At 44.4% G+C, this 61,879-nt stretch overlaps 1 long non-coding RNA gene across 3 annotated transcripts; it reads right to left on the reverse strand.

The window, feature by feature from the left end:
- Nucleotides 1-9,696: 9,696 nt before the first annotated feature.
- LOC142591156 (uncharacterized) lies at nt 9,697-43,025 on the reverse strand. 3 transcript variants are annotated; one of them, XR_012830364.1, is made up of 4 exons: nt 42,873-43,025; nt 42,709-42,766; nt 39,787-40,020; nt 26,466-27,137 (listed from the first exon to the last, which is right to left on the reverse strand). It is a non-coding gene; the product is annotated as an uncharacterized LOC142591156 (long non-coding RNA). The 3 variants fall into 3 exon arrangements; XR_012830365.1 differs by lacking the exon at nt 26,466-27,137 and adding an exon at nt 30,792-30,805; XR_012830363.1 differs by lacking the exons at nt 26,466-27,137; nt 39,787-40,020 and adding an exon at nt 9,697-10,347.
- Nucleotides 43,026-61,879: the final 18,854 nt, after the last annotated feature.

Genomic DNA, 61,879 nt, shown 5'->3' on the forward strand with positions numbered 1-61,879 from the left:
CACCTCCGCCGTGGGTCGGCCCGGCTTACCCTATCTTAGGCATCAGCCCACATATGGGCAGTGGTTAACGACCGCTTCAACTCTACCGCGTGTCGACCCGGCATTGCATTAACTACGGGATCGATCCATTTACGCGTATGGTGAGTGTTTAACGTCTTTTTCACCTCCGCCGTGGGTCAGCTCGTCATTATTTTTTTTCGCGATAGGTCGACGTATGAAAATTATTGTTCGATGTCCACGGAGACGAGATTCGCGAGAACCTGGTCATAAACAGCTTCGCTGTATGAACATTAGCTGCGGTCTAGCTCCGCTCCCTCTGCATACGCAAAGCAAAAACTTCATTTGCCTGGTTAAGTCTTGGTTTCATTTGGTTAACCTATCATTTAGCTGTAATTATTATATTTAGGAAACAATTATCGCTTAGCCGTGTAGACGGCTGTGCCTCGGTCATTGGCTAGACATGATTCTGATTAGGTTTGGGTACACTAGCACCGTTCGATGGAGCGACAACTGTTGTGCCACAGGGAAAGCGAAAGTGCTAGACAAGGAAAGAGACGCCCTGAACATGCGCAGCGTCGAAGCACGAACGGAGAGGGCGCGAACGTGGTCGCTACATTCATCTCCACGGTTTGACGCATCTTGGATTCCGGACCATCTCCAGTGAAGCAGTTCGCCGGGTGATACCCGCGGGGTGGTCAGACGCCGCTTGGCGATGACGGCTCAAAGTCTCCCGCTCCCACACACAGCTCAGAGAAAACAGCCTGGCCTCGCTCTCATCCATGGCCAAGTTCGCACTAACCAGGCGAGCGCGGCGCTCCTCTTAGGACCGATTTACGCGCGAGCCGCCGGCCGCACCACACGCGTTCGGTAGTGCGCAAAATTGATCATGTCCCGCACTGGTACACAATTTTCCGTTTGCACTGGGTCTGCACATGCAGTGTAAACTGAAATTGTTGCACCATAACACGACATGTGCAGTTTTTCGCACGACCGCACGCATGCGGCAGGTGGGCGGTGCGGCGGGCGGCTGCAGCGTAAATCGACCCTTAGCCAGGCGCGCCGCGAGTCATGCGGCAAGGCGGCGACAGAGCGGCGGGAGAGCGCATGCACCAAGCCGGCGGTGGCGGCGGAGCTCGACGCCGAGTCGGTCAAATGAAGGTCAAATTGCTGGCGACGGCGGAACTCGGCTCCACGCACTTAGTAAAGCTGTCGCTTTAAAAACAAAATAAGAAATAAACTAAGTCCCTAAGCTCGTCAGCGGGCGTAGAAAAACTTAAGAAGCACCACGTGGATGACTTTAGGTCTTTTCCCTCTCCTTACATATTGTGAGGTTACACAGCACTACACATGCCAGCGTAAGCTATACGGACTTCCGCCAGCTGCTTTCACTTGGGAGGAGGCCGCCGGACTTCGCCAATTGACAACTTGCGGAAAATCTGCTCATGCGCGAATAAAGCGGAAAAGCAGTGTCCTCAGCCTGGTGGGAAAGCAGACAGACGGCTTCCCGCCAGATGACGTTGAGCCGCCAATCTCGATGTTTTACGGTTGTACGTTTGCACGCAATGCCAGTGCACTGTGTCACTTATGGCTGCACTAATTAATTCTATGACAGAGCGGGGGCAATGTTTTTGTTATATTTTCGTCAGCCAAACTCTATACCGAGAAGCGAAATGCTTGGATTGCTACGGTAAAGAGGAATAATGAAGATGGGTTTCTGTGGTAGCCGAACGAATATTCATGCATATACAGCGCGCATTTCATTAAAGGTAAGTGTGAAAACAAACTTCATAGACATAAGACAAGATTTTGGCGATACATGCGGTTGAGTTAGGTAGTTTTCTATTCTGGGATGAGCCAGCGCGAACAGAATCGACAAAGTGAATAACGATATGGCCTGACTGCCCGGATGGATGCGCCATATCCGCGTCATCCGTCCGTGGCTTCTTTGTTAGCCCTGTCCTTTGGCACTGGTTCATGCAAGCATGGCAGTTTCGTTAGTTTTGCCAATATTTTAGAAAATTGCAGGGCAGCCGTCAACTTTCATTAACCAGCCAGATTACGCCCCAAATATCTGCTACACAAGAACTCCATATCTGGCTTACGCGGATCGGCGCAGCCGTTGCCTGAAAATAAAACGAGGTAAATACAAGGTTTGATTTTCTATGTATTGTTTTCTTTTTTGTAGGGTGAAACAAATATTGAAGTAAGCTAGCACGCACATACGCACGACTGAGCGTGGTGTGTGTTTCAGAAGCCGCGCGGAACGCTGCAACAACACGTTTACAATGGAGCAGTAACACAAGAATAGCAAGATTAAAGAACTGCACAGGACTGTTAAAAAACATACAGCTCATTATTATTGTTTGGCTGTGCGCTTCGTGGTCATTTCAGGGTAATCAAGGCAGCGTGAGGCAGTGCGTTGGGTGCGAGAAGCGACCGCACAAGTTTACACTCCTTCATTTTCGCTTTCAACCTCCTCGAGCAACATATGGAGTATGAGAAATGCTGTAGTGGGGAGTTCTGCACTAATATCTTTTGTCGTGCACTCTTATCAAGCTCGGGGATTGGCGTTGTATTTGACCTCCACTGAAACGCGCCCTTTGAGGTCGTGACTGAACCCTTGTCTTTAGAATTGCGGCCAAGCGTTATAACCACTGAGCCACCGCGCAGGATTAATAACACTTATCGCGCAAACTAGTGCTAAGCATCGCAAGCTTTGACTTTTTGACGGGAGCATATAAGTAACATGTGACTTGTGATGAGGATATACTCATGCTGAGTTTCGTCTGGACCTCTGCCACGCGGTGCGCTCTGGGTGTGTACTTCTAACACAACTTTGTGTTTGTTCGCTTCAATGATGAGAGTTCGCATCAATATTAGAAGTTGTACACAGTCGTCTTGACATTTTAGAGGCACCTGGCTTTGTGATTCCTCGTTTCCGCCTATTTAACTGTCTGTGCCTGTCTGTGCATGCTTTACCAGCTTTTCTCATTAACATCAAGAAGCTTCATTTCAGGTGCTGCTTCTACGAAGCAGCAATGTAGCAATAACCTAGCAGACCAGCTTCCTGCCACACCGCAGCCTACAGCCACTTCGCTGAACCAAGGGAAGGCTACTCAAAGCATGATTACATTAAATCACAGTAGCGAAACGCTGTCAAGGTATACTCTGCGTTAGCATTATACTGGTTGAGTGCACTTAGCCAAAAAGCCTGTAAGGTTACAAGGTTTTAGCTACAGTGATTTAACAATCTATATAAATGTTTTGGTATTCTTTCACTTCATCCAGCAGGTAGCGGAATGAATTAAAGTGCATCTGTAGCTCAGCCGGAGCTACTTACTGCCACACAACAGCCTGCAGCCCCATCACTGAGTCAAGGGGAAACCACTAAAGGTATATACTCACTTTACCTCGTAAGTATCAAACAATTTAGCTATATGTAGCACAGACATTATGTCTGCTAACCTGACATATATGTTTCTGGTGCCCAGTTTACTTCCACCCTCCCTGGCATCTCTCTCAACATCACAATGCTGCACTTTGTTTTCGTCATAGCCCTTTCTGTGAACAATCAGAAAATGCAGAGTCAAAAATAGTCATGAGCTTAACTACGCCTACTGCAGAGCGAAGGCGTCTCCGTTATTTCTCCAATGAACTTGATCCTGTGCTACCTGTATCCATGTTCTTCCGGCACGCCTATTAATTTATTCCACCTACCTAAGATTGACGCCCCCTGCTATGTTTACCTTCCCTTGAAATCACTTCGGTGCCCTTAATGACCATCGGTTATGTTGCTTCTCATGACATGCCCGGCTAATTTCTTCTTGATTTCAGCTAAAATGCCATTCACTCGCGTTTGTTCCCCGACCGTTCGTGCTGTTTTCTTGTCTCTTAATGTTACACCTACAATTTTCCTTTCCATAGCTGGCTACAGGGGTGCTATGCAGGATGCGCCGAGTTTCTCGTTCACCCCAGTTTTACCCGAGTTTGCTCGACGGCAGTCAGTGAACGGAGATAGCGCGAAACGCGCCGAAGGTGCAGGCAAAAAAATATGTAGACAAAAAGCCGCGTATGACAACATGAGCGCACCCTGCGCGGCACGCTGCTTCCACGTTTTAGGCGCAGAAGGCTGCACAACGAAACGCGTCAGCGCCGCGTATTGTTATCAACGGATTATCGCAACTTAGCGATACCTTGACTGTCGCACTGTCTGTCTGCACACTTGCCGTGAGCCGCTTGCCACGCCTTTCCCGGCCGCGCCAAGAGCGTGCCTCCTCTTTCGGGCGCTATCTTTCTTTCCACCATCGAATGCGAACAGGGTACATGCGGCGCATTCTTGCACCTACATTTTCACTCAAACGAATACGTTAAAATACAACAAATAAAATAACGAACATTTTTATTTCTCTAAGCATCTGTTTTTTGTTTTCAACGCTAGAAATTTGTGATGACAAACGGAGATCGAGCAAATTATTAAATTTTGCACTTCTTGCCGCGAATGGCGACAGTGAGGCGAAAGCTTAGAAGCAGTACATTGGAGCGTGTCGCACGCACGAGGGCGTTCATACGGTGATAAGTCGCCTAGGGGCGCTGCAGAGCTATGCTCAATAATGTCGGTCATGATCCATGGAAGGTCATGGCCACTCTTTCTCTGTTAGGGGAATAGAAACGCAACGCCGCGGTACGGCTGTTCATCGCAGGCGCTTCACTAGGCCATTAAGGGCCCCCGCTTCATCAACTAGAGACCATACAAAGGCTGTCGCTGCGAAATGGTGGTATGTTATCTTAGAGTGCGTAGTGACGCAGTTCAGTGAAAATGTACCAGTTTATCTTTATGCGCGAAGCCTCTGCGATACATTGCGAAAAGTGCGTGCTTCCCCAGCGACACAATTCATCGCTTGTCATCGCTTGCCCAGTGAAGGTGCCTCTGAGCGCATGTACGCAGTGTATGAGTGTGTTGTGCAGTCGAAGGTGCTTGCGTATTACCTCTGCTGGAGCCAGCAGCGATCGCAGATGGATATCGTAACGACACCGCAGCACTCGCATTTGGCAGGTGAGGGCTCTTGTGTGCAGTTATGAAATCAGATTTCGAACGGAGAGGGGTGTTGGAACTGTTGAGTGCGCAGTGCTTGTGATGAAGAAATGCCATTGCACTGGGTCCAGAAGAGCGAGCGATTCTCGGACGCTGATCGTGTTTACGACGCTGTGGCTCCGTTTCATCACCGATGACAGAGCAGCCATCTCAAACGACTGCTGCAATACGCACTCCTCAGCATCGTCGTCCCCCTCGCCGCATCGACGCCTTGTGAGCAGCTACAGTGACGTGCCGATAATTATTTACTGTGCGCTACGCGCCACAATGCAGGCAATGAAACCGTGTTGTGCGGCCATCTCAGCCCGAGAAGATGTATGCATAAGCCAGCGACAGTCAACGCTTTGTTTTTGATAGTGGTGCTCAGTACATCACCGATGACAGTGCGTTGTGCGCGTTTTATGTCGGCGGTCAAGATTGTTGATGCCTCTCAGCTCGACATCGCGTCGCTGTTGCCGGAAGATAAGTTGGGCGTGGCCCAACTGTAGTGGGTGCGCGCACAAGAGTTACATGCCTCGCGCGGGGCGTGACCTCGGGTTTTGATTGACAGGCGAACTCGTGCTAAACTCGTACATCGCGAAACCCCCTCCGAGTTCAACTCGGAAACATGGCGGCGGCAGCAGTAGCCTGTTTCATTGCATCCAGCGGCAGCAAGCGTCAGTATGACCGTCCGGACCCGTTCACCTACATGACCGACGGGGATTTTCTGCGTCATTTTCGCCTGTCGAAGACATCAGTGCGCTGGCTGTGTGACGAGCTAGACGAAGTCTCGTCTGCGGAGACAGCCTGGCGGGCTTCATTCGCTCACCATCGTAGAGCAAGTCATCTGTGCGCTCCGTTTCTACGTGACTGGGAATTTTCAGAGAAGCGTCGGCGCCGAGCGTTACATTGGACGCCATCAAACTACTGTTAGCCACTGTGTCAGAGATGTGTCTGACGCGCTTATCGATGCGGCAGTGCGTAAGCGGTGGCTAGCTTTCCAGAATACTGCGGCTGAGCGGGCATATATAAAAGAATGCTTCCTACTTCTTGGGAACATTACGAACGTAGTCGGGTGTGTCGACGGAACGTACGTAGGAATTAAGGCGCCTTCAATGTCAGCATTACTGTGATTAACATTGAAGCAATGTTTAGACACGCCATATTGCCAAATTTGTCACTTCAGTGTAGCCGACTTAAATTTTGTGTTAGCGACATCTCACATGCGGCTGCTTATGATACTGATTTTTTCGCTGGTTGATGACTTTTTGCCGATTGTTCTACTTGTCTGTCGGGGTGCCTTCCAAACGGCTCACTTTCTTGGGAAAGAGGTTAAGTATAAATAGATAAATGGATATCACAAATTGTGTGAAGTAACCTATGAATCCTAATCTCATAAAGAACTTGGGGTTCTTCATTGGTGAAGTTAGTATGCACAATGCTGAATTTTGGTCATGCATAATCTATCGGCCGCACTATGAAACAGCGAGGCATTGCACAATTTGTTGCAGCGCGAGATGTGGATGTTGCGCCAAGCCGGTTGTGCCTGTGCGTTTGTGGCGAAATGAAAATGCATTGAGAATCTTAGTGTGTTGGCTTGCATGAAGAAAATACTTCAGATTGTTTGCTCTGTTCACCGTCGATGCATGTGCCAGAGGTTCAGTGTATCTTGTTTTTTTTGGGGGGGGGGGGGCGGCGTTATTCTGGACGGATAAATTGTATATTTTCGTCTCATAATGGGGCTCCAATTCTTAAGCGGTAGAATAATGCACATCCAGTGCTCTGCAGAACTCTCTGTACGTGAAGATGTCATGAACCACCAAGGCAAAATTACATATCGGGAGAAATGGGGTGCAGATGCCAATGAAAAGTGGGTCTTTAACCCACCATGATGAAAATAAAAATTGCAGAGCAAATAGATCATTTGTACAGCTTTAGAGCAATGATCATACGAAACGTGATATGCTCAAATGTGTAAACGCTTGCCGCAATGCCAAAGTAGGCTGAGCGACATGCACCGTATATTGGCATTGAACATGTCTCGTAACCGTTATTTTTATTGTAAGCCCTCGCTGTCACACCTTTCCCTCCGACACTCCCTTTACTGAAACGTGGCACTGTCTTTCCATTGGTGTCATGATGATAATGGTAACGGCAGCAGCAAAGCTGGTTAATGCTTGCCCCTTTGATTCCTGTGAGTTTAGTGGTAAAGAATATGGCACGTGCATACATACAGCTGTGCTGCAAAATTTAACATTTGTGATTTTTTGGAGAGCTAATTTGTGTTGGGAAATTTCAAAGATGTGCACCATTGTGGCCTAATAACTAGAGCATTGATGAGGTTGAAGACGGTGTATTGATATAGAAGCTTGAGGTTTAATTGCACAACAATTCGACGGGACACAAAGAGAAATACACACAGCAGAATGCTTTGCTTGGTGTGTTACACTTCTTTGTGTGCCGTTGAATTGTTGTGCGATCCAACTTCAGATAGAGCATTGGGCTTCTTTGGTGCAGGACCGAGGAAGTGTGAGCTATTCGACAACATGCCAGTGCGTTGCCACACAATTATGGAAGTTGGAAGGTTTGCAAACAAAGCTTTGCTTTCAAATTCACCTGCTCATGTTATACAAGCACTGATTGAAAGAACCATCATACAAAAATAATGGTGAAATCAATGGCCTGTGAAAAGTGTAATTTGTATATTGACACTGTTGACATAATAGGTGCCATACCGGCCTCAAAATTGTACTGGGCAGAGCAGTTTGTTTCCTAAGTGAAGCGCAACCTCCCATTACATGCTGTGCAGACAACCAAGCTCAGTTTGTTTTGACGTGCTACACAACATTCACTGTAATCTGTTATTGATTCTAAAGAAGTGCCAAGCACCACCTCTTTTTCAAGGACGTCATGGGAATATTTGATGAGACCTTTTGCAGCCCCTCATAATGCAAGTGTGGCCAGCCAGCTTTGCTTGGATGCCTTTATAGATTTCTGCTCCTGATCATTGTGTGCTATCAAGTTGCAGAAGTCTATGCAACTGGTGCAAGGCATTAATTACGTGTTTCTGTAGTCGGATACAACTTTAGGAGGCTGCGGAATCTGCACTTCAAGGCAGGTGAACACAAGCCTGCACCAATGGGCACGCACTCTAGACTGACATTGTGCCGCCGGACAGACTAATACCTGCTCGTCGGAGAAAGACTATTTCTTTAGACGTGGAGGCAATCGGCTGCTGCGCTTTGGTCATCTGGGCGGGGCCTCTCCTGTCTTCCGAAGTTTTTTCCGACTGTAAAGGATGCTGCTTTTCATACAACACAAAAGGACAAAGTGTACAATTATTTGGCCTATGAAATGAATACATCAGAAGTGTGCTGTGCAAGGGCTTAAGATGTGTGAAATATAGTAAATGCAATTATAAGACAATGTTAAAAATATGTGGTATCGAACATGCATGTAATGGCACATTTGAATCGGGGTGTGTTGCAGTCATATGCACATTCTAAAGGTGATAGCATTATTAAGCTCCTGCTGTTTCCTGTCTTCATTGTGAATTACACACACCGTTCATCTTGTGGCTAATCAACACGCACTGTATTCTTGCACATAGAAAGAACAAACAGCACGATGACATGTATGCTGCATTACTGTATTTTTTATTTACATGGTCCAAGAGTGGCACAGGTTGTCTTACGTTTTTGCCTATTTTGAAGGGACACCAATGCATGTTACAAGTCTCCTAATATGCACAGCACAATGTTTACTGCAATAATTTTATTCATGTTCTTGAATAATAAACAAAATATTAAACTGAAAGCTCCTTTATAAGGTGCCTTCTGTGGGCTCGACAGGAGTGCAGTGAGGGCACCGATACTACTGTTGCAGAGCAGCCCTCTGGACCTCTGCCACACTTTCAAGAGCACGTGCCTGGCGCTTGCCTACTGCCACCAGGCGGTTGAGTGCCTCCCGCAGCAGAATGTTTTGCTGCAAAAAAGTGTATTGGAATGAATCAGCCGCGTACAAATCATTATTTACAAAGAAAAATGCTCGTTGCACTATTAGTACTAAGTGCCCTTAACTGTGGAAACCTCTAGTGTAGTATGCATAATTAAACAATGCGTTGCGACAACGTTGCTTTATTTTTCATAACTGGGGTTTTCTTTTTCAGAGCCAATTGTCATGTTGATTAATGTGCCAGCAGCTAAGGTGGCCCCGCACCTTCACGAGTCTCTACTGTCAGCACCACAAACCTATTTTTGTTCGCTGCAAAACAAATGCCTCACCCTACAATCCCGTCTTATACGAGCTGATTGCATCCTATGCCTACAAAATCATATTTTTGTCCCATTACGCAATTTTCTACCATCCTCGGCTGTAGTTCTCTCTCCTTGACATCCATTCTGTCACGCTTATGTAATCACCTTTTATGAATTGGCAACAAGTGATCGATTACGTGCATGGCCTACCTGCCGCTCCCTTTTTTTTTCTTAATGTCAACTCGCATATCAGTTGCCACGGTTTACTACGCCACTGTCTTCCTGCCTTAATGCTATCTCCAACAATTTTTGTTACTTCGCTTTCTGCACACTCATTGACATCTCAAGTTTCTTTGTTGGCCCCCAGGTTTATGTCCCATATTGCATAACCGGTAGAATGCAATGATTCTAAACTTTTTTCAAGGATATCGGTAACGTGGCGATCACGATTCGGTAATGCCTTCCATGTGCTGTTCAACCCATGAAATTTTTGTATAACTTTCCTGCTTTATATCAGTACCTGCTATTGATATTTCACCTGGATAAAGATACTCTTCCATAAATTTTGCGGGCTTAATGTCACTCATGAATTTCTGTTATCTCACCAAGTTAGTGAAGGTTACCTTCATCTTTTCCATATTTTCGCGGGCCCACTTGCATGTAGAAGCACGAACACTCATTGGTTCTCGCTGCCTTCTTTAAACTGCTGGACATTCAGTTCGTTACTACGAAAGCGACTTAATCCGTGCACTCTTATTATGCTAAATATGAAACAGTAGAAATATACTTATCTGCAGTCTGTCGATGTCTCCTTCACTGTGTTGGTAGCGAGATCCATCGTCGGTACCACCTCCTTGTCGCATCGTAGCTATATAGGATGTCTGCCTTTTGCCCACACTATGTAATGTTCGTGACGCTCGCAGTCACGCAGAGTGGAGAAACTCTGCGCACTCGCAGAAGCAGCACCGGACAAGTTGTTTCTTCAGCACTGCGCCGTGAACAGTAGGTGCGCGTTGCGATCTGTAAAATCGCCGAAGCTATTGGCAGTCTTTCGGGGTGCACGGAAAGATTGCTCACGCAGGAACATAAATATCCAAGAAATAGTGGTCATCGTCGAGCCTGATCACTACGTCGCGCACTGCAAGCTCGTTGTACGAGTTTGTTTACACTGGGCGCATCCGATGCTTAGCCGCCATGCTCGCCCGGTGAATGGATGTGATGGCGCCACCACAGCGTTCCCTCGTGGTATAATGCGAAGCGTACTAAATTACAAATTATTCTAATCCACATTCAGTGTACATGTTGTAAGCTTTATAATGCTTCTAAACCACGTTAAGCTAACTAATATTATTGTACTAAATGCGTTTGTTTTATAACTCGCTTGTGCATGTAATGCACTCGGTGGAACGACAAACAAGTGAAAGAAGGCACGACCATGCACCGACGGTATGATCACGTGAGCCCCAGTTTGTCGACCGCCCAGAAGGCAACGCCCAAGGAATGATAGCCAGCCAGAGTGAATCTAGATAAACCAATGAAACTGGAGGCTTGGCGAAAATAAACTGTGTCTTGGTACCATTCGTGCTTTCATCTTGGGGTGTCGCCAGAGCTCGTGAAGATCCCGAGTTTCGCCAAACTCGGCGCATCCAGCATAGCACCCCAGAAATCGCTTTAATGTGAATCTGCACTTCCAACATTTTAGCAGTTTTTTTAGCGGACCTTGGCAAATGTTATGCTGGACTTTGAAACAAAGTTGGGTCTGTGATTATTTTCTAAACAGGGTTGAGTGAGCATCAATTATCGTAGGTCAACATTATACTTGAGCAAAGGATGAGATCCCCTTGATTTGAGACACACTGTGCTAACATTTAAGTACGTCCTTACAGGACAATCAATTCCAAAGCTCTTTTGCTGCTCAGATGTCACCTACTCTGCTTTCAGAATATACTGCAATGAGTCACAGGTTGTTAGCCTACTGCTGCCATGTGAGGGTACGCAAGCGGAGCAATAAGCGGAGCAAGCGGAGCATTAAATTCGCCGGATGCAACACAAAACCGTACAAAACAACCAAATTCAGTTAATAGGTGCTCAGGACAGTGCGTACGCGAACGGGGGGAACTGCATACATTAAGTATAAACAGACTCTCACTGCATTTACCTTGCCGAATTATTTCTCATACTTGAGAGATCTCAATGGGAGTCGTAGGCATGCGGCTAGTAACAGGTTTCGGAACTAATGCCCCCTCGGTAGGAGAGACACCCGAGACCGTGCTGTAGCCGGGTAATAAATGCAGTTCCTGTAAGATGATGACACCGGGAGCGTTCGTGGATGTGGATACTGCTGTAGGGAACCTCGTTCCATACGGATTCCCCTAGAAGTCGACGGCCACACCAATAGTTGCTCCACGTCACGCGGCGCCATCTATAATCGTGAGAGGAAGCAGGGGCGGTATTCCGTAAGAGTCCAGCTAGTGGACTGTCCATTTCGGCCGCTGCTGATTCGATGCAGCTGTACGAGAGAGGAGGAGACGAGCGGCTCAAGCCAATCAGCAGCTGCCTAGAAGGACCGTCGACAAGGTGAACTCTTACAGAATAGCCGCCCCACCCCCAGGAGGTCATGTATAGGGATGCGGGCGCCGGGTGCCCACGTTTGAAGGTTGCGGCCGACAGCTTGGGTCGGGCAGCCCGCTTTCATTGTAACAGCTATGCTCAGAAACTTGCACTCGTACCGAAGTGCACTCTATACATGATTTGACTTGCTCCGTAATCCCTATTCCAAGGTCCTCCATATGTTGTTCTGTCCCGTCCCGGGCCGCCTGTATGCTAGTACTCATATCAGCTTCCAGCGCGTCCATCTGTTTTTGCAGGCGTTCAGAGCGCGCCTCCATGTCACGACCTAGACGGGTTATTTCTGTTAGAGGATCGGGAATCGATAATGAATTAGTAATAGAGGAAATGGTCGGGACAGATTTCCGGCATGGACCTAGCTGTGGGGGACCCTCCGCCCGACCTAGCTCCCGATGCGCCACCGTAGCTGTTTTCTTCTCCGGGTCCGCTACACCCCTGACGGAGCTAGGGTCACCTTGGTTTTTTGCCAAATATTGTGGATTGGATTGTGGCTGTAGATCAGGAGGAGGCGTTCTGATAGCTGTTTCCGATCACATTGTCTCTTATCATGTTCCCAATGAGTCACCTTTAAAAATTGTTTGGGCATGTGTGCGCATTAAGTACTACGATATATATATATATATATTTTGCGTTTGCTGTCCGCCACCTAACGCTGGGCATAATTTTTCTTTTGATTTACATTATGTGTTGAGTGCTATTATTGTTCGGTTCCCACACGCACCCACCTTAATTCCAGGTGACTTTAACTTTCGCAACATTGATTGGTCCGGTCCTTTTCCTGTTGCCAGAGAGTCCTCAAGTAAAAGTGCCCGCTTCGTGAAACCATGCTGTGATTTCAAGTTCACTCAATTAGTCACTACTTCAACGAGAAATACTTCATTGAGTGCTATCGTACTTGATCTCATTCTATGAACAGAATAATAATAATATTTGGGGTTTTACGTGCCAAAACCACTTTCTGATTATGAGGCACGCCGTAGTGGAGGACTCCGGAAATTTTGACCGCCTGGGGTTCTTTAACGTGCACCTAAATCTAAGCACACGGGTGTTTTCGCATTTCGCCCCCATCGAAATGCGGCCGCCGTGGCCGGGATTCGATCCCGCGACCTCGTGCTCAGCAGCCCAACACCATAGCCACTGAGCAACCACGGCGGGTTCATTCTATGAACAGCTCGTGATCTCGCTCATTCACTTGCTTTTTTACCACGACTGAGCGACCACTGTGTCATTACCTTTTCAATTCAAGCAACTGTTAAACGCCCTACCAGTGAACCAAAGTCCATAGGAGATTATAAGAATAGTGATTTTCCAGTTAGTAATAGCGGACTAGCAGCCTTCTTGGAAAGCCGCATGCCCAGCTTTTATGAGCGCACTGTCGAGAAAAACTGGTCCATGCTTAAAAAGAAAGGTCACTGCCTAACAAGGAAATATATACCTCTGCAGGTCACACATGCAAGTGAAGGTCACCTTGCTTTAATGTGTCATTAAAGGACCTCCAGAATCAGAACAAAAAGCTTTTTCGCAAAATAAAGTTCAGGACTGGTCACGGTGACTGGAGCACCTATCAACAGATCGCCCGGAAATATTAAAATGCAGTAAAGGATGCTAAGCACACTTTCTTTGACACTAATTTACCTGCTTTCTTAATAGACAACCGCAAAAAGTTCTTGGGAGCTGTTAAGGGTGCACACGAAAACGTATTGTCAATAACTGACGACAGTGGATTTACCGTTTCTTGCTCGCAATGTTCTTACGTATTCCACGAAGTATTTTCAAAAGCATTTTTAGATGAGCGTGCTGAGTGCCTGCCACAATTTTGTGGCAGGCACGCAAAATTTTTTTAGAAGCACGGTTGCAATATCGTCTATTTTTTTCTATGCACTTGTCGTTCATACTTTCAATTCTAGTGTGTTGCTTTGTGATTTGAAGGTGGGCAAGGTGGCGCAGTTGTTTAAATCTTGTGACGCTCATTGTGCACTAAAAAGGCCAATATCATTTGCCAGTGTCCTTTGTAAGATTTTTGAACATGTCCTTTCTTCTTACGTAGTTGACTTTCTTGAAGCTTATTCTTTTTTCACATCTCGTCAGCAGGGATTCAGGAAGACATTAGCCTGGGAACCGCAACTAATTACATTTAGTAAGAAAGTATTAGTAGCTCTAGCCATGAAATTTTTTATTGATTGTGTATTATTAACTTCTCTGAAGCTTTTGACGTTGTTTGCCATGAACTCTTTTATCTTAAGCCCACTAAACTAAATTTCGACCATAAATTTTTGCTTGGATAAAAACCTTTTGTTATACTGACAGCAGTTTGTATCTGCTAATGGCTACGATTCTTCTCCCTGTCCTCTCCTTTCAGGAGTGACCTAAGGGTCTGTCCTTGGGCCAACTTCTTTTTCTAATTTACATAAATGATTTACCTCATATTAGAAACTCCTCTATTAGGCTTTTTGCAGGCGACAGTGTTGTATATCATGTGATTTCTTCTGATAATGACACATCGCTACTACAGACTGACGTTCACAATAAGTCTGATCGGTGTAACACATTGAAAATGAAACTGAACGCGACGAATTACCAACCAATGAAACTTTCTCGTAAACTTTCTACTAACGCTTGTAAGTATAACATAAACGGTTTCCTTCTCGAAGAAGTGACTTGTTACAAATGCTTAGTACTTGCGCCGTAGGGGCCTGCAACTCCCAGCAACTGAGCGTGCAGTGCTGGCATTCACGCGCAAATCAATGTTACGATATCCTATCGTTGTCGACGGAACGGCGCTCCATTTAGTCACCCACCAAAGATTTCTTGGCGTGATAATAGACTGCAATCTTTCTTGCACTAAACATGTTACTGTGCTTAGGGCTAAACTGACTAACTTCATATGCGTTCTTTGTTTAATACCTCGACTGAGATGGGGCCCCTCTGAGCGAAGTTTGCTCCAAGTGCACCACGCATTTCTTGTGAGCTACATATGCTACAGCATGCCTGTGCTATCTAACATGGGATCATCTTGTATACGCTGGCTGGAGAGCTTTCTGGCACAAACCCTGCGGATATGCCTTGGCTTTCCACGCTGGAGGTCAACTAAGGGCACTATAGCGGGAGCAAGAGCATGTCCAATCGACATATAGAGGTCTTGTGATCCTGTGCGAAGCTATCATCGCCAACTGACCAGACATTCACAGCTTGACTGTGTTTTTTTCTAAAGCAATTGCATGTCACGCAAGCATTATACATGCAAAGTGCCAGGCCACCAACATCACCAAGACACCTCCATGGACATTGCCAAGACTACTAGTGAGGCTTCAGATATCCAGATTTATGAAGAAATCCCACGTTTTCTTCATTGGCTTGAAGTACTTCACCCTGTCCCATATGTTTACATTATATAGTGGGATTGTACAAGTTTATACCGATGCTTGGATCATGCCAACTGCCGCAACATCCGAAATTGTCATGCCATAAATTAGTATTACTCGGCGATTTCATGTAGTCCACAAATCGACATCTTCGGCTGCGGAACTTGAGGGAATACGGGAGACTGTCCATTTTGTGAGAACGCAGACACCTCATAAATGGACGGTAGTGTGCGATGCTAAATCAGTGCTAAAGGCGCTAAAATGCCTTTTAAAGACGGGATCATACTACCTGCTCGTGCTGGAAATCGCCAAACTTCATCACATTACATAGTTAAGTGGCCATGTGATCAGATTTAAATGGGTGCTTAGACATTGTAGTGTGATTGGCAATGGACTCGCTGATGGTGAGGCGAGGTCGGCCTTCTCTTCCTCTGATGAAGTATGGAGTGCCTACTTGCGACTTGACACGAACTCCATAATCAAGGCACTCATGCAGGACCTCACAAAGGCATGCCGAGCCCACGATGACAACATTCCTAAACGCCTACATGTGATCAGCCCAGACGGTAAATTTTGTTTGCCCCCGAAGGTTACGCGGAGCAAAACGTCCTTGCTGCACAGGATTCGGCTGGGAGTTGCTTTCACCCATCGCTACGCACACTTCATCGGCTAATCCAACAGCCATGATTGTGAACACTGCCAGATGCCTGAAACACTGGAACAGATACTGCCCAGCATATCTGCAGGACCGAAGGACGTTAGAAAGTTTCTTAGCCAGCGTTGGCAGGCGACCACTGTGGGAGGAAGCTATCCTAGGCCCATGGCCTGACACTGCAAACTCAATGCGTGCAACTAAAGTGTTGAAGTTTCTGCAGGACACCAAGCGCGACGAGCAGCTCTAGCAAGGCAACTGTCTCATGCATAAGAACTCACCACATCCATTATCATCATCATCATCATCATCATCATCATCATCATCATCATCATCATCCATCTCTATTTTCACTCCGCTTCGCTCTTCCCCAGTGCACAGCCGCAGACTAGAGCGCACCAGCTGAGGTCGACATCTCTGCCTTTCCTGTCAATAAATTATATTCTATTCTAATACTTAGGGGTCCACATTTTTCGTAACTTCTTTTGGCAGCCACACATTCATTCTGTGTTTAGTAATGCTAACGACGTACTTGGGTACCTGCGCCGTAATTTTTCAATGGTCCATTCTATAAAAGTCCCTCTTCGTCAAGGTTTTGTTCGTTCCAAATTAGAGTACGCAACAGCTGAATGGGAAACCAACGTGGTTGCTCAGTGACTATGGCGTTATACTGCTGAGCACGAGGTCGCGGGATGGAATCCCGGCTACGGCGGCCGCATTTCGTTGGAGGTGAAAACATGCGTGTACTTAAATTTAGGTGCACGTTAAAGAACACCAGGAGGTCAAAATTTCCGGAGTCTTCCACTCTGGCGTGGCTCATAATCATAAAGTGGTTTTGGCACGTGGAACCGCCTAATTTAATTTTTATCTGAGTGGGATCTATTTACTAAAACTCTTCATAGTCTCTGGAAGCTCTACAAAATCGTAGTGCACGCTTATTTTTTCAAACTACTCCCACCTTTCTAGTGTTTTATCTATGAAAACAGCGTTACGGCTTCCGGCCCTTAAGCAGGGAAATAGCACGTCTCCCGTCATTTCAAAATATTTACTATCATACCTCTCGTCTTAAGCAAGAATTAGTTTCCCACCTTTCTTTCACATAATCTCGTATTTAGCATCGTTATAAAGTGTGTGTTCTTCGTTGTCACATTATCCAACACTTTCATTCATTCTTTTCTTTCCTGAACTTGTAACTATAGGAACCACTTGCCCCCCTCCATTGTAATCTACTACGTAACCCGGGGACCTTAAAAACGCGCTTGCAGATGTTACCTAATATTTGCTTTTTTTTCTCTTTGCTGTAACCACTCCCTTCTTTATCGCCATATGGGCGCTGAACCTATTAAAATAAACAAGAAAAATAAAAGGGTTGGATGCGGCGAGAAAAGCTCACAATTATCTTCTAAAGCTAGAGCATTCATTGGCACTGCAAAGGCCATGACTAGACGCCAATTAGCTAGAAAAAGCAAGTAATCAAAAGTATGGACGAACAGAGGCACAGACGAGTCAAGCATTGCTTACGCAATAGTAGAAAATTCTCAAAATTTCTGTAGCTTTTTCATTCTGTGCGGCTCATAGGTTGGTAATAAATTTTCCCTTTTAATAAACATTGTTCTTTAATTGACCACAGGAAATGCAATTTTTTAGAGACATCATTTGGCAGCAGTGACAGCATCAACTGTGCATCTGATAAGCGGTTCCTGCTTCACATTGCAGATTTGCCGCATACGAAAGCCGGAAAACCGTATCAGCACCGCTGGCGAACCGGCCTACGATAAAGGTGACGAACAACTGAGCTGGGCAACTGCGCAAAGCCGGATCGTTCCTATTCCAACGGCGCTGGACACCAGAACCTCGTGACCATCTTACAGCTTATAAAGACTGCAATGCTCCGGAGAGACATTTGACAGCAGTGACAGCATCGACTGTGCATCTGCTAAACGGTTCCTGCTTCACATTGCAGGTTAGCATTCTTTTCTTTTGCCTCTTTAAACTTCTTCAGAAGTTTTGCTGTCACTGCCGCCACAGTGTACCACAGTGTGTCTCTATAGTGTTTACCACGGTTGCGTTAAGGTTTGCAAGTGTGCCTAATTAACTCTAGAAATGGCTTCTAGCAAGCCTGATGCTCTGTCGGATATTGCTTAAGCCTTGGTTGAAAAGGTGCCAGCTAGCATTAAAGAAGTATCGAAGGTGCTCATTGAGATGTCCTCTAAGTTTGTTGAAGCAATGGGTGACATAAAAAAGGAGATGAACAAGATTGATCCGACGAATAACTCAGTGAAAGCTGAGCTCACTTCCATCAGACAATCAGTAGGGTACATGAACGAAAACTTTGAAGATTACCGCAAAGAAATAAAAAGCCTTCGACTTGAGCTTACCGAAGTGAAAAACCAGGGCCTGGAATGCAAAAAAGAGAACCTAAAACTAAACAAAGAGCTTCAGGTAATGAAAAAGCAGCTTATTGAGTTAAAGCAGTACAGCTGGCGCAATAACCTGGAATTAAGAGGTATAACAAAGGCTGACAATGAAGACGTCCTCGGAACAATCGGAAAAGTAGCATCTTCCTTGTGCGTCCAGCTTTTTGATGGTGACATTGACGTAGCTCACCGCGTCCCATCGAAGAACATTACGCCTCCAAACGTAGTTGTGAAGTTCACATCCAGATCAGTTCGTGACAAACCGTTGAAGGCAGCCAAAAAGAAGCGACTGATAACATCCATGCTGGGTCTTCAGAATAGCGATCGAGTGTACGTAAACGAACACTTGTGCCCCGAAAACAAAAACTTGCTGGAAAAACTCATCCTACAAAAACGAGAGAAAGGATGTAAATTTGCATGGGTTCCTGAGGGGAAAATACTAATGCGGAGATTCGAGAACTCCAAAGTAGTGCACCTTCGGCACTGACCTACGTTGACCTCGTGTCATCCCCTCCAGTCCCCGACGGTCACTACATCGCGGCTCCTATGCAAGACGTCCTCCTTACACACGGGTTCACTGTACCTCATACAGTTTTATCTATTACGGCGAATTGCGTCTGCCTGCCAGTGGTCAACTTTGGCTTGACGACACAAGTGCTGCCACGCGGGATGTCTCTGGCCCAGCTTTGCTCATTCGAGGATCACTCAGTAGCATCCATTGCAGTAGACGACACTTCATCCGATACTCCTCTACGATCGCAGTCGGCAAATTGTACCATCGCTGACTTACAGAAAATGATTGCCCCCGACTTGCCGTCCGAGAACGCTCGTGAACTCTACCGCGTTCTGTTTTTCTACCACGATATTTTTGACTTTAACGATCGTCCTTTGGCCCAAACTACAGCTGTCAAACATCGCACTAATACCGGCGATGCCCCTCCTATTCATCGCCGCCCGTATCGAGTGTCACCAGCTGAGCGTCAAGTTATTCACGCAGAAGTTCGCAAAATGCTTGCCAACAACATTATTGAACCATCATATAGTCCATGGGCGTCACCTGTCGTACTGGTCAAAAAGAAGGATGGCTCATGGCGCTTTTGCGTGGATTATCGGCACCTTAATAGGGTTACCAAAAAGGACGTGTATCCCCTACCTCGGATTGATGACGCCCTTGACTGCCTCCACGGTGCTCGCTATTTCTCCTCTATTGACCTTCGCTCCGGCTACTGGCAGATTGCCGTGGACGATCTCGACCACGAGAAGACTGCTTTTGTCACACCCGACGGTCTTTATCAGTTTAAAGTGATGCCGTTCGGTCTATGTAACGCCCCTGCCACTTTTGAACGCATGATGGACTCCCTTCTTCACGTATTCAAATGGTCCACGTGCCTGTGCTACCTGGACGACGTTATCGTATTCTCCCCAACGTTCGCTACGCACCTGGAGCGCCTTTCAGCAGTCCTGGACGTTTTTCGTCGAGCCGGTCTGCAACTCAACGCATCCAAGTGCCAATTCGGCCGTCGCCAGATTACCGTCCTTGGACATCTCGTTGACGCGAACGGAGTGCAACCGGACCCAGGCAAGATCCATGCTGTTGAGCACTTCCCTGTTCCGAAGTGTGTCAAGGATGTGCGCAGCTTCATCGGCCTTTGTTCGTACTTCCGCCGTTTCGTGCGAAATTTCGCCGCCATAGCACGACCACTAACCGAGCTTTTGAAAAAAGACGCACCTTTCCAGTGGGGCGATAACGAGGCCTCTGCCTTCTCACATCTAATCGACATTCTCACAACGCCTCCCGTTCTGGCCCATTTCGATCCTTCTGCGCCTACCGAAGTCCGTACTGATGCCAGCGGTCACGGTATAGGCGCGGTCCTAGCACACCGCCAGCGTGGCCAAGACCGGGTTATCGCTTACGCCAGCAGGCTCCTCTCACCCGCGGAGCGCAACTATTCCATCACTGAGCGTGAGTGTCTGGCCCTAGTTTGGGCGGTTGCGAAATTCCGCCCATACTTATATGGCCGATCCTTTTCCGTTATCACAGACCATCACGCGCTTTGCTGGTTATGCTCCCTGAAAGATCCTACAGGAAGACTTGGTCGCTGGGCCTTACGCCTCCAAGAATATTCGTATACTGTCACCTATAACTCTGGCCGACTACACAAGGACGCTGACTGCCTGTCTCGCTACCCGGTCGACGAGCCTGACGACGCCGACAGTAGTAGCGCCAACGGCATTTTCTCTCTGTCTGCCTTCGCTAACATCGCCGATGAGCAGTACCGCGACCTATCGCTGCGAGCACTTATCGAGCGTCTGCGCTCTACACCTACCGACGCATCCGTTCGCCGATATGTCCTCCAGGGCGGCATTCTGTATCGAAGGAACTTTCTCCCTGACGGCTCTGACCTTCTTCTTGTCGTGCCAAAACAGCTACGACAGACTGTGCTCTTTGAGATGCATGACGCACCCACTGCAGGACATCTTGGGGTAACCCGCACGTACGACCGCGTCCGCCGCCGCTTCTATTGGCCTGGTCTCGCTCGCTCCGTTCGACGCTACGTTGCTGCATGTGATCCCTGCCAGCGTCGGAAAACACCTCAGGTGCTACCTGCCGGTCATCTCCAGCCGATCACCGTCCCTGTGGAACCGTTCTTTCGTGTTGGATTAGACCTGCTCGGTCCCTTTCCCACGTCATCCTCTGGGAACAAATGGGTAGCCGTCGCGACTGATTACGCCACCCGATACGCTATCACTCGGGCTCTCCCTACCAGTTGCGCCACTGACGTCGCGGACTTTCTCTTGCGTGACATTATCTTGCTTCACCCCGCGACAGCTCCTTACTGACCGTGGTCGAAACTTTCTCTCGAAAGTTATCTCTGACATTGTGCGTTCCTGCTCCATTCAACACAAACTGACTACCTCATACCATCCTCAAACCAATGGCCTGACAGAGCGGTTAAACCGTACTCTTACCGATATGCTGGCCAAGTACGTTTCCAAAGACCACCACGACTGGGACATTGCCCTTCCTTACGTAACATTTGCGTACAATTCTTCCCGGCACGACACCGCTGGATTTTCTCCCTTTTATCTACTGTACGGTCGCGAACCTACCTTGCCCTTAGACACGACACTTCCTCCAGCTGCGGTCTCAACAAGCGAGTATGCGCGCGATGCCATCGCCCTCGCCGACCATGCACGTCAGCTTGCCCGTGCTCGACTGACGGCCTCACAAACCACTCAGCAGTGTCAGTACAACGCCCGCCATCGTGACGTACAGTTTTCGCCTGATGCGCTCGTGCTCCTGTGGTCGCCCACTCGTCACGTCGGACTTTCTGAGAAGCTCCTTTCGCGATACACAGGGCCCTACCGCGTGCTGCGCCAGGTGACACCTGTGACTTACGAAATTGCTCCTGTGGGTTCAACCTCGTCCTCTCCTCTGGCATCTAGTGATGTCGTACACGTCAGTAGGCTCAAGGCCTACTACACTGCTTCCGAGTCCGATCTTTAGTAGCTCCGGGACGGCGCTTTTGCCGCCGGGGGTAGTGCTACGGCACAGTATGTGCGCTCACGAAAGGCGAGCAGTGTGAAGACGACGACGACGATTAGAAGCTAGCGCGGGCTGTTGCCTCTTGGCCAAGCGAAGCGTATTGCCTTGTAAATATACTTGTAAATAGCTTTTCGTTGGTGTCTTCCTACGTAACAATATGAAGAAGACTTAGCAGAAATAGTTTAGGTATTTTTATAACATGCACACCCTATTCGTTAACAATGGCTTATTCAATCAAAGAGAGTGACAATCTTCGTAGAGCAAAATCTACATCAGTTTTTCATTGCAATATACGTATTATTAATAAAAAACGTAGACTTGCTTTCTGCTTTCCTGTCGCTACATGAACATTCGCTCAGTGTCATTGCGACAACTGAGACGTGGCTGCGGAAAAGTGAAATAATCAGTCTTCCAGGTTACAGAACAGAATAAACCGCGCGCGACTCACGCTCACGCGGGGGTGCGTTGCATTGATAGTAAAAGATAATATATCGTATAGTACAGTTGCAGCGGCCACATATAGTGGCAATGACATTGAATCCCTTTTCATTCGGCTAGAGTGTGACGTCATCATTGGTGCAGTTTATCGGCCACCGAGCTGTAACCTCGCTGGATTTCTCAATAAGCTGGAAACAATTTTCTGCGCTGTGTCAAAGCAGCGAAATGAACCAGCGATTACAGTAGGGGACATGAACATGAACACATATTACATGCATAACCGCGACTATAGCTATTTGTTGCAATCTTACAATTATCGTAATTTAATTACGTCGCCGACGCGTATAACTAAGCAATCTTCGTCTTTAATTGACCACGCATTAATAAATCTAGACACGGCGGTTACCGGTGGCGTTTACCAAGAGCCAATCTCTGGTCATCTACCTATCTTTGCCGCTTGAGATCATCCAACTAGAACTAAAGAAATAAGAAACACCATTGAAATGAAAATAGATTACAACCTTTCAAGAGAAGAAATCCTTCGCTATAATTTCAGTGAAATCTTGAACGAGGATATCGACATTGAAATAAATACCCTAATTGCATATCTTAGTATCGTCGTAGATAGGAGTAATCGCAAGGTCTCGAAGGATCGCCATGATACGTCCATGTGCCCTTGGATGACAGAGCACATACTTCAAACACTTAAGGCCAGAGAATGCTGGCATGACAAATGGCGCCATAATAAAGATAATATATGCTACTAACAGCAATTCAAAGTACAGCGTAATAAATCTGTCGCTATGATTCGATCGCGCAAAAGGGCCTATTATGCTCACCTAATTACACAGACCGCTGGTAACACAAGCATTCTCCCCAACATATGCTACGCACCTCGAGCGCCTCTCAGCAGTCCTGGACGTTTTTCGGCGAGCCGGTCTGCAACTCAACGCGTCGAAGTGCCAATTCGGCCGTCGCCAGATTACCGTCCTTGGACATCTCGTTGACGCGAACGGAGTGCAACCGGACACTGGCAAGATCCATGCTGTTACGCGCTTCCCTGTTCCAAAGTGTGTCAAGGATGTGCGCAGCTTCATCGGCCTTTGCTCGTACTTCCGCCATTTCGTGAAAAATTTCGCGGCCATAGCACGACCAATAACCGAGCTTTTGAACAAAGACGCCCCTTTCCAGTGGGGCGATAACGAGGCCTCTGCATTCTCGCTTCTAATCGACCTTCTCGCAACGCCTCCCGCTCTGGCCAATTTCGATCCCTCTGCGCCTACCGAAGTCCGTACTGATGCCAGCGGTCACGGAATCGGCGCAGCACTGGCACAACGCCAGCGTGGCCACGACCGTGTTATCGCTTACGCCAGCAGGCTCCTCTCGCCCGCGGAGCGCAACTATTCCATCACTGAGCGTGAGTGTCTGGCCCTAGTTTGGGTGGTTGCGATGTTCCGCCCATACTTATATGGCCGACCCTTTTCCGTTGTCACGGACCATCACGCGCTGTGCTGGTTATGCTCATTGAAAGACCCCACAGGAAGACTTGGTCGCTGGGCCTTACGCCTCCAAGAATATTCGTTCTCTGTCACCTACAAATCTGGCCGACTACATGAGGACGCTGACTGCCTGTCTCGCTACCCGGTAGACGAGCCTGACGACGCCGACAGTAGTACCGCCGACGGCATTTGCTCTGTGTCTGCCTTCGCTAACATCGCCGATGAGCAGTACCGAGACCTATCGCTGCGAGTAATCATCGAGCGTCTGCGCTCTGCACCTACCGACGCATCCGTTTGCCTATATGTCCTCCAGGGCGGCATTCTGTACCGGAGGAATTTCCTCCCTGATGGCCCTGATCTTCTTCTTGTCGTGCCAAAACATCTACAACAGACTGTGCTCTTTGAGATGCATGACGCACCCACTGCAGGACATCTTCGGGTAACCCGAACGTACGACCGCGTCCGCCGCCGCTTCTATTGGCCTGGTCTGGCTCGCTCCGTCCGACGCTATGTTGCTGCCTGTGATCCCTGCCAGCGTCGGAAAACACCTCTGGTGCTACCTTCCGGTTATTTACAGCCGATCACTATCCCTGTGGAACCATTCTTTCGTGTTGGATTAGACCTCCTCGGTCCCTTTCCCACGTCATCCTCTGGGAACAAATGGGTAGCCGTCGCAACTGATTACGCCACCCGATACGCTATCACGCGAGCTCTCCCTACCAGTTGCGCCACTAAGTATAAGTATAAGGTTATGTACCCACTGCAACATGGCTTTCATCCGAATCATTCAAGTTCATCAGCAGTGTTAACGTGAACTCGAATCATTGATGAAGCTTTTCAAAATAATATACTTGTGTGTGTCATAATCCTGGACCTAAAAAAATCATTCGATACTGTTGATCACAACATACTCTTACATAAACTACAACATTATGTCTTCCGCGGTTGCTCATTAGATCTTCTTACTGACTACCTTCATGAACGAGTACAAGTAGTAAGAATGAACAATATTGCATCATCGCCTAAGCATACGCGCGCTGGAGTCCCTCAAGGATCCGTCCTTGGACCCCTTTTATTTTCATTATACAATAACGAGTTCCCACTTATTTTTGGTACAAGTGAAACCCTTATGTACGCCGACGACGCTGGTATTGTAGTGACAGCCGATAACCCTTGTTATCTGGAAACTAAAGCAAACGAAGAGTTGAAAAAAGCAATTGAATGGTTCTCAAAGAACAAACTTACGATTAACGTTAGTAAAACCAAGTATGTGGTTTTTCGAACCCGTAACAACACCTTTCCTGCTAAATCATTAGATTTAGAAATAAACGATTTTCCATTAGGCGAAGTCAACTCATTTCAATATCTTGGCGTGATTTTCGACAGCAATCTGCACTGGCAAGAACAAATAAGCGCAGTTTGTAAAAAGCTCGCATCAGGATGCTATGCACTCTCACAAGCACGGCATAGTCTCGATACTAACACACTGAGTATTTTATATTTTGCACTCATCCATAGCCATATCACATATTGTAATGAATCATGGGGTACGACATACAAAATTATTTTGAACCTGTACGTAAACTTCGAAAACGCGCCCTGAGAATAATTACCCATTCACGTTACGATAAACCAAGTCCGATTTTATTAAATAGAATGAATATGTTGCCGTATGACAAGATACACGAATTAAAAATTGCCACGTGTGTCTTCAACATTCCTACAGACAACCTCCCTTTTCATGTTTCTATATTTTACTCATCTTTTCGTGCCACCAGAAACCAAACCTGCGGTAATTTTAATCTTCCTCCAACTAAAATATTCACGGACAACTTTTGCTACAGTTCTCTGGGTCAAAAATTTGGAATAAACTACCAGCAGAAATGAAACAAGCAAATAAGTTTTCATCGGTACTTAAGAAATACTTGCTTAGCCTCAATAATGCTTTTCAATTGTAACAATCATGATGTCCTTCTTTTTTCTTCGGTAACTCGCTCACACTTGCTGAACATATCTTAGTGTTTCGATTTTGTCGAGATTAATAATGTGTGTTCATATTAATGCAGAAACTTGCCTGCAATCCTCCTAACTAGTGTGTTGTGTTTATTTAGAAATGTTTGATAGTATAAGATGGTTTTCGCTGTTTCGCATTTCATTGTGTACGCTCGTGCAACTTAATGGTTTGTGACAAATATGTGTATGCACGTGATGTATTTTATTTGCTTTGTACTTGCAATTGTTATTCATTTTTCATTGGACCCGCAACTAACCTGTGGCTATGGGTCCAACCAGTTCTGGTATTTCTGTATGTTCTATGTCTGCAAATAAAGAATTGAATTGAATTGAACTTGTCTAATTCGAAGGTCACGATATCGAAAATTGTATTTCTGAATTGTCAACTGTACTCAGATGCGAAAAGCAAGACACATAGCCTAATCGTTCTTTATTAACACATCTTATATTTTTGCTCGCACAACCTACCTTTTAACGCTTACTTATTTTTTCAGTTCAGCAGCCGCAAGGAATTATTTTTTTGCGGACTTCACATTGTGAAGTTCTTGCACTGCTTTTTTTGTAAAATTGTCACCACAACATTTCATTCGGCAGGCTGGTAGTGTTCCGTCGTCACGATGAAGGCTTTTACGAGTCGACCGAGTGAAAACATACGCACAAGTGTGTTCGGCTGCCGTGGTAATTACGATGTATTTTTATATGCTACTAGCTTCCGGTGGTATCGCCACTTCCTGCTAATGCAGTATTGCGAAGGAAGTTTACTTCGGCAGCATGATTACTGCGAAATCGATAGTCTCTTCTCACTGATTTTAGAGTATCTTGGTCAGAGCAACAAAGGAAATTGCGTAAAACCGAGAAATATGATTGACTGCTCGGGCTTGAAACACAGGCGGCATACATTTCCATTCCTAACGTAATATTAATCGAATTTGAGAAATGACTCTCTAAATCTTGCTAGAAGTTGGCTATATGACCTAAGAGCTTCTATGGTCTGCATTCCGAAAAATGCCGTTACAGGATTGAGCAAAGCGCGATTCTTGTTGCTGCCACCTCTGGCTTAAGCGTTTGGGTCAACTGCGTCGAGGAAAAGGAGCCCAGGAGTCCGTGTTGGCGATTCCAGATGGCTCCACAGAGGCAGCGTTCTCTTGACGATGTGAAAGGAGCAGAAGCTACATCGGGCAGCTGTTGAATGTCGCCTCTGTGCCGTTAAAAGAAATGTTCAGTGCGAGTGTCGGTTAAAGGAGATGCGCGTATCTGAAATATGAAGAAAAAAAGAGAGTGTTTGATGGGGGGAGGGGGAGAGTAAAATACCTGCAGTGTTTCCTTAGTAGATGTGGCGTTGCCCTGCTAAACACGAAGTCGGAGGATCAAGCCCTGGCCGCGGTGCGGCTTTTCTAAGGGCTAGAAATGCAAACTCACCCTCGTCTACCATGCAAAGGGAGCACGGTAAAGTACTTCAGGTGGTCTAAAGGGTTCGGGGTCTCTCACTACGGCGTGCCTTAAGAGTATTGTGGTTTTCGCACCTGAGACCCCAGAATTGATAATTCTTATCGGATTATCAGTTTCTCAGTAGGGAGGCTTTCGATATCACAAACACCGTGAACATTGGAGCCAATGCGATGGTGAGAATCTGTGTGTATTTCTGTTGCACGTGACAGATGCCGTGGTTGCTTAGTGGTTATGGGGTCGGGCTGCTAAGCACGAGGTCGCGGGATCGAATCTGCGCCACGTTCGTGGCATTTCGGTGGGGGCGAAATGCGAAAACACCCGTGTACTTATATTTAAGTGCACTTTGAAGAACCCCAGGGGGTCCAAATTCTCGCAGTCCCCTACTGCGGTGTCCCTCATAATCAGAAAGTGGTTTTCTCAAATAAAACTGCATAATGAAATTTTTTACTGCACATGACATGCGAGATGAGTTCAACATTTCGCGTTGACGAGAGCCACAGTTATTGATCCACGTTAAGCGAGGCGCATGTACAGATGCCGGACCGTGTAAAGCGGAGCCATAAAGTTCGACATCCATGCTATTCGCTGTCGTGATTGCAGTGTTGCTTTTCGTTGGGGGGTCCTGTTCAGCCAACAAAAGCTCAGATTATTATATTCGAACTGCGGTGTTGCCACAGAATATCTACAGAAAAAGGGGAGTACCATCTGGCGCAACACCGCACATCGATATTATGCGCTCTGAGGAAAATGAACCGTTTTTGAGCCGGGATATTTTATACATCTTCGGCAAGATCACTTGGTAGCGGCGTCTAAATTAATTTTGAAAACTGACGTATTCATACAGGGTCTTTCACTTAGTTCAAGGCAAACATTAAATATATGCAAATGCTTCGTAGCTGGACCGAACCAAGGTAATGTTGCTTGCTGTCACTTGGAGATAGATACTCAGATACTTTTTTGCATTCCACCTCATTATATAATTATTATCTATTAATTATTCAGCTGCTCAAATATACCTAGATGAAAAGTGTGAATCAAAAAAATTGTAGAGCAACAAGAAAAACTCCCCATGGAGCTTTCTGTTGCTCAATAAGTGCTATATAAGGGTGTTTTTCCAAGGGTGAAAGAAGCCCACAAATACACGCAAAGTGACTCGAGTGGCCAGTCGCACGGGGTTGGCTTGCTGCATGCGTTGCTGCCACACGCTTGATAGGTGCGCTCAAAGGGGGTGGGGAGGGGTAGCTGAGCACGCGGTAACGTAACTGGGCATATATTAGGCGGGACAGGAGAGCGTCGCCCCTAGCATATGAGAGCTCAGGCCTCGCTTAAATGGGCATAAAAACAGATTGGAATAGTTTTACGTTATACTCGCTCTGGGGACAGAGACACCCGGCCGCTGAACGTACTGCCGCGGTCGCTTCCCTAATATGCAGTTCTCTCACATCACCATCAGCCTACATTAACTTGTTTTGCGCTTCTGCCGTAGGGAGTGACTCGCCGCTCGGCCCGCTGAAGCGTATTCTGGTGCACTCTAAGTGCACCCGCCCAAGTTGCCCCGTGTGCACCGGCGACTGCATTGATTGTGCAGGTGCATTGTGCATGCGTATTTAGCTTTAACAAGTGACTGGAATATGTGAACTCATCTCGTTTTAAATTTTAACCTTAATATTACTGCTACATGCTTTGCTTCATATGCGACCGTACTCTGGTAAGCACGCTGAAAGGGTATTTGCTAAAGATTAACAAAGGTGACTCACACATCTTATGCGTCACATCCGAGAGAACAATATTTCTAGCTCGCGATTTTTTTAAGAGAGCTGCGATTGCGCTCCTTGCCTGTTGCTCCTCTCCTCCGGGCCGCTGAACTATAACGCCCAAGACATAAGCTATCATTTTCCGTGTTGTTGTGAGGTACGTATATGCCACGATGAGACTTCTGTTCTGGTGATTTCAAAAAGAATCATCATATTCGGCGTGCCTAATTTCCTTCTTAGGCGGCTACAGACGGGGTAATTTTAAAAAATAAGATCAGGACGAGCATGGACGGTGTACTGGGGTGGGTCAATGACATTTTTATCCCATGTTTTCTGTTTCTTTGCGGACTGAACACGAGGAACAGAGCAAGGAAACACATCTTTGTTAAAAATTGGGCCAGACTCGTGCTGACAGGGGAACAAGTGGTTCCGCGCATGGTTTTTGTAGCATTACACATTGAAAAGGAGGAACACAGCAAAACAAAACCATTTGTTTCAGTGGCATCACCTGTCTGACCCATTAGGTTAATAAGTATGAGGTTGGTCAGATACCTATGTTAGACACTCCGAAGTGTGGTTCGTGGTTTTCCGGGGCTCACCAATATGCATTAATTTTCATTGTATTTTATGGTGCTTTTATGGTCTTGCCATTATTTCTGTCAACGCGACCAGATGGTGTTCACCCCCGAAATTTAGGTCAGATATTCAGCGTTAAGATATCAGATGGCATGGTATTCAATGAAACCCGTGAACAGAAAGAGTCAATTCGAGGCCAGGAAATACGTCGTGTAAAAGAATGTAAATACTTTGGTATATTCATAAATGAATGCGATAGATATCTGGAAACACAGAAAAAAACAAGGACAGCAAAAGGGAAGAGAAATGTGGTCCTGATGAAACACAGGGCGCTATGGAGATACAATAGGTACGATGTCCTTCGGGGTATGTAGAATGGTTTAGTGGTTTCAGGACTTACATTTGGAAATGCGGTTGTTTGTTTGAAATGAGGGGTACAATCAGGACTGGATCGCAACCGAAGGCCAGCAGGAGTCCTCGCATTGGGTGTTCACGGGAAGACTACAAATGAAGCTGTGCCACAGTGAAAGGCGCAGTAAAATTTATTATCTAGAGTCACTGTGGAATATGGAAGAGAGTACAAGTTCAGGTGGAGCTTTCAGCCATTTGTACAGGAAAAACATTTATTCTTAGTGGAGGGAAAGAAATAAGAAGTTTACCAGAGATTATGTCATCTGTATGGTGAGCAACATGACAACAAGCAACATTAAGCGGAAAGTCAGATAGGGTGATATAATGTCGTGAGTGGCGACAATTGAAAGGAAACCTGATATGAGTACCTCCTTAAGAGGAAAAGACGAAATTAGGAAGCAAACAATTTATGATAACTTCAAGATAAGGTCCTTACTTTTCAAAGTAGTATCAGGTTGCCTTAGAACTCGTAAATGTTAAGCGAGATATAAGAAGAAAGAAGCAAGTGCTTGCAGCGGTAAAGCAAGGAAAACGATGGAGCATACTTTATTAGAATGTCAGCATGTCTGGCCAGCGGCCGATTTAGGCCTCTCTGGCATTTATGGACGCTCACAGCATCCATCCATCCATCCATACATCCATCCATCCATCCATCCATCCATACATTAGGCTGGCGCCCCTCCAGGACAGCGTACGTAGTTCTTGCGTACGGCATGTGGTATGCTTCCTTTCCTATGTGACAAAACATCAGCTGCTGGGCTGCACAGGTAGCGTGCTTGCATGTGACATTGTAACAATTACAATGATTCATAACCTGAGGAAAGCACTTGGAGCTGGTGTCTTGTCAGCGCTCTTGTCACGTACGGAGAAGGCGCACATAATCATGAGCCAGCAAAATGGCTCCAAACCGTGTATTTAGCGTCGAGGACATCAAAGCCCGAAAGAATCGTCGTGCGGAACAGGAGTGCCTTCCTTAGGTAGCGAAACGTGGTGTAAACCGCCAATGTATGTATATGTCGTACACGTTTATTCTTATTACAAAAAATTCATTTACGTAGAGCCCCACAATTCAATTAAAGCTTGACACTATTTCCAAGATGTGATATGCCGTGTTGGGCAATGATAATGCTCAATTCTACCAGAGATGATAAAAACGGCCGCACAACAACGCCTCACGCAAACGCGTTTAGCGCCGAAATCCAAAAATGCCTTTAGGAAAAAAAGAATGTCTCTCTGTGTGTTCTGCGGGCTACGCAGACAAATAGCTGTGGTGCACGCAAGATAACATTTAACATGAACTCACTACTCTCCTATTGGACTAAACGCTGAAGAAATTACTGAATCACCGCTGCCTCACTGTTAATTATTGTCCATCAAAGTGAACACCATACAAATCACCATACATCGATTGCCGCAGTTCACGGGAAACGCATATTTTTGTTTATGGGTCCAACTTATGTTCTTTTTTGTACGTGTCAGAAAAAAATTGTGTATAGTTTCCGACTGCTTGTTCAAAGTGTTACGTAATTGAAATATTTTAACCACCATTGAGTGCTACACCATGCATGTCATCACTCTCGAGAGGTATCAATGCGCCATTTAGACATAGCTTTCTGGCCTATTGTTTTCCTACATACATATTATTGCGACGAATGTCTATCGGCAGGTCTATAAGTATGCCCTCTATTCGGCCAGAAAGTACCGCCAGTCGAGCGTCCAAGCAGTCGACATATTTGTGAAGCAACGCCACTTAAACGTCACAGAAGATTACAGCTCCACAAAACTTCCCTACGTTAGCAATTTGTGTACCAATCGTGAATGATAATACATAAGCTCGGTATGCCATCCGAGATACCGAGCACAAAAATAAAAAAGGTATTGCAATAAACAGCAGCTGAGTGGAATTCATCGTAAATAAATTCCCCACAAAAGTTTAGAAAATTGCTGGTCTATAAGTCTATAGCGAAGACCTCAGAACTGTGGAAGTTACGGCCGAGTTAAGGCAAATTCAATTATTGTTGCACAATTGATGACCGTGTAAGATAAGTGGGAGAAAAAAATAACTTTTTTGAAAGCTGAACACCCGAGTTATTTTCGTGTCTAGCCAGTGTCATCAAGAGTTTAACAACCATACTGAATTTTTTTTCCTTTTTATGCTGTCAGCGCACATTAGACGTTTTCACCGCAATCGTGCGGATAATAGAAATTGCACACAACAAGAGGAAAAAAAATATCAGGAATAATAGAATAGCGTATAGTTGTACTTGTTTGTTCTTCCCCATCTTTCAAATATTTCTACTGTCCTAGAAGTTCTCACGATGTTCGATTGTAACATTATTTCCTGTTTACATTAGCTTTTTACTGCTTTATTCTTACGACACTACAAAATACCAGTATGAAGTACTTTGTTTAAGTACAGTTTCTCCCATTCAACTGATTGAATCCTTCTAATTAATTTGTGTTTTTGCAACAATTATATATTACCGAATTCCTATAGTTAAAAAATATTTTATCTCTGCATTAATGATATTCATTGTTTTGAAAGCGAGGGCAATTGGTTACAGTTGCTAATATTTCTTATTAAATCCTAATATTCTTGTGTCTACAGGTGCCGGCTTTTTTGTTCGTGTGCAAAAGCAATACTCAGTTACCTTCGTAAACAGTGCCTTTTCTTCTGTGAATGAAGGAATGAGTTCATTGTAACTTCAGAAACTACCACACCAAATCCTACTTCAAATAGTACGCAAATCAGGACTTGAAGTAATGTTTAACTACCATTACTAGCGAGTTCGCATTGCGGGTTCTTTCGATACGCAAGTCAGATCCAGTAAAAAGTGATAGAACATTAGAAAAAAAACAAATAAATTTTTCTGTGCATATTTTTTGTCTCAGTGAATATGATTCTTCCCCATTTTCTCCTGAAGTAAAATTATGTGTGCCTGAGCTGCCAGCATTGTAAGAAATTAGAATTTAGGGGAAGCATAATTTGCAGGAGAGGATGGAAAGTTATATGGCGTTGCGATTTAAGAAGTGTGCTTTTTTTACTGGCAACTGAAGTTTTTCCTGGGCCTGCTCGTATTAAAAAGCTTTATTGAATAATAAACAAGGTTTAACACTTCTGTTTTGTCTGTTTCGTTTTTGTTTCATAGCACTTTCCTTTTTTTGACATCGTACTTCTTTTTTACTCTGCAAAATATACCCTGCCAATAACTTTAAGGTCTGTGGGCATACAGACCACAAACGTTTCACTCTAGCTGCTTTACTATAACGCTATTCTTAAACTGAATTCATATGCTGACCATGCGCCTGCTAAGTTAAATCATTTGAGTTTCTTGCTGCATGAAAATTTCGATGTGAGAAGGCATACCTTATAATCTATGCATGCAAATTTTGAACACGTTCCGTGATTCCTATGTTCAAAGTAGTATTTGATGAACCTAATTGCCCGGTAGTCAACTCCATCTTCAGTTCGTCTTCCTTCTGTCTGGGTGAATTCTTTCAAATAGCAGATAGCCTAAATAGTGTAATAAACTTGGCTATATTCAAATGACCTAAACAATTAATTTAAATAAAATTGATATCCCTGGTTTAACATAGCTTAGCTACGCTGTGAATGCGAGGCATGCAGGAGTGAGTGACCCAAGATTGTTTACCACCTGCAGTTCTAGGACCTGCACCTATTGCTATGCGCAGGAGCGACTTCGCCTTTCGCCCTTAATGAAATGCGGCAGCGCTAACTGAGCTACCGAAGAAGGTATTTTTGAATTGTCTCTCATTGTAGTTGCGTAGGCTGACTGATGGAATAATCACATTTTCTTCGGAATCGGTCAGTGGAATCGGTCAGTGGAATCGGTCAGTGGAATCGGTCAGTTGACTCGGTCAGTGGAACGTAGAGCAGCCGCTAAGGCTCGCATAGATGCGATACTGCGAAACAACAGTCTGGTCACGCCTTCAATGTCCGAAGAAATACTGCTCACAATGCAAATTTAGAGGATAAACTTCGCGAAACGGCGCTTCGATGCACACTGAACACCTTGGGCGCGAAGCGGCATGGCGCCAAGTTCTCACGTCTTTAATTGCACGAGGCGATAATAAATTGCCACTAATAAATGTACAGTGCTAATAGTGAAACCGATAGACGACAGAGAAGTTCTGCAGGACAACATGCACGAGAAAAATTCTAAAATTTGGAAGGAAGAAGGCCAGAACATTCTCTTACTTTGGTCAAAGCTCCTGTAGTTAAAGTCAATGGAAGCGATTAAAATGTTTAGTTAATTTTTGTGCTAACACAGTCCCTGTAAAAAATCTACGGAAGCTATTACAATAGTCAAGATGCGTAATGGTGAGCGATGACTAAGCTTTCAATTTATATCTAATAACAAATTAATTGATGCCTTGTTCAATGCTGGGGCATTAAGCTAGCACCTTCCCCTCAAGCAATTAAAGTATAGCCTTGCAACTTTGCGTGGCCACTCTATAAATCCAAGCATATCATTACTGAATAGTCGGTACCAGTCACAAATGGTTTATACACGCACATATCACGGACTTCATGCTGAGAGCTGCTCACTACAGCAATCCGCCATCTTTTTTCTCCTTTCCGAAGAGCCCGCAGGCATTGTGACCCTTCCGGGCTGTGTTGTCAGCCTGCGCCTCCCTTTCTCTTTCCTGTCAAATGTCTATATCCTTTCAAAACAAATAATAATAATAATAATAATAATAATAATAATAATAATAATAATAATAATAATAATAATAATAATGATAATAATAATAATAATAATAATAATAATATATTATTACTAATATAAATATGATATTTTATAATATAAAAATAACATTATTATTATTATTATTATTATTATTATTATTATTATTATTATTATTATTATTATTATTATTATTATTATTATTATTATTATTATTATTATTGGGGAGAGGCACGCAAAAGTATGATTATGTTAGTACTATCGTAGTTTTAAGGCCCTAAATACTCATTCATATTATTTGTCGGATGCTCTCTGTTGCTTCACGGACTTGTCTGGAGGAACAGAGCAAAGGAGAGCTACATTGTGAAAAACCGGCCAGACTCGTGGGATAAGGAACAAATGCTCCAGCCCATCTATTCTGTTGCTTTACACAACGGACTGGAAGAACCGACCAAAGCAAAATAACATCTTTGTTAACGTACTGTACCAGTTAACAAACTGGTCCATATTCGCGCGACCGCAGGAACAAGTGCTTTAGCGCATGTATTCTGTTGTTTCACGCCGTAGGCTGAAAAAAAAGGAAAATAAGACCACATCTCTCTTAACAAGCTGGACCAGACTTGTGCTGCGTCAGGAAGAAGTGGTTTAGCGCATCTATTGTATTGTTTTAGGCAATAGACTGGAACAAAAGGAGAAAACAAGACCGCGTGTCTGTTAACAAACTGGGCCAGATTCGCGCTGCCACAGGAACAAGTGGTTTAGCGCAGGTATGCTATTGTTTGACGCAGTAGACTGGAATAACAGAGCAAAACTAGACCACATCTCTGTTAACAAGCTGGGCCCGACTCGTGCTGTGACACGAACAAGTGGTTCAGCGCATGGTTTTTGCAGCGTTACACATTGAAAGGAGGAACACAACAAAACAAAACCATTTGGTTTTGTTGCATCACCAGTCTGGCCCATTAGGTTAATAATTATGGGACTGGTCAGACGCCTGCATTAGTCATTCCGAGGTGTTGTTCGTAGTGTTCTGGGGCCACCCAATATGCATAAACTATGGTGGTCTTACCCCACGTGCCCCAGGATTTCTGGCAACACTACCAGATGGCGCTCACCCCCACAATTTAGGTCTGAAATTTAGTGTCGAGAAGTCACATGGCATGGTATTTAATGAAAACAGTGAACATAAAGTGTCAATTCAAGGACAGGAAATCCCTGGGGTAAAATAATATAAATACCTCGATATATTCATGAATGAATGCATTAGATGTATGGGAAACACGGGGGAAAACTACGAAAGCACAGGGGAAGAGAAATGCGGCCATAATGAAACACAGAGCGCTGCGGCGATATATAGGTACGATGTGCTTCGAGGTATGGGGAATGATTTATTGGTTTCAGTACACACATTTGGAAATGCGGTTGTTTGTTGAAAATAAACGGTACAATGAAGACTTCATGGCAACCCAGGGTCAGTAACACGCCTCGCATTGGGCCCTCACAGGAACAGTACAAATGAAGCTGTGCAGGGTGATATGGGCTGGACACGCTTTGAAGTGAGAGAAGATCACAGTGAAATAGAATATGAAGAGCGACTGAGGAATATGGAAGAAAGTAAAAGCCCTTCGGGAGTTTGCCAGGCATTTGTACAGGAAAAACATTGATTCACAGAGGAGAAAAGTAACTTGGAAGTTTACCAACGAGTATGCGACCTGTAGGGTGAGCAACATGGCAACAAACAACATAAAGCGGAAAGTCAGACAGGCTAATATAATGTCATGGGTGACGGCAATGGAAAAGAAACCTGCTAAGACTGACTACTTAAGAGGAAGAAACGTAATTAGCAAAAAAAATTCATGATAACTCAAAGAGAAGGTCGTTACTTTTCTATGTGGGTCAGGAGGCCTTAGAAGACGCAGTTATAAGGCGAGGTATAAGGAAGAAGAAGCATGTGCTTGTGCGCTAAAGCATAGGAAACGATGGATCATGCTTTAATATAATATGAAGATATTTGGTCCGCTGCCAATGTAGGAAATCCTGGCGTCTCTAGACGTCCATAGTATCCCTCCATCCATCCACCAGGTGCCACTGCAGTAAGACATATGTAGTTTTTGCGTATGGCGCGTGCTATGCTTCGTTTCCTATGTGACAAAACATCAGCTGCTGGGCTGCGCAGGTCGTGTGCTGGGATGTGATATTGTAAACATTAGGATTATTCATAGTCTGAGGAGAACGCTTGAACTGGCGTCTCCTCAGCGCTGCGGCCACGTACGCAGAAGGAGCACATAATCATGCGCCAGCAAAATGGCTCCAAAGCGCGCATTCAGCGTCGAGGAGACCCAAGCCCGGAAGAAGCGTCGCGCGGAACCGGAGTGTCTTCGGTACGCTGCGAAACGAGGTGTAGACCACGAATGCGTCTACACGGCGTATACATTTAATTTTATAACAAAAATTCATTCACTTACAGCCCCACAATTCAATTAAAGTTTGACACTACTTCCAAGATGCGATGTGCCACGTCGGGCAAAGATAATGCTCAACTCTCTCAGAGATGATGAATACGGATGCAGAACAGCGCCTCACTCAAACGTGCTTAGCACCGAAATGAAAAGCTTTCTTTAAAAAGCAGCATGTATCTTTGTGTGAGCTGCGGGCTACGCATAGAAATAGCAGTGGTGCACGCAAGATAAGCTTTAACATGATCTCATACTCTCCTATTGAACTGAACGTTGAAGTAATTGCCAATATCATCACTGGTAATTATTGTCCATCAAAGTTAACTCCATACAATTTACCAGACATCGATAGCCACAGTTCGTGGCAACCACGTATTGTTTTCGTGCTCCGACTTGTCGCCTTTGTTGTACGTCTCAGGGATGAATTGCGTATTCTTTCTCACTTCCTATTCATAGTGTTACCTAATTGAAATACTTTAACCTCCAATGGGTTTTACACCGTACATTTCATCACTCTCGAGGGATATCAATGCACCATTTAGAGGTAGCATCCTGGCCTTTTATTTTCGCGTATATATTTTGATGTGAGGAATTTCTATCGACATATCTACTAAATACACCTTCTATTTAGTCGTCAGTATCGCCAGTCTAGCGTCTAAGCAGGCTACATTTATTTGAAGCAATGCCACTCAAAGCTCGCAGAAGATTACAACTTCACAGTATTTTCCTACGTTAGCCATTTCTGTACCAATCGTAAATGATAATGCATTAGCTCAGTACGCCATCCCAGATCCCGAGCCCTTAAAATAAATGTATCGCTATAAAGAGGAGCTGACTGGATTTCATCGTAAATTATTGCCGCACAACAGTTCAGAACATTTCCGTCATTAGGTCTATATTGGAAGCCTCAGAACTTTCGAAGTTACGGCTTAGCTAAGGCAAATTCAATTCGTGTTGCACAATAGATTAGCGGGTACCACTGTGAGAAAAATATAACCTTAAATTAAAACCCAGTACACGATTTGTTTTTGTGTCTAGCCTGTGTCCTAAAAAGTTTGTCAACTATACTGGAATTATTTTCTTCTTTTTATGCTACCAGCACACTTTACGTATCTTCCCCGCAATCGTCCGGGTGTTAAACTTGCAAAGTACAATAGAAAAAAAAAACATGCCAAAATCAGGAATAACGGACTAAAGTACCCTTTACCTGTACTTGTATGTTCTTCCCTGTCTTTCAAATATTTCTTCGTACATTTTCTACTAAAGTAGAAGTTTTCCCGATGTTCGATTGCAATATTATTGCATGTTTATATTAGCCTGTTGCCGATTTATATTTAAGGCGCTGCAAAAATCCAGTATGGAGTATTTTAACTGCAGTTTCTAGCATTGAACATATTGAATCCTTTTATTAAATTTGTGTTTTTGGAACATATGCATATTACCCAATTCCTGCTGTTCAAACATATTTTAGCACTGCTCTATTGATATTGGTTCTGACACCGAATTAGTTGCAGTTGTTAATATTGGTTATTAGATCGCAACCCTTTTTTACCTACAGGTGGCCGCTTTTCTTGTTGGTATGCGAAAGCAGTAGTAAGTTACCTTCATAAACAGTGGCTTTCCTGCTGTGAAAGAAGGAAGAAGTTCAATCCTTCTTCAGATCTCGCCAGATCCTACATCAAATAGCACAGAAAATTTGACTTCAAGTATTGATTAACTACCATTACTAGGGAGCTTACTATACGTGTCCTTGCGATACAGAAGTCATTTGCAGTAAAATCTGATATATTATTAGAAGAATACAAATAAATTTTTTTCTGCACTTTCTTTTGTCTGTGTTATTCTGACAGTTCACCATGTTGTCTTAAAGTAAAAAAGATGCGTGGCTGAAATACCAGCATTGTAATAAATTCGAGTTAATCAAAAACATCATTTCCAAAAGACATTGCAAAGGTATATGACGTTGCCATTTCAAAGTGTATTGTTTTTACAGGCAACCAAAAGTCGTGCTGCAGCTTTTGGCATTAAAAAGATTTATTGAAATATAAACAAGGTCTAGGAATTCTGCTGTCGTTCAATTTCGCTTTTCTTTCATAGCACTTTCCTGCTTTTTTTTTGGTCGTCGCGCTTCTTTATTTCTCTAGAAGATACACCTCGCCGGCGACTACAATTTTTTGGGCATTAAAACAACAAACGTTGTGCTCTTGCTGTTGCACTACAACGCTATTCTTAACTGAATTCATACGCTGGCCATACGCCTGCTCACTTAAATCATTTCAGTTTCTTGGTGCATAAGAGTTTCGATGTAAGAAGGTATACCTTATAATGTATGCATGTAAATTTTGAACAGGTTGTGCGATTCCTATGTTCAAAGTCGTATTCGATGAATATATTGCCCTATAATCAACTCCGTCTTCAGTGCGTCATCGTTCTGTCTGAGTGAAAACTTTTAAATTGCAGAGAGGCTAAATATTATAATAACCTTGGTTATAATAAAATGACCTCAACATTTAGTTTAAAGAAAATTGATATCCACGGTTTAACATACCTGAGCTACGGTGTGAATATGAGGTGCGCCGCAGTGAGAGACCCAGGACTGTTTACCACATGAAGTTCTCTGACGCTCACCGATTGCTATTTGCAGGAGCGATTTGGCCTTTTGCCCTTATTGAAATGCGGCAGCGCAGATCGATCTACTGCAGAACGTATCTTTGACTTGTGTCTCATCGTCTCTTTCGTATCAAATCGATGGAATAATCACGTTTTATTCAGAGTCCACGTCCTGCAAAGTTTTGACGCCATCAGTGGAACCAAGAGCAGCCGCTAAGGCTCGCGTAGATGTGATACTGCAAAACAAGAGTCTCGTCAAGCGTTCAATGTGCTAAGAAATGATTTTCGGAATGCAAAATTAGAGGCCTAGCTTGGGCGCCAAGCGGCACGGTGCATGTAATCACGTTTTTAATTGAACGAACCGACAAAAAGGTGCCAATAGTAAAAGTACCGTGCGAATGCTGAAAAATTCAGAGAGAGGTTATACAGGACACGATACACGAGAAAAATTCAAGAATATCGAAAGAAAAAGGCCAGAACTATTTCCTATTTTGGTCGATGTTCCAACAATGAAAGGCAATGGAATTGATAAAAATGTTAACGTAATTTTTGTGCTAAGCAAATCCCTGTAAAAAAAATACGTAAGCTAATGTAATAGTGGTGATGCGTTATGTTGAGCGAAGGCTCAGCCTTCGCTTGATGCTTAGAACAACTTAATTGATGCCTCTGTCAATTCTACTGCCTTAGCCTAAGACTGTCCTCGCAAGCAGTTCTTCACGTACAGCCGTGAAAGCTTACGTGGCAGCTCGATAAACCCAAGCATATTATTGCTGAATAGTCTGTACAAGTGTCTGCATGGTTTATACATGTGTATATAGCGCGACGTCATGCGGAGAGCTGATCACTACAGTGATCCGCTATCTTTTCTTTTTCTTTTCACTTAGCTATAACTTAGTATCGCTGACCCCCAACCAGTGGGCAGGAACCAGAAGGGAAAGCTTCGGTTTGAATCTTGTTTTGCAGTGTTGCTCATCATATAATATATTTTTAAAACTAATAAAAAAATTATTATAGGCACAATCGATTGCCATTTATCACCGACCCGTCTTAAATTGGATGTCGATAAAGTGTCATCATCATCGAACCGTAGAAGAGGAATCCAGCTGCAGTACACCGTTTATACATAGGTTGTCCGCACCGTGGTAATATATCGTAAAGATATATTGATTCAATGATAGCGCCTTACCGTGGGCAGTCACAGGGAGTTGGGTTCCACCGCATTTTAATTCATTTCCGATGCGATTAAGCTTCTCATGTAAATCATGCGTATTTCTAGTACGCATGTTTTTGAGACGCGCCTGTTTCGAAGGCATCGGACCATTTCTTTATCGTGTGGCCTATCAGAGTTACCTTTGACATACTGGCGCCGCGTACACAAGATGCAATAGAGCGAAAATCAAGCATTGCGTTTATATCAAGTACGTGCGACAGAATGGGCAGTAAGTAGGATACACGTCCTTGTTGCAATGTAATGTTTGTATAATGATTATTATACTCACGCTACATTTCAATTCACCATTCTTTCCCGTTCCCGTCCTTGCCATACCTTCATAGATAAATGCGATGTGCGGCTGCAATGGCCTTGCGCATATATTTTTTGTAGTGTATCTAAATTCATGATTATTGAAGGCGGACTTGGGAGCCTTTCTTCTTTCTGAGATAAAGCATTATGGATAAATCGTCGGCTGTTATTGCCAATATAAGCGAATAACTGCAAACGTCTAGAGGCCAGCAATATTGAGACATGTGGACTTTGCTCTTAATAAATATATCTTATTTTGTTTTACTATCTGCGTTGGTCTTCCTGGTAGTATTGCGAATTGACAATAAACAGAAGACGCAGTTTCCTGCGCACTGCAGGTGAAGAACGCGTTTTCATGATATATATGGATGTTCAGTAAGGTCTACATACTATCTTGTTTGGTAAACGAAGGTGCATGTGACAAAGGAGTTCACACGTGTTGAGCTACTACTGCATCACTGCCGACGAAACTGCACCTGGAATTTTCTCTCAAATCATAACGTGATCGCGAACTTTCGAGGTTTCCTCATGCTGAAGGATGCGTTTAAATCATTCGCCTTTTTCTATGTTTCTGTTGCCTCCTTCCCGAAGGGTAGGCAAGCGTTGTTACCCTTTCGGTGTGAATCGTTAGCCTGCACCTCACTTTCCATTTTCTGTCAAATGTGGATAGGTTTTCAAAGCAAATAATAATATTAGCAGTAATATCTTGCAGCAGAGGGCTGTACTATTATAACGTCACTGCTATTGCAGCTTTCATGCACTGAATACTCGATGGCATTGTTTATAGCCTGCTCTCTGTTGCATTACGTACTGGACTGGAGCAACACAGCAAAGGAGAACCACGTCTGTGTCAAAATCTGGGCCATTCTCGTGCTGCCAGAGGAACACGTGCTCTAGCCCATCTGTTACGTTGCTTTACACACCGGACTGCAAACACACACAAAAGCGAAATCACACCTTTGTTAACATACCGGGGCAAACTCGTGCTACTACAGCAATAAGTGGTTTAGCACATGTATTCTCTTGTTTGACGTAGTAGACTGCAACAACTGTGCAAAACAAGACCGCACCTCTATTAACAAGCTGCGCCAGGCTCGTGCTGCGAAAGAAACAAGTGGCTCAGCGTATGTATTCTGTAGCATTACACATTCAAAAGGAAGAGCACAGCAAAGCAAAACTATTTCCTTTTGTGGCATCACCCGTCTGGCCCATTAGGTTATTAAGTATGGGGTTGGTCAGAGGCCTACATTAGACACTCCGAAGTGTTGTTCGTGGTGTTCTGGGATCACCCAATATACATAAATGTTTCGGTCTTTAATGCTGCTTTTATGGCCTTACCAAGCGTGTCGAATTTCTGGCAACACTACGAGATGGCGCTCAGTTCCGCAATTTAAATCTGAAATATAGCGTTGAGAAGTAACATGACATGGTATTCAATGAAAACAGTGAAGAGAGTGTCAAGTCAAGGCCTCGAAATACCTCGGGTTAAAGAATATAATTACCTCAGTATATTGATAAATGAATGCCATAGATATCTTGGAAACGCAGGAAAAAACACCGGCAACAGGGGAGAACAGGAAGGCGACCATAATAAAACACAGCGCCGTGGCGATGCAATAGGTACCATGTGCTTCTGGGTATGTGGAATGGTTTAATGTTTTCACGACTTATATTTGGACAAGCGGTTGTTTTGTCTGAAACCGGGGATACAATCAGGACTCGATGGCAGCCGAAGGTCAGCGGGACGCTTCGGATTGGTCGCTCACGGAAAGACAACAAATGAAGCTTTGCAGGTGGATATGGGCTGGACACGCTTCAAAGTCATAAAAGGTCACAGTAACATTCTTTAAGGAGAGCGACTGAGGATTGTGGAAGAAAGTAAATGCGTCGGGGAGCTTTCAGGTGTTTGTGAAGGAAGAAAATTGATTCGCAGTGGAGGACAATAACTAGGAAATTTAGCAATCAGTATGCGATCTTTAGTGTGAGCAACATGGCAACAAAGAACATTAAGCGGGAAGACAGAGAGGCTGATATCTTGTCATGCGTGACGGAGAGGGAAGAAAACAGTAACTACTTAAGAGGAAAAGATGAAATTAGGAGGAGGCATAATCTTTATTAGTTGATATGAGCCGACGGTAAAATCGTCAAATGAACAATTCCTGATATCTCGAAGAGAAGGTCGATAATCTCGAAGTGGGATCAGGATGGCTTAGAACACGCACTTATAAAGCGAGATATAAGAAGAAAGAAGAAGCATGTACTTGTGCACGAAGGCATGGCAAACGATGGAGCAATCTTTATTAGAACGTGAGGATATCTGGACAGCGGTCGATTTAGGCATCTGTGGCAATCTCTGGACGTTCATAGCATCCATCTATCCATCCATCTGGCTGGTGTCAGAGCAGGAAGGCATACCTAGTTCTTGCGTATGGAACGTGCTATGCTTGCGTTTCTAAGTGACAAAATGCAGCTGCTGGGCTTGGCAGATCACATGCTGGAATGTGATAGTGTAAACATTACAATTTTTCGTAGCCTGAGGAGAGCGCTTGGAGCTGGCGTCTCCTCAGCGCGCTGGTCACATGCGCACAAGGAGCACATAATCACGCGCCGGCAAAATCGATTCAAAGCATGCATTCAGCGTCGAGCACACGTAAGCCCGAAATAAACGTCACGCAAAACAGGACTGTCTTCGCTACTTAGCGAAACGTGACAGCGAATGCATGCATACGCCTTAAAAAGTTTTAGAACGAAAGTTTTTTTCACGTATAGGCCCATATGTATAATAAATTTTGACACTACACACAAGACTGAATGTGTGAGGTGGGGCAACAATAACGCTCAACTCTTTCAGATATTATAAACACGGACACACAATAACGCCTTACGCAAACACGTTTAGCGACGAAATCCATACCTTTCGTAAAAAAAGCATGTCTCTCTGTGTGTTCTGGGGGCTACGCAGACAAACAGCAGTGGTGCACGCAAAATGACATTTCACATCAACTATTTACTTACTCTCGTATTGGACTAAGCGCTGAAGAAATTACTCAATCGACGCTCACATCACATGTAATTATCACTCCGATGCCGATTGCGTATCACGGGCCCCTATTGACCCGCCGCCGCAAGATGACGAGAATGACGACGCATTTCTTGGAATCATAAGCGCGGAAGACTTCGCTGAACAGCAACGGGCAGACCCGGAGCTAAAAGGCCTCGTCGAATATTTGGAAGGGCACACCGACGTTGTCCCCAGGGAATTAAGCGCGGATCATCTTCTTTCACGCTTGAAAACAATCTACTCGTGAAGAAGAACTTCTCACCAGTCCGCGCCAACTACCTTCTTGCTTTTCTGTAGGCGCTGCGTCCAGAAGTACTGCGCGCCCTACATGACGATCCGACCGCCGGGCACCTCGGCTTCTCCCGGACGCTATCGAGGATACAAGAAAGGTATTACTGGCCACGCCTAACAGCCGACGTCGCCCGTTATGTCAAGACATGCCGAGACTCTCAGCGACGCAAGACACCACCGACAAGGCCAGCCGGATTACTGCAGCCGATCAAGCCTCCTTGCCGACCTTTTCCGCAGATCGAGATGGACTTGTTGGGACCGTTTCCGACGTCAACGTCCGGAATATGTGGATCATCGTGGCGACGGACTACCTCACCCGCCTCGCTGAAACAAAAGCTCTGCCGAAAGGCAGCGTAGATGAATTTTTTTCGTCGAAAGCATTCTGCTGTGACATGGCGCCCCAGAAGTCCTCATCACCGACAGAGGAACAGCGGAGCTCACCCAAGCCATTCTGCAGTACAGCCATACAAGCCACAGGAGGACAACTGCCTACCACGAGCAAACGAATGGTCTCAAGGAGCGCCTGAACAAGACCCTCGCCGACACGCTAGCGATGTACGTCGACGTCGAGCACAAGACGTGGGACGCGGTCCTGCCGTACGTAACCTTTGCTTACAACACGGCGGTTCAAGAAACAACACAGATCACGCCGTTTAAGCTGGTTTACGGCAGGAACCCTACGACGACGCTCGACGCCATGCTGCCGCATGTGACCGACGAAGATTATCTTGACGTCGGTACCTATCTCCAGCGCGCCGAAGAAGCCCGACAGCTCGCCCGCCTACGGATCAGGAACCAGCAGCGTACCGACAGCCGACACTACAACTTCCGACGACGCTTCGTCGAATACCAGCCCGGCGACCGGGTTTGGGTATGGACCCCGATACGCCGAAGAGGACTCAGTGAGAAACTACTGCGATGCTATTTCAGACCCTACAAGGTCATCCGATGTATTGGCGCACTGACTATGAGGTCGTGCCAGACGGCATTTCGCATTCACAGCGGCGCCGTGCACGATGTGAAGTTGTCCACGTGGTGCACCCGAAACCCTTTTACGGACGCTGATGAACTTGCTTATTTTGTTGTTTCCGTTGCTACGAGCGCTTTTCTTTATTACTTTTATTTGTTTGGAGCATCGGGTCGATGCTTTCTAAGAGGGGGGTAATGACACGTGTACTTATCTTTATCGGGCGACCACGTTTAGCCGCCTAACAAATGTTATCACACAGCACGGGACGCGCCTGCATGTAGCCGAAGTTTCTGGAAAGTTATCGATGCTTCTATTCGCTGTGTGTTGTCGCCGAACATTATGTTATCTGATTTCATCGCGTGACGCAAATGGTGTAGAACTTGGTGGAAGGAACGCGGGTCCCAACGATTAGTCTGGAACATTCGACGCTTGATGCATAAAAGCCGACAAGCTTGACCCGTTGATCAGATTTTTGGCGATCGCCGACCGTGTTCGCCGCTATCGTTGTGCTATATGTGCAGTCTGTTTTGTGGGCACAGGTTCGCGCAATAAAGCTTAGTTTTGTCGTTCCCAGTATTGCTACTGTGTCCTTCAACGTCACCACCACGTGACAATATTCCTTATTAAAACCTAATTTTCTTTTACCTACAAGTGCCCGCTTTTTTGTTGTTATGCGAAAGCAACACTATGTTACCCTCGTAAACAGTGGCTTTTCCGCTGTGAAGGAAGGAATTAGTTCATTGTAACTTCAGAAATTATTCACCAGGCCCTGTTTCAATCAGTAATGAAAGTGCGAGTTCAAGTGATGATTATCTACCATTACTAGCGAGTTTACAGCACGTGTGCTTGCGATGCGAAAGTCGGCACCAGGAAAATGTGATATAACATTAGAGAAGAGAAATGAAATTTTTCTCTGAAACTTTTTTCTCTGAGTGAATATGGTACTTCCCCATGTTTTCTTCAAGTAAAAATATGAGTGGCTGAACTACCAGCATTGTAATAAATTAGAGTTTATGAGAAGTGTCCTTTGCAAGAGAGGTTGGAAAATTATATGGCGTTACAATTTCAAAGCGTGCTTTTTGTAGTGGCATCCAAAATTCTTGCTGCAGCTGCTCGTAATAAAAACTTTATTGAATAATGAACAAGCTTTAACAATTCTGTTGTCTCTCTATTTGGTTTTGTTTCAGAGCACTTATTTTTCCGAGCGAACCTCTTTTTTAGTCTAGAAGATATTTCTTGGCGGCAACTGCAATTCTCTGGGCATTCAGACCATAAGCGTTGCCCTCTAGTTAATACACTACAACGCTATTCTTAACTGAATTCATATGCTCACCATGCGGCTGCTAACTTCAATAATTTCAGTTTCTTGGTGCATGATAATTTCGACGTAAGAAGCTATACTTTATAATCTACGCATGGAAATTTTGAAAAGGTTCTGTGATTCCTATGTTCAAAGTAGTACGTGATGAACTTAATTGCCCTATAGTCAACTCCACCGGCAGTGCGTCATCGTTCTGTCTGAGACAACTCTTTCAAATCGCAGAGAGTTGAAATCGTGCAATAACCCTGGTTATATTCGAATGACCTGAACTTTGAGTTTAAACAAAATTTATATACGTGGTTTAACATACCTTAGCTACGCTGTGAATATGACATACGCCGCAGTGAGAGACCCTGGACTGTTTACCACCTGGAGTTCTCTGACGCGCACCTATTGCTATTTGCAGGGACGATTTCGCCTTTTGCCCTTATCATAATATGGCAGCGCTCACTAAGCTACTGCAGAAGGTATCTTTGACTTGTCTCTCATTGTAGCTGCGCAGGCAAATCGATGGAATAATCACATTTTCTTCGGAATCCTCGCCCCGCAAAGTTTTGACACCATCCTTTGACCCTCGAGTAGGCGCTAAGGCTCGCGTAGATATAATACTGCTAAACACCAGTCTAATCAAGCGTTAAATGTTATAAGAAATGATTCTTGCGATGCAAATTTAGAGAATAATCTTCGCGAAATTGCGCTTTGTTGCGCACGCAACACCTTGTGCGACTAGCGGCACGGCGCCAAGTAATCGCGTTTTTAATTGAACGAAGCAATAACGAAGTGCCAATAATAAATGTACAATGCAAATACTGAAAAAGTCAGGCGACAAAGAAGTTTTACGGGAAAACATGCAGGAGAACATTTCTAAAATTTCCAATGAGAAAGACCAGAACTTTTTCGTATTTTGATAAAACTTCCAGAAATGAAAGCCAAAGGAAACGATTAAAATGTTTATTTAATTTCGAGATAAACCAGTCCCTGTAAGAAAACTACGGAAGCTATTGTAATAGTCGAGACGTCGTATGTTGGGCGAGGACACAGCTTTCGATTGATGCTTAGAACTCAATTCATGCCTCTGTCAATTCTGTGGCCTTAGCCTAACCCTGTTCGCGATAGCAATTTTCAAATAGAGTCATGCTACGTTCCGTGGCAGCTGGATAAATCGAAGCATATCGATGCTGAATATTCGGTACCATTGTCTCAATGGTTTAAACACGCACATGTCGTGCGACGTCATGCTGACACCTGTTCAGTAGAGCGATCGGTCATCGTTCTTTTTCAGTCACACAAAACTTAATTCCGTAGTCTTCCAACAAGTGATCTGGATCCAAAAACTCAATCCAAGTTTTAATGTTTTTCATTGCTTCCCATCAAATAATGCATTTTGGTTCTTGTTCCCAAAACGTAGTATTTCATTTTTCATTTCTTACGGTTTAGTTTTGGTAATTAATAAGGTTTCATTGCATTCACAGCCTAACTGAAAACTGCTGTGGGTGTCTGTGCTCAGTGAAAAAATATTTAGAGTGTATTCATGCGCGCAATGCAGCTAAAACGCACAAATATGGCAGGCCATGGTAATCGAACCCTTACTATAGATGCGTCTATAATTGCTGCTTATAACCCTAGAAACAAGCATAGTGTTATCGGCAGGTAGTGTAGAATGGGGTGAATGCAAGTGAGAAAGCGTATCTAGCTGTTGTGCTGAAGGAAAAGGTGAGAAACGAGCCTTCAGATCAATTATATCACTGAATACATGAGAACCTGAATAGATATGCCTCTATTTCACCACCCTCACTCTTGTCGACGTCGGTCACCAGTGCTCAAAGTCCACTCAATGACGTCGAGTTGGAGCACGGCCGATGGGCCACTCGGTTTGCGCTGTCTTCAGTGAAACACTTTGATTCCAACTTGGGTCAGTAGGCATGTGCCAATAAGTGTGTGCCGATCTTCAACGAACGATGGTGACGCCAACAACTTCCGTAACTAAGTATGTGCAAATGGTAATGTGCCCCTCTACAATGTCGAAAAAGATCCATTAGGTTTTTCCTATGCTGAGCGGAATCAAGCCCATTTCGCCAGGCTTAGCTCAAGGACCGTAACGCGGAGCTGTAGCAGGCTGCGCCACAAATGCACCGCGTATGTGCCACTTGTCAGTCAAGCTCTCTCCAACTTGAGTAGCCGAGATTGTGCGAGTGTTTGAGCGGCAAGCGAGGCAGCAATTCTAGCTTTCGGGGTGTTAGATTGCCTGAAGATGTGCACCTTATTACAGTTCCGCCAGGAAACCTTTTCAAGCTTCACAACACCTAGCCACTGGTTAATAACATGAATTACCACAATTCTTGTGGTGTTGGTGGCCACAGCAAGATTTAGTGTGGACGACGATTGGAGAGGACCAGCGCGGGAGGGGAAACCCCACCACACGTCGGTCCTTGCAGTCCTGCTCTGGCCTCCCCAAGACGTCATTTGATTGTGATCTATCTTGAGGAAAGCTATTGTGTATTTTGTTATATTTATCTTATTACGCTGTGGCCAACCTCCGAACTTAACACGTCATAACGAGCAACACAGTAGTAGTAGTAAGGAAGAAAAAAAAATAGAAAAAAAAGGAAACGAAAAACGAGAACAAAGAACGAAAACTACAAAAGTTATGCGCGCAACGAATCTCAGGAACCTCTACACCCGTTTTCGGAATCTATTTAAGCATATCAAACTACCCCTAAGGACACAAGCACTCAACCAGGCGAGATCCCCCCGTGTAAGGCCCAAGGTCTTACCTAACTGCAAAGTTTCGGAACATGTCATACCCCGAGCACCAAAAACCATTCCAAGGGAGGAGAACGTCTTGTGCGGATCAAAGCTGCTCCGCAATGGAGCATACTTCGCAGACTTTTCACGTGTCTTAGCCCTCAACACACCAACATTGGAGTCCCATACAACCGCCAAATCGATCACTAACACTTCGTCTGTTGTTTCAATTACTAAGTCAAGGTTTCAATCTAGTACCTTCCCGAGTATTAAACCTTGGTTCTTCAGTAACCAAAACGCTCGGGTTTTTTTCTTTAATTAGACGGGCTACCTGCTTAGCTACGAAGTTGTGACGTTCTGTTCGTGCGAGGTGAACCGACTCACACTCCTGTAGGATATGGAATGAAGTCTCGGGCTTCTCTTGACATCGACGGCATAGCCGTGACCTAGGATCGCTACTTTGCTTATTTGTTAGGGACTTTGTCGGATATAAGTTTGTCCTAAGGCGTAAAGCTTTAAGACGGTCGCCTTCCTTTAACAGCTTGGAGTCATGGTATAACCAAGTGTTAGCTACAGCCTGGTCGTGATGCGCTAAAAGGTCCTTATTGGTATATTTAGACTTCAAATCAGCCCACCATTTCTGGGATCCTCTGTTTAGAGCTGTTTGAACAGCCTTCGGGGAAGTAATACCTGAAGGAATTTGGAATAAATCAGCAATACGCTGATAGTTCTTGTCCAAGATATTATTAAAAAGATTGTCTATGAATGTGTCCCCTAGTCTGATTAGGCGCGCGAGGCTCTTGTACTGGACCGCTTGAGCAACTTTCTGTAACGGAATGACACCCAGCCCCCCATTCTTTGACGGAAGCCATACATGCATGTTAGGAAAACCAGGAGGCAAGTGAAGAACGCTCTTAACCCACTTGCGAACGAGTCCATCCAGCCTGCAGGATTCTGAGGAAACCTCTAAAGTATTCGAAGCACTGTAAAGGGATATTGGGAGAACCAGTTGTCTCAAGCAGTGCACCTTCTGGAACGGCTTCAAGGATGCCTTCGCAAGGAGTTCGAGGAGTTTCATTGCCTTTTCAGAGTGGACTATAGGATTTTTGTTTATGAAAATACTGAGACCTAGATATTTAATTGGATCATCTCTTCCTTTCGGTTTAATATCCTGCCCCAGGATAGACAGCGGAGGAATATTGTAGTTAAAGCCCTTACTAATGTGGTCAGGCCGCCAACCAAAGTACTGTGACTTTAAAGGATTAATGTGTAGATCAACATTTCTAAGAAAGGAAACAGTTTCGTCTATGAGAAGTTGGAGTCCTTCGCGAGAGTCTGACATCAAAAGAAGGTCATCTGCAAACGCCATTGCAGACATTGAACTTTCATGCAACGATGTCTGGCATGTTTCATGTTAGGATGTCTGGCACATATGACCGCGTGGGCTGCCATTTCTTTTCGCCTGGCCTAGCCCTCTAGGCGGGGGGGTTGCACCCGCGCCCGTGAGTTCTGTTACAGTTAAAGAAGGGCTCTAATCTTTCTTCCTAAATGTTTACTTTCGACGTTCCATGTTAGCCACCATCCGTCATCATCATCAACAACAGCAGCAGCAGCCTATTTGTGTGCACTGAAGCACGAAGGACTCTCTCTGCGATCTCTGATTACCGCTGTTCCGCGCCAACCGATTCAAGCTAGCACCCGTAAATTTCCTAATTTCGTCGCACCACCTAGTTTTCCGCTGTCCTCTACTGCGCTTTCGTTCTCTTGGTGCCCATTCTGTCACCCTAATGGTCCAAGGGTTACCTAACATGCGCATTACATGACCTGCCCAGCGTCATTCCTTTCTCTTAATGACTATTACAATATCGCCTATACCCATTTGATCTGTGATCCAAACCGCCCTCTTTCTGTCTTATAAAGTTATGCCTAGCATTCTTCGTTCCATCGCTCTTTGCGCGATCCTTAATTTGTTCTCAAGCTTCTCTGTCAGTCTCCAAGTCTATGCGTCTTATGTCAGCACCGGTAAAATGCACTGATTGTATACTTTCCTTTTCAATGACAACGGTAAGCTCCCAGTCAGGAGCTAACCATGCCTTCCATGTGCGATCATACCCATTCTTGTACCCTCTGAGAATTTCCTTGTCAAGGTAAAGGTTTCCTATGATTAGTTGACCTAGGTACACGTACTCCTTCACAGACTCTAGAGGCTGACTTGCGATCTTGAACCCGTGTTCACTTGCCCGGTTATTTATCATTATCTTTGTCTTCTACATATTAATCTTCAGCCCCACTCTTACACTCTCCCTGTTAAGGTCCTCAAATTTTTGTTGTGACTCGTCCATAGTGTTGCTGCATAGAACAATGTCATCGCCAAACTGCATGTTGCGGAGGTATTCGCCGTCGATCCCTACTGCTAAACCTTACCAGTTCAATAGCTTGAATACTTCTTCCAAGCACGCAGTGAATAGCAATGGAGAGATTGTGTCTGCTTGTCTGACCCCATTCTTTGTGAGTATCTTGCTACTTGTGTAGAATTAAGGTGGTTGCGGAATCACTGTAGATATTTCCCAAGGTATTTACGTAAGCGATCTGTACTAATTTATTACGCAATGCCTCTATGAATGCTGGTATTTCTACCTAATCAGATGCTTTTTCGTAATCTATGAAAGCCATAAAAGCAGGCTTATTAATCTCTGCGGATGACTCGATGACTTGATTAATGACAGGGATGTGATCCATTGTACAGTAGTCTTTCCTGAAGCCAGCCTGTTTCTTTGGTTGGCTAAAGTCCAAAGTTGCCTTTATTCTATTGGAGATTAGTTTGCTAAATATTTTATGTAATACTGGGAGTAAACTAATGGGCCTATAATTTTTCAGGTATTTAACGACGTCCTTTATGTGGATTAGTATAATGTTTGCATTCTTCCGATTTTCTGGGACCCTTGCAGTCAATAGACACTGCGTATAGAGAGCCGCCAGCTTTCCTAGAATGATCTCTCCTCCATCTTTGATTAAATCGACTGTTATTCCATCTTCTCCGTCCGCTTTTTCCCAATTCATGCCTTCCAAGGCCCTTTCCACATCATCTTTAGGTATAGGAGGAGTTTTTGTATACCGTTCATTATTGCTTCGAATAGAATACAGTTGATCCTCTGGGTACTGTACAGTTCAGTATAGAATTCTTTCACTGCCTATATTTTACCTTCGAGGTTGCGGATGATATTAGCCTGCTTATCTTTCAGTGCATACATCTTGGTTTGTCCAGTGCCAAGTTTCCTTCTCACCGATTTCAGGCTGCGTCCATTTTCTACGCCTTCTTCAGTCTTTCTCACGTTATAATTTCTAATATCGCTTATTTTTGCTTTGTTGATCAGTTTTCACAGTTCCACGAATTCTATCTTATCTCTTGAGTAGGACACTTTCATTCTCGGACGTTGCTTTATCAGGTGCTTTGTTCCTTGTGAGCTTACCCAATGGTTGCCTTGGTGTCTTGCCTCCAACTTCAATTGCTGCCTCTGAAGCCAGCCTCGTTACGGTTACATGCATTACGTCCATCATCATCATCATCATCATCATCATCATCATCATCATCATCATCATCATCATCATCATCATCATCATCATTATTATTATTATTATTATTATTATTATTATTATTATTATTATTATTATTATTATTATTATTATTATTATTATTATTATTATTATTATTATTATTATTATTATCATCTCTCTGTTTAAGGCTGCATATTTGTTTGTAAGTACAAGCCTAAATTTGTCTACTTTGATGCTTACTGCCTCCAAGTGGACCTGTTTTTTCTTGAGCAATATTACTTTTTCTTTGTTCAAATTGAGATTAATCCTTGTCCTGACTAACCTATGATGACTGCACTTTACTCTACATAACACTTCTACATTCTGTACTATGCTGGGATCGGCAGAAAGTATGAAATCAAACTTAGGACATCAAACTTCAACTTCACATTAAGTGTGAACAACATAATGTAGCGTGAGGTCATATTCCTCAACAAGACGCGCAGACGCTAATCATAGCAGCTACCCGGCCTCTTGATTATTCATCCCTTACAGTCGCCCACTGCCCGAGACGCTGTATAAGCATTGCTCGATGGCTGAAGGCGCCGCCTCGGATAGCCCGGAATTATCGGAAACAGAAAATGCAAGAGGCCCACTGACAACTTTGTTCGAGTGACAGCGACATACACTATATATGCCCTTCCCAAAGTGCAGGGGCACCATTCACCTTGAGCAGAGCGCAGCGGGTGATTGCCGTAACTACCAAGATCACCGAAGACTGTAACACGTGCAAATCAATGAAATCAGCGATTTCGACCAGATATGCCACAGCTCTGACGAACTTTCTAATTCGAGACGTAATTGCGATACCTGATGTTCCGCGCTTATTCCTGACCCAATGACGCGTCAACTTTTCTTCTAAATCCATAGCATACATCCTGCGCTTGCTGCTTGTTCCAGCTCAAGTTCACCGCATCGCCCCATTCCGAGACCAACAGACTCATCATTCTCCTCAGCATTACCTTTACTAACATTCTTGCATGATCGTATCCGCTAACTACCGCGATAATGCGAGCAATTCGCGTTTAATATTTCCTAAGTGATACAATTGGACACTCCATCTCAAAATTTTTTTCTACACAACTAACTTGAAGTTTAGCGTTGCATATTTTTGTCGCTGCAATCTGTGCTAATTATTAGGGAAATCAGACCTTTGCATGGCCACTACGTACGAGAATGCATCCGTAATATGCATCCGTGTTTCAAGACAGCCGGAATCAGCTTTACGACCAGCAAGCTGTAGCACTGATTAGGGAAGCCAAACCTTCACCTGGGCTCGCTACGTTCGGGAGCTTACCCTTATCCGAAATATGCAACGGTATTCGAAGAGAGCCAGAAGCGACTGCACCACCACCAAGCTGCACCAGCGATCAGTGAAGCTACACCTTTTTTGCCTCGGCACGCCACTAGCGGCACCTTCAGGACGACCGCTTTCTTCCGGCTGCCCTCTTGTTTCTGTTCCACATACCGATGCGTGGCGCTTTCTGAAAAGCCATTTTTTACAGTACACGAACCGATAGCACGTCCTTCACCATATCACTGTCGTCACGTGCGAGATAATGCGGTCCACTCGCACTAAGGTGTCTGTTCCATTGACCTATATCTGCTCTCATGTGACGTCATGCGCCAAGATTTGCCACCCTCTCGTCTACTCTTCTTAAATGTGCCGTGATTGCGTCTATAGCGCCACAGGTTGTGCAGCGTGATGCTTGAAAAAGACATTGACCACTGCTTGAACTCGAGACGAATGCACAGAGGTTTTACATTGCTGGTGGCCCGTCCCTAATGTAACGTCGAGCATCAGAATTGGTTGTAATTTTCTACTTACTAATTATCTTAGCCATTCAATAGAATGACTATCGTTGTGATAGTCAATAGAATATTGCGATATGAATAATAGAATGTTGCGATAGTCAATAGAATGTATATCGATGACGTAGACCGTGGGTTCGACGGGAGCCCGTCTGGTCGGGATGAAGCATTGAAGAAATATAACGAAGGACACCGACCAACCGAACTGCTAAAAATGAATAAATTTAAAAGACGATTCGGCTTCGCTACGGAAGCCTTGTTCACAATGTAATGATGGAAGGTTCATGGAAGCTTATGTATACTTCAGAACGTGACGTAAGCAGCGCGTGTATGACGGGGGGAGGGTTCCCTCATTTCGATTGAGTGTGTGGCCTGTTTTTTTATCTTCAGCCATTCCAGATACAGCCGCGATTTCAGGTTTCTTTCTTCCTCGAGCGATCCCAGTCGATCTTGTGGCCCGTTGCATCCGTGTGCTCTGCAAGGGCATTCGAAACTGTACGTTTCTTTCCGACATCTTTCTAATGCTTCCTCAGTCTGTTTGAAGTTGCCCGATTCACCGATGTATGCGTAGTCGCAATCTGCGCAGGGTATCTTATAGACCACGCCGGGAAACGATTCTCTCGGAAGCCTGTCCTTACCGCCGACGAGCGCTTGCCTCAGCTTACACGCGGGCAAGTGCGCCACCTCAACGTCATAACTGCGTAGAATGCGAGACAAGGTTTCGCTTATCTCTGGAACCTAAAGTATGGCAGCACGCTTTCCTCGTCGGGGATTAGCCGGACGAGCTGGATTGGACAGACGGCGTTCTACAGCACTCAAAAAGGATGTGGGATAGCCGCTTGCCGAGAGATCACCTCACACGTGGTCCAAGTCAAATGGAACGACTTTCTGCTGTGGTGCAAATGCGGCTAGTACGGTTGAGCAGTGAGGCAGCAACCGACCTTTTGTGAGCGTCTGGATGAGCGGATTGAAAGTTCAGGTAGCGGCCAGTGTGTGTGTCCTTACGGTATACGCTGAACGAGAGCCGTCCATCGCGTCTGGTGACAAGTACATCTAAAAAAGGGAATCTGCTGTCAACTTCTGTCTCAACTTTGAATTGGATGGCCTTTTCCTGACTGCTTAGGTGCGCAGTGAACGAATCCAAAGCGTTGCGCGAATTTTAGCACTTCTGTTGGTCGGTGTCCTTCGTTTTATTTCTTCGATGTAGACCTGCGTACGGTACATTGCACAACGCGTAGTTGGGGATAACATCAGAAACAATTTTTCTTACGCCCGTTCCGTACCTATGAGGAAAAAACCAGTCAACATGTCATATAGATTTGTGTCCAATAGCCACAATAGGAATCATGCCGTGGTCGCCTTGCGATTCTCGTAACCGTCATCATCATCCTGTTGCTGTCGTCAAATATACTGCTATTCGATTTACATTTACGTGTTTGTATGTGTTTATGGTATATATGGTACATAACCTTAAACAACAGCAGGCAGCCAACTGCCTGCTAAGTATTTTGCATGAAATCTATTTTTGTGATCTAAATATTTGTTCCTTCTTTTGATGTATTACACAAGCTCCCTATTAAAGACGCGTTATCCCCGGCGAAGGAAAAGGTGAGGTGTTCGTAACGGTTGAAAACTCCAGGCACGGTATTGCTAATACTTCGCCTAAACTCTATGTGTAGATTTATAATCACATTTACAGTGAATTATCTATACAATTATGCCGCAACATTTAAGCCGTATTAAGGAACAAATTGTAATTTATCTCGCAGCTTTATGAAAATTATCAAGGCTACCGAGAGCAAAATGTGGAAAAAAATTGAAGGTTATGTTCTCTAGACCAAAAATGTGTGTGTCTTATCTACTCACATTGTAATAAATTGCAATTTAGAGAAATAATTATCAATGAGAGAGGTTTGAATGTCTACACTTACACCAAGTTGTGATTTAAAAGGGTAGTCATCGCACATGCATTTGAGATTCCTGTTGCAGCTGCTTGTATTAAACAGTATTACTGAAAATAATGTTGCACTTCAGCCAGGCTGGACAATTCTGCTGTCTCTATATTTCGTATATGTTTTCCAGCACTTGCCTTGTGTTTCTGATCGTATCTCGTTCTTATTATAGAAGATACACATTGCCAGCGACTACAATTTCGTGGGCGTTGAAACGGCAACCGTTGCCTTCCGGCAGTTGAATTGCGAAGAACAGAAATTTGCTACCGTGAACTTAAATCATGTGCTGACCATGTACCTTCCAACTTATGTACCCTCAGTTTCTTGGTGAATAAGAATGCAGAATTAAGGAGATACACTTCATAATCTGTACAAACGAATGATACGGCTACATAAAATTTTAATATGAATAGACGCTTTGAAAAAGTGCTGTGTTTCTTACTTATGTTCAAAGTGCAAGTGAAAGTAAAGATATATGAGCACAAGTGGCATTTGTTGAACCTAGTCGCCCAACTCTTTTCCGTGAGTGCGTCATCATTTAATCTGCGTCAACTCTTTCAAATCGTCTAGGCTAAATAGTATGATAACCTTTTCTATATGCAAACGAACGGAACTTTAAGTGTAAACCAGATTGACATTAGTAGTTGAACCTGCCTTAGCTACAGTCTGAACAGGAGGTACGCCTGAGTGAGAGACATTGGACTACTTACCACCTGGAATCTCTGACCCGCACAAATTGCTATTTGCAGGGGGGATTTCACCTTTCGCCCTTATCGAAATGCGGCGGCGGGCAAAGGGCTTCTGCGGAGAACATCTTTATCTTCTGTCTCATTGCAGCTGCATAGGTAAAGTGATCGGATATTCACATGTTCTACGGAGTCCACGTACCGAAAAGTTTTATCGCCATCAATTTTGTCTGGAGAAGTGGCGAAGACTCGCGTACATTTGATATTCTGAAATGCCACTCTTGTCACGCGTTAAATGTGTTAATCAGTTGTTGTCGCAATGCACAATTAGACGATAATGTTCGTAAATTTGGCCATATTAAGCTTTGTAAAAACGTAACACTTAGCGCGCCATGCCTCCGCGCCGCAAATTTATGATAGAACGAGCGGATGATAGAACGTTTATGATAGAACGAGCGGATAATAAAGCGGACTAACGAAAATACAGGGCGAATACTGAGAAAGGCATGTGACTGGAAGGGTCTACATGACAAGCCACTTAAGAAAAATAATTTAAATTTTGAAAGAAAAAGCCAGAACTTTCTGCCGACATTGGACGAAGTTCCAGCATAGAAAGACTATAATAACGATTAAAGTGCATACATATTTTTATATAAGCTGTCTCTCCAATAAAACTGCGGAAGCTATCGTCATAGCCGGGGATACGCATGAAGCGGGAAGACTCAGCCTTCAGTTGATGCTTCTTTCGATTCTATAGTCCTATCGTAACACTGTTCCTGAAAGCAATTCTTCAAGTATAGTCGTGCTACCTTATGTGGCAGCTTGATAAATTCAAACTTAACATTGTTGAATAGTCGGTACCAGTGTCTGTAAACGAGCATATCGCACGACGTCATAGTGACAGCTGTTTGCTACAGCAATCCATCCTCTTTTCCTGTTTAGTCACGTAACACTTTGTACCGCTGACATCCAACCAATACTTCGATAAGCTGCGAAATTATTCAAATGAAACGCAATGTAACGCGCTTTAGGAAGAAAAAATACCTTGTCCGCAACGGTTCCAGGTTCTAAAAGAGGAACTTGCCTATTAGTTAAATAGAGCAAAGTCCCCTTATTTTTATACGACAGTCCCCGAATTTATCAGAAGTGATCCCCTCAAATTCTCGAATTTTCTAGGTCACAGGACTGACCACTTGACCAAAATTTGAGTTAATAACAGCGTTGTAATGGACTCCGGGATCATAGTGCAAGGTTTTAACTCGTACATTCAAAGCGTGTTCCTTATGGAAGGGGGCAACCACAGCTACAATTCCAGATGACGATCCTGGTGACGTACCAAATATCTTTGTGAACGGTGTTGTGTCTATGCTGCGTAAACTCGCAGATATAAATCTGCGGTACCCGATGGGCTTCCAAATGCCTTTCTGAAGCGTTTTGCAGCCCAGGTATGTATTTTTCTAAAGAGAATCTTTCAAGTTTCATTACTTTCGGGTGATGTGCCGGAGGACTGGAGGGTGGCCCGCGTTGTGCCAATTCTGAAAAAAGGGGACAAGCTAACCATTTCTAATTATCGATCGATGTCAATCACTTCCTCTTGTTGCAAGTTGCTTGAACACATAGTTTCTGGTTATCTTAACTCCTATCTTGCTGAAAATACCATTTTATCACCCGTGCAAGATCGCTTTCTGAAAGAACTGGCCACTATGACGCACTTAGTTACAATTCATAATTTTTCTGTTGTGCTTGATAAATCAGGGCAGATTGGTGTACTTATTTTAGATTTCTGCAAGGCATTTGACACAGTTCTACACAGTAAACTTATTTATAAACTCGAAAGTATTGGCGTGCTAATACCTTCGTAATTACCTTCGTAATTACCTTCGTACCTTGGTAATTGGAATAATGCTTATTTAAAACACAGGACACCGAACGTAGGGGCTAATGGTTGTAAATCTGAAGTGCTTCCAGTTACGTCAGGTGTACCTCAAGGAAGCATTTAAGCCCGCTGCTCTTTTGCAAATATATTAATGATATTCCGGCTGCTATTTCCGAAAATGCCTCTGTCAAGCTTTTTGCAGATCACTGCATTCTTTTTAAGATCATAAATGAGCGTAATGATCGTTACCTCTTACAAAACTCGCTATTAGCTGTTCATCAAAGGTGCCTCAAATGGAAGATGCAACTTAACCTAGATAATACTCTTTTCTCCTTTCTCTAATTCACCTTTCTGTTCGAGAAAGGTTTCTCCTTTCTCTAACAACCTTGTAAATCATTCTGTTATGGAGGTCACACATAATAAATACTTAGGGGTTACAATAACAAACAATTTAGCCTGGTCTGACCATATTGGAGACATTTGTTCCTCATCATTTTCTAAACTGTGGTTTCTGAGGCGGAAGCTTAGAGGCACTCTAAGTAATCTTCAACGTCTTGCATACATATCATATTTAGATGAAAATTAGATTGCGCGTAAGTCTTATGGGACCCGTTCATAAAGAGAGACATTTACAAGCTTGAGATCGTGCAAAGGAAAGCGATTAGGCTTATATATAACAGATACAGAAGGCTTGATTCACCAACGACACCGATGAAAAGAAATCACATCCAACTACTTCAAGTACGTAGGTAAATGTCCCGTTTGTTGTTCATGCCTAACCTTTTAGCACCTAAACTAAACATTTCGCATCCCACAGTACTTAAACAGCTATCGTCTAGACGAAAACACCACACAGGAAGTCATTTACTGGAACCAATTTTTGAACGCACTGAAACCTTCAATAACAGTTTTTTTCCCGAGGACAGTTTCCGACTACTACTTTCTTCCGGCAGCCAATTCCCAGTTCCCCAATTTCATTAAAGCTCTAGAAGAGCATTCTTTTGTGGGAATGAGTGCTGTATATGTGCGTATATGTGTATATATGTGTAAATATGTGTGTGTCTATGCATATTTGTCTGCTTGTTTATTAGCGGCAATCTCTTAAACTGCCGTTTTTCTTTTTCCTTTTACGTCAGTGCATTTACATGCCTTGTATAGCCTCTCCTGCATGGCCCATACATGTTGGCCTGCAGTATTCTGAAATAAATAAATAAATAAATAAATAAATAAATAAATAAGTAAATAAATAAATAAATAAATAAATACGGAAGTCGGTTCCAGTAATATATGATACAAGATTGGAAAAAAGCAAATTTCTCTCTGCATATTTTTTGTCTCAGTGAATATGATACTTACCTATGTACTCTTGAAGTGAAAATATGTGTGGCTCAAATACCAGCATTGTAATAAATTAGAATTTATGAAAAGCATCATTTCTAGGAGAGAATCGAAAGTTATATGACATTGCGATTTGAAAGTGTGCTTATGTCTACAGGCAACTGAAATTCTTGCTGGAGCTGCAGGTATTAAAAAACTTTATTGAATAATTACCGAGGTTTAATAATTCTTTTAAACAGCCTCGGAAAAGAACAGCAGTTTACGATAGGTAGCGAACCACTGGAAGTGGTAAGGCAACACATCTATTTAGGACAGGTAGTAGCTGCGGATCCGGATCACGAGACTGAAATAATCAGAAGAATAAGAATGGGCTGGGGTGCGTTTGGCAGGCATTCTCAGATCATGAACAGCAGGTTTCCGTTGTGTCTCAAGAGAAAAGTGTATAACAGCTGTGTCGTACCAGTAGTCACGTACGGGGCAGAAACCCGGAGGCTTGGGAAAAGGGTTCTACTTAAATTCAGGACTACGCAACGAGCTATGGAAAGAAGAATGATAGGCGTAATGTTAAGGGATAAGAAAACAGCAGATTGGGTGAGGGAACAAACGCCAGTTGATGACATCTTAGTTGGAATCAAGAAAAATAAATGGGCATGGGCAGGACATGTAATGAGGAGGAGAGATAACCGATGGTCATTAAGGGTTACGGACTGGATTCCGAGGGAAGTGAAGCATAGCAGGGGGCGGCAGAAAGTTAGATGGGGGATGAGATTAAGAAGTTTGCAGAGACAACATGGCCTTAATTAGTACGTGACCGGGGTAGTTGCAGAAGTATGGGAGAGACCTTTGCCCTGCAGTGGGTGTGA

This window comes from Dermacentor variabilis, chromosome 8 (assembly GCF_050947875.1).
Source record: "Dermacentor variabilis isolate Ectoservices chromosome 8, ASM5094787v1, whole genome shotgun sequence".
Lineage (NCBI taxonomy): Eukaryota > Metazoa > Arthropoda > Arachnida > Ixodida > Ixodidae > Dermacentor > Dermacentor variabilis.